Source organism: Tuber melanosporum (assembly GCF_000151645.1).
Source record: "Tuber melanosporum whole genome shotgun sequence assembly, scaffold_49, strain Mel28".
NCBI lineage: Eukaryota > Fungi > Ascomycota > Pezizomycetes > Pezizales > Tuberaceae > Tuber > Tuber melanosporum.
In genome coordinates, this window is record NW_003299094.1 from 571725 (window position 1) to 642501 (window position 70777).

At 46.7% G+C, this 70777-nt stretch overlaps 8 protein-coding genes; 4 read left to right on the forward strand and 4 right to left on the reverse strand.

The window, feature by feature from the left end:
- Positions 1-11922: 11922 nt before the first annotated feature.
- GSTUM_00008655001 (uncharacterized protein) lies at positions 11923-12844 on the forward strand (the record flags this gene model as incomplete). The annotated part of the gene is made up of 2 exons (XM_002840183.1): positions 11923-12339; positions 12422-12844. The coding sequence occupies 2 exons, from the start codon at positions 11923-11925 to the stop codon at positions 12842-12844; spliced, it is 840 nt and encodes a 279-aa protein (XP_002840229.1).
- Positions 12845-18613: 5769 nt separating this feature from the next.
- GSTUM_00008657001 (uncharacterized protein) lies at positions 18614-19922 on the reverse strand. XM_002840184.2 has 5 exons: positions 19564-19922; positions 19244-19416; positions 19060-19171; positions 18983-19002; positions 18614-18922 (listed from the first exon to the last, which is right to left on the reverse strand). The coding sequence occupies exons 1-5, from the start codon at positions 19604-19606 to the stop codon at positions 18764-18766; spliced, it is 507 nt and encodes a 168-aa protein (XP_002840230.1). The 5' UTR covers positions 19607-19922; the 3' UTR covers positions 18614-18763.
- Positions 19923-38092: 18170 nt separating this feature from the next.
- On the forward strand, positions 38093-38311 carry GSTUM_00008659001 (uncharacterized protein; the record flags this gene model as incomplete). XM_002840185.2 has 1 exon in its annotated part: positions 38093-38311. The coding sequence occupies one exon, from the start codon at positions 38093-38095 to the stop codon at positions 38207-38209; it is 117 nt and encodes a 38-aa protein (XP_002840231.1). The 3' UTR covers positions 38210-38311.
- Positions 38312-42535: 4224 nt separating this feature from the next.
- On the reverse strand, positions 42536-44093 carry GSTUM_00008660001 (uncharacterized protein). XM_052355808.1 has 1 exon: positions 42536-44093. The coding sequence occupies exon 1, from the start codon at positions 43965-43967 to the stop codon at positions 43632-43634; it is 336 nt and encodes a 111-aa protein (XP_052211773.1). The 5' UTR covers positions 43968-44093; the 3' UTR covers positions 42536-43631.
- Positions 44094-46700: 2607 nt separating this feature from the next.
- Positions 46701-48251, forward strand: GSTUM_00008662001 (uncharacterized protein). XM_052355809.1 has 1 exon: positions 46701-48251. Exon 1 carries the CDS (start codon positions 46991-46993, stop codon positions 47402-47404), a length of 414 nt encoding a protein of 137 aa, XP_052211774.1. The 5' UTR covers positions 46701-46990; the 3' UTR covers positions 47405-48251.
- A 158-nt stretch (positions 48252-48409) lies between these two features.
- GSTUM_00008663001 (uncharacterized protein) lies at positions 48410-53643 on the forward strand (the record flags this gene model as incomplete). XM_002840188.2 has 8 exons in its annotated part: positions 48410-49126; positions 49253-49480; positions 49582-49678; positions 49777-49974; positions 50568-52087; positions 52152-52577; positions 52714-52812; positions 52884-53643. 7 exons carry the CDS (start codon positions 48410-48412, stop codon positions 52792-52794), a joined length of 3267 nt encoding a protein of 1088 aa, XP_002840234.1. The 3' UTR covers positions 52795-52812; positions 52884-53643.
- Positions 53644-62105: 8462 nt separating this feature from the next.
- Positions 62106-62494, reverse strand: GSTUM_00008665001 (uncharacterized protein; the record flags this gene model as incomplete). XM_002840189.2 has 1 exon in its annotated part: positions 62106-62494. The coding sequence occupies one exon, from the start codon at positions 62492-62494 to the stop codon at positions 62339-62341; it is 156 nt and encodes a 51-aa protein (XP_002840235.1). The 3' UTR covers positions 62106-62338.
- Positions 62495-63436: 942 nt separating this feature from the next.
- Positions 63437-65285, reverse strand: GSTUM_00008666001 (uncharacterized protein). XM_002840190.2 has 3 exons: positions 64416-65285; positions 64173-64348; positions 63437-64083 (listed from the first exon to the last, which is right to left on the reverse strand). The coding sequence occupies exons 1-3, from the start codon at positions 64479-64481 to the stop codon at positions 63810-63812; spliced, it is 516 nt and encodes a 171-aa protein (XP_002840236.1). The 5' UTR covers positions 64482-65285; the 3' UTR covers positions 63437-63809.
- Between the last annotated feature and the right edge of the window lie 5492 nt (positions 65286-70777).

Below are 70777 nucleotides of genomic sequence, written 5' to 3' on the forward strand. Positions count from 1 at the left end.
GAGTCTGTAATGGTGAAAAGAGTCCAACATCAAGTGGTTATAGGAGATGTGTTGAATGCGGAGAAAGACAAAAAACAACAATATCATTCCTTTTATAATAGGAGAGAAACTTATAGTTAATATGAGAAACATAACTATCGAGGATAAGAAGATGGAGCTTACCAGGACACTATGCTCGAGAAATTGGGTGATAAATCATAGTCAACCAATCATACTAGATTTTGCTATTGGTCTACCTCTTTGGTGATACTGCCCAGCATGCTAGCTTATCCTCCTCTTCTACATTCTTATACCAATCAAAAATATGAACCTTGTTCTTACTAATTAGGTATGGTAGAGAAACAAACCCATCAGCAGAAGCAGCTTTAAGGACTATCAGAAACTCATTTTTTCCATCTTGCTTTACCTGAGGTTTTTTTTTCCACAATATGTAACAACTCTAGTTTGTGGTGAGATACACATAATAAATCCTTTTTCATCAATATTGGTTATCCTCTTTAGCTTGAAATTGTATTGCTGGAGAACTTTGCTAAGCTTTCAGAAGTGGGTATTAGTGATGCGTAAATTGCATAAATATGCGTGCTGTCAGTTGATACAACTAGCAAACTTTACAGCCAGGACAGGATACCACTTGAGAAATCGAGTAATCCAGTTTTCACTGATTAGGTGAATATGTAGCGTATTTAGACCTTGTATAGTACTTCAAACCTGTACCTGCCATTGCTTCTCCTCCTTTACTAAACTTTTTATCACACTGATGAGGTGATCTACTCGCGGGGAGAGGCCAAAATCATCCTTCTTGAGCACTCATTTTACCATGGCATTTTCCGAAGCTGGTATAAAGATCTGCTGCTCTTGATATGCTTCTTGGTAGTTGTGGCATCTATTTTTCCATTGATTAAGACTTGACCATGACAGACCATAAGCTTTAGCAGCTTTCTCAATAGAATTGAATGGAAGGTCTTCTAAGCCCTTTAATGCAGCTGTATAGCTAGCATTCATTACAGGGTCCTGTTTCCAATGAATGGGGTGCCAACACTAGGTTATTAACTCCAGGTTAAAAAAAATCATCCAAATCAGACCAAAACTGAGTGAGTTTTAGTCCAATTTAACTGATTTTTTTTCCCAGTTAATGAAATTAACTGAGGTTATTTTGTCTCCACTCCTGAAAAACAGGGCCTGTAACAAAGTCTAAGTATAGCGTTGCTCAAGGGGTAAAAATAGGATATTTGATCGTTGTTTGATTTTTGGCATCGTTGTATAAGTTATTGTACATGGACAAAATTAACCACAATTCAACAGAGGAAAATCTTCAGCGATGACGACCACACTCATCCACTAATCCACTATCATGAAAACCAAAAAAAAATATTAAAAGATGTAAATACTTGGTAGAAATTAATATTTAGTATACCATCCATTAGCCTTAATAATTACCTCTATTCTATCCACCATTTATCCAGCTAAAGTATCAAAAACCTTTGGGTTAAGAAGTCCCCAACAATGAGTGATAGCCTCTACTATTGCCTTCTTGACCACATTGACATTACCCTTCATAAGATATGGCTCAGGGTAGTGCTTGTGAAGCTTATCTTTCACTAGAGACCAAATGTTTTCAATTAGATTGAGATCTGGTAAATAGGCAGGAATTTCCATCCGTGTAATTTCCTGACCTCTGAGACATCTTCTAAAAGGCAAGTGAGTCTTAGCATTGTCAATGATAAAAAATACCTCTTCTTCTCCAGCCTTTTCTCTGATATTCTCCCATATCCCTAGAAAGTCATAATGATTATAAACATCAATAATTGACTTCCCAGTAACTTCACCCCTAGCAGAAGAAGGATCAGGAAAAATAGGTAAAAAAAGACCATGAGTTTGACTATAAAAACAACCAGTCATCATCTGGCTAATCCCTCTGTCTCCTCTCCTAGCCTTGGGTTCAACACAATCCTTATTTCTTTTCTCATATGGGTATCTGGAAACCCATTTTCTCCTCTTTCCTCCTCCCCTTTCCACAGCTAGCTCATCCCCCTACATGGTCTTCCTTCTCCACATCTCCTTTGTCCAATGCCTATAAGCTAATGCCCATTTCAACCTCTCTTGAGCTAGATCCTCATCTAAATGAACTCTCTCTTGTGCCATCCATTTTCTAAGATGCTTTTTTTTCAAGTCTTCTCCTTACTGTCCTACTAGAAACATTGGGAGCAACTTGCTCAGCAATGTCAGAATAGGTAGTCTGGTGATTTTTAAGAGCTTCCTCCACCATAGCATCATCCTGTAACTAGGTAGTTTTAGGATGTCTTCCTCTATCCTTATTCTCCTTGCCCTCTTAATGTTCTTTTGCAATTGTGTCTCTGACAGTAGTATAGGTGATATTAAGGTAGTGGGAAATATGCTAATATCTCATCTCAGGCTCATGTAACCCGAGAATCCTCTCCCTGGTAAACTCAGAGAGATGTGTGGAGGGAATAGGTTTTTTGGCATCACTGCAAAGAATAGGAGGCATAGTTTATTGAAAAAAAGAATTGAGCAGAATGGTTTCTTCTTGGTTGACTTAGAGCAATTTTTTTAGGTACTGTTGTGAGTGTGGGGTGATGAAGAGGGGTGGGTTGCCACCGATTGTTGAATCGCAGTTAATTTTGTCAACGCAGAATACAATGCTCTCACGGGAGGGGTGTGAGGGGTAAATAGTTTGTTACCCGGCCATCTCGCTTCTAGTGGATTGCTCGCTTCCCGGTGATTTACGTTATCTATGGAGCTGGCCCTCTGGCATGGAATGGGGATTGGGTTGAGTCTTGGGGTGGGGATTATGGGGTGACTTATGAGGCTGAGGTCGGGGGTGGATCTTGGGCAGAGACGGGGCATCTGAATTGGATGGAGGATCATTCAGTGATGGGTACAATAGATTGGGAGTAGTCTCCACGCCGCAAGCTTTCTTATCACCCAATAGGTTAGCATGGATCGGCCACTTGTATATACCAAATATTACATAACCGCTCTAGTATTAGTGCCGGACCTGGATCCCTAATACCCCATGTCTTACATGTGTACAGGAAATCTAATACCTGCATATTGTGGATTCCATCATTCACCACCACCGAGATCACTCGCCTGAAGGATTTGACAAAGACGCCACCTGATGCGCGTGGAGCTATGGCGCAGGACCAGGGATGCAAGGCCTGCCCGGCGGAACGACAGAGGTGTGTTTTAGTCTGCTAACCTTGTATGTGGTAGAGACCGTAGAGTAGGTGTGCCTTCATGATATTGGGTGATATGCCACGACCGAACATCATTCCTGCCTACCCGCTCACCTGGCTGACTGGTATGCTTAATCATAAGTGTTGAATGACTAACAACGAGGCCAGTAAGCCTGACCGTGGCATAGGGTGTTGTTGACAGTCGTGAAAAGGTGTCACTGATGTGGAATCCTATGTGACACCACCGGAGGGTGTGTGCAGCGCTTATAAAGGGTGTGTGGCCGATACTGCTGTGCGCTTGACACTGTTGGTGGGTGTGAACAATACCCAAGTGAGGTATGTGGCTGACCTTAAAACCGGTGAACCTGTCACCACTACATGGTGTTCTTGACACTCATGCGAGGTGTGTGACCTTCAATCAATAAATTCCACCTCTCGGCCGTACCCTCCCCCACCCAGAGGAGCAACCTAACTCCCGCTTCCAGAACCTTCATAGCAATATTCTTCACCGACTGCACCCCAATAGACCCAACCTACGGTGATATTCCAGCCCTCAGCCACATGACCGGCGGTATCCTTGGCGGGATGGCATTCCCCGTACTAGAAACAATAGCATACATAAAAGCTACAGCTGAACGGTGACTTGAGGAGGGTTGTGTACAGGAAGAAAGGTGTGTTGCGAGAGGTGATCGGAATTCAATATACTGGGAGATAGGAGAAACAAGTGGGTGAAAAATTTTTCATAGCTTACGTATCCTCTGACTAGTGCGTACATATACCCCTACGGCCCCAGAGTGCGGCCATCAAACTGCCCTTTCCAACCCTTCCTCTCATTTTGAAGCCGAGTGATATGACATGATCGCGCCCAATTCCCGCCCGCCCGGCCGACTGACCCGCCCAACACAAATTCACACCCCTGGGGCCTGTAATGGATCCTGTGAGAGCCAACACGCCTGTAAAGAATGCGCTCCAATGGCAACTCATTTATACCCCCAGAGTAAAAAAAAAATAGAAAACCTTAGCATCTCCAGCCCCCGCTCAACCCGGCTCTCAACAACCCGCGGGAATATCCCAGCACAACGGAAGATCAGGTCCCGATCTACGATCCAAATCCTAACCGGCTACACGACAATACCCCGGCATCACTCCAAGGTAATGTCGGACCTTCGCTACGATATTCCTCTTCTCCATCCATCGGACAACTGTAACTCTGCTTCCGCTTTTTGTGGCACTCACCCCAATCCGCTCATGAACCTAAAGTGGATGACAGAGCGTTGAGTAAGTATACATTAGACCAGTATTCAGAGCCAATAATTTAACCGCCCCCAAGTGCGCCACTCACGGGCGGTTGGGATCTCGCGGCGAGAGGAATTCAAGAGCAGTACTCGTGTGACATGTCTGAAATTAACCATATATTCTCTGCAGGTGATTGGATATCAGATACGGTATCAGATATCGCGTGAACAGTGCTATTCACCCGCCATCATTGCAAAGTTTGTACAGTACCGGTACTCGTACTGTCGATGAACACTGACCAAAGATTGCGGATAGACCCGTCCTTGTTTCGCCAAACATTGACGCTATTCTTAGTGGGGTTGCAATTTGTCGGCGAAGAAAGAATGTTGGAGGGATGACACAAGGCGATGGGCCGGGAGCTTGGGAGATGCCTACACACCTGCTCTAAACCGAGTGAGAGCGCAGAAGGGAGATGAATCAGTACTCGAGCTGATGGTTCTGATGCGGGCCCCGCATTCAGATCGGCCGTCATGTACCGTGGAGCTCTGCCATGCATTGGGGATGGAGATGGGGTCTATAAATCTCGATATAAAAAATGTGCCCTCCATTATGGACAATCTTATCTTCCCAAGGCCCCGTCGCAGTTGGGGTGTCTCGATCTATGGTCCGACTGGCGCACCCTAACCTGCCAGATCCTCCCTCTAGCGATTCGACCCCATTCCACGGTCCGCACCCAACGATTGCTGAGGTTCGTTTGACATAATTTACCTCGATTTTAGAAGTATCCGGGATCTCTCGCCAAACTCCTCACCGGCCCCCTCAATAACGCCCTTTTCTGGAATATGTTTCTCATTTCAGGGGACCTTTCAAGATGGGGGATGACGGAAAATGTGAAAACGCTTACGCTCAAGCTTCTCAATTGATTTTTTATGCTCAACTGACGTCATTACGCTATTTACAGGATGGTGGCTGGGGCCCTTACCCTGGCGGGGAGCGAGGACCTAGGGGATCCACAGGACCCCACAGCGGAGGATTTATCGGAATCGGGATAATCTTTGGTGCTGTAACGGAGATGGAGGCAGCACCGGATGTTAATGCAACTCTACCGGGAGTGCGGCTCTCACATTGGCGATACTAGTCAAGGGGCAAGAGGAGGTACGTATAGTAGGAACAACGCTTCCGGAACAAGCGGATGTTAATCCCGACCAGGTAGACACCGAAATGGCAGAACACCACTCTCACGTACCGCTGGGAATGGGTGCGAGGGGGTAGCACAAGATGCTTTGGGGGGGGAGCAGATGTTAATCCCGGCAAAGCAGACACCGAATAAATTACGGCTGGACAACAACTCTCGTGGGCCGCTAGGAACTGGGATGTGAGGATGGTACAGGTGTTTTTGGGAAGGGCAGATGTTCACACCACCACACCAGACAGCCAGAATCAAACACAACTATCCTGGGCACTCTCCAACGGCTGCGAAGAAGTCGTGAGAAATCCTACAGGAACCGGACCCTATCGATTCTGAGATAACTGATCTTGGCGGCCAAGCACCTAGCCACATCCCGCTACATATCGTATGGTATGATACCGGTACTCGGACGATGGGCGGATAGGTACCCGCAGGTACTCGTACAGTATGAGGATAGCCGCAGGTCGGCAGTCGAAAGTAGAAGGTTATCATACCTCAAGTGAATATATTGCGCGAAGCTATTGAAGTTGCCGCAAACTAGTCCCGTCAGGAAGGTAAGTTGGCTCGAAATCGCGGCTACCGCATCATGTTGTGAAAAGTCAGCGCTAGTGCAGATCTGTCCAATCATCTCTGGGTATTCGCTTAAAGCGTGGCGATACTTGTCCTTGGCCTCTTCCTGGCTCGGCGGGATTTATAGTTTATTATCATACAAGTACAAACCAACACTGTGCGAGCACCGTACGGTAATTTACTATCGAAAGCCCTTCGGGACAAAGATAACGTCTTACTAAGATAAGAGACAACATATTCTCTAGTTCAGCCATCACTACCAAAGGTGGGGGGGCTCAAGGCTGAGCTGAGCGGGTCGCGAAGAGGGGTACTTCATGGGCAGAAAGCGTATTCGTTAAATTAGGGTACTCGAGTAACGAAAAACTTCCCCGTAAATGATCCATCTTCGCCTTCCCCCCCTAGTTTCACCATGCCCCCCGCCAGAGAAGGCGGTTCTCGGGTATCGATACTTGGGTAGAGAAAAGAAAACCATGTGCGTGGGTTAGTAACAACGCGGGATAAGCATCTGTGCTGCTAGCGACTAGAACACTTCCAATCGGAGCGGGAGCTATCCTGCTGCCTTTTTAACAAAATGTCTTTATGAGTCAGGTATTGTACTGTACTAGTACAAAAGTACTCAAGTACCCAAGTACTACCGGTACTCGAGCAGCATCGGTGCCTATGAACATTCCTGCACGACCTTTTGTCCGGAATGTGGGACAACCCATACCGCAGTAATGGGATTGCGTGGCGACAGCATACGGGAGATAGGGGGTTCGATTGCCCTGGTATTGGGAAGAAAGAGGAATGGATGAAACCAATTGGTATCCAAGACCTAGTGGTCGCCTATAGCTTTGGATAATATTGGAATGCAACCATGGTGATACCCGGGATTTATCCTAGTCCTACTCTTCTAGATTGCCTTACTGTATTGTACTAGAACAGGTGCTACGCTGTCCAGAAATCGCTTGTAAGCTCCCTCCATGTCCCTTCCTTCCGCCTTTCCCAGCGATGGGGGGAGATCAGCTAGGTTATATAACGTAGAACTCAATCCCCCTTCAAGGGTGATATCGACAACGGGCCGCAATGGGTACTCTACTGATATTGGCCATCTGCGTTGGAGCCACCATTACACTCTACACTGTCAGCTCTATCATACACCTTCTATACAACATCAGGGAGGTTCGAAGGTCCGGCCTACCATACCTCATCTTGCCATGGCATGAAATGAACCTCTTCTATGTTTTGACCTGCGGCTTCAACCGGGAGCTTTGGCAGTACTTGCCTAATTGGACGTACCTTAAGATTTTCTGGCAGGACTGGTGTCACCATACGAAGTTTGAGCTCTTTGAGAAGTAGGGGGATGTCATTTGCGCCGTGAGCCCTGGGGGAGTGACGATATATGTGGGGAGTGTGGAGGTCGCGAGACAGATGTATGAGCGAAGGAATGACTTTCCCAAAGCTACCAAGGTTTATGGTGGGTTGTGGACTCTGCTCCTGGGGAGGGGTGAGATAATGAAAACTAATCCGGGAGTTAGAATATGTTCGCTTTTATGGGGATAACGTATTGACAGTATGGGGAGCTCTTCCATTGTCACTAAGCTTCACTGGCTAACAAGCATAACTCAGCTCGGGGGGGCAGACTGGCGCCGGCATAATAAGTACACCCGTCCTCCGTTCAACGAAACTGTGAACAAGGTTGTATGGGATGAAGGTATCAAACAGGCGTACGCCGCCGTCAACGTCTGGAATCGCAAAAATTCTTGCGAGAATGTTGGCCGAGATCTCCGCACAATTTCAATGAACGTGCTATCCCTCAGCAATTTTGGGGTAGCCCTGCCCTTCGATCATGAGAGTGAGACGGCAGAGCATTTCGGTCGGAACATCCCGCCAGGACACAAGATGTCGTATGGGAAGGCTGTGAACCATGTATTGGATAACATTATCCCATTGGTTATCTCCCCAAAGTGGCTTTTGAGAAATGGCCCGGAATCGCTGAAAAAGATCGGTCGGTCGTATGACGAGTTGGGAATATATTTGAAGGAATTGACCCAGATTGACAACAAAGCTGCGGCATCCGATAGAAAGAATCTGCTTGGGTCGCTGGCCAAGGCATCAGCTGGGGATGGACCGGATAAGGGATCAGGATTGGCCGATGTAGAGGTGATCGGGAATGCCTTTATATTCGCCGTGGCGGGATTAGAGACTACCACGGGAACATTTCATTACGCCATCATGCACCTGGCATTGAATCCTGATGTGCAGGATTGGCTCTACGAAGATTTGCAGGAAGCCCTGAAAGATGAAGATCAGGACCCCTCGAAATGGGACTACGAAAAGGTTTATCCGAAAATGGCTGCTGTGCTTTGTGTCATAGTAAGTTTGTTGGGGTTACACTGAAATATTTGAGGAAGGATACTGACACCCGAAAGCATGAAACCCTCCGCGTGAATACGCCTCACATGCATATCCCCAAGTGGACAGCTGATAAGTACCAGCCAGTAGACTAGAGAGGCAAGCAGTGCCTCATGCCGCCAGGAGCGTTGGCCTATATAACCACGACAGCCCTACATTACAATCCCTCTTTGTGGGGGGACACAGCCAAAGGGTTCCATCCGCAAAGGTGGGATCTCCGTTTTTCCTCAGAAGGGTGGGTGCGCACCGATCCGGAAACCGGAGTTAAAACCCCGATAACACCATCGGAAACACCGCGGACGGGGTTCCAAAGCGCCCCATATTGCTACTTAAGGACACCGGTGAAGGGAGCGTTTGCCCCCTTCTCAGACGGCTGGAGAGCCTGTGTTGGGAAGAACTTTGCATTGGTGGAAATGACTGCGGTTTTGGCTGTATTGTTTCGTGATTCTTCAGTCAGGATCAAAAGGCAGGAAGGCGAGACGCAGGAGGTGGCAGATAATAGGGGAAAGTCGGCTATTAGCAATAGTAAAAGGTATTTGACGGTTATGATTAGGCATGACGTGGAGTTGGAGTGGGTTGGGCGGTAGCCTCTTTTTCCACTTTTCCTTTTTCTTGGTTTGAGAGAGGGCATTGTGGCTCTCGATGTTAGCCGAGCTATCTATAAATAAGAGGGAGGGGACACACTACTATTCGCTGGGGGATTTTTATGGCCTTGATTCGTCGTCCTTTAATTTGAGTCCGGCTCCTCGAAAGGGCTAGTATAGATAGGATGTTCAAATAAAGGCGAATAAACCTTTTAGTTTTCTACCCAGTTCGATTAGTTCTACAGGGTGGTGTTCAAGGGGATATTAGAATTCGGAGCACCGAGTGATCGCCAGTGAAATGTGTCAATCATAAGACATGTTCAATTTTCGCCCGCAAAAACACCTCCCATTGCCCTGATATCCAAAAGAAATGGAGTATCGTCGAGTGAATACATAACACGAGATTGTCAAAAGGATAGTGCCCTATCTCTTTTTGTCACAGGCCCTTTCCCAGTTTCATGCCCAGTCTCCACTGATGGAAAATAGCTTATCTCCTCATCGGTGTAAGGTGGCCGCTTTTGGGGAGGTGACGAATCCGTAGAGGCCGGTGATGGATTCAAGTACCTATGTCGCAGGTGGGGGGGTATGGAAGTGGGGTATTTGACTGTAAAGTCCCCAATAATCTCGACTCGACGTGGAATCCCCACCTCCTTGTCAACATCCATGCTTCCCCGTGCAGTAGTGACACCGACGAAAATTCCACCAGAAGGTAGGGCACCTCCATTGGCCCCAAAATCCGCCTTGGCTGATGGGTTCCCCTGTCTACCCGTTAATACCATAAACCGGGGGATTTAGAGCATAGAGGAGAAATCCGATCCATCCAGGTGGAAAGGTGACATACATTTGCACCTGAGCGCCCTGACAGCCCACGAACCTGTATGTTGTTATGCTTCATGCGAGCGAGGAGCTTTCGCCTCCTTCGTTCACGCCCTGCCTCCACTATTTGCCATTCTCCATCACCTCCCCCACTTCCCCCAAAAGCCCTCTCCCTCACAGCCGAGGGGGCAATGTTTTTTGGTGGCCCCACTGTGTACCTCCCAAGCTCATGATCAATAGCCTTCTTGGTTGGCAGAATGCCCCGCTCGATTAGACTGGGGGCCGCAAGCTTCCGAGCTCCAAGGCGGCGAAGCTGTTTTTTCCTCCGTTTTATCTTAGCTCGCTCGCCACGACTAGCAGGTCTAATATCTTCGAGTCCTCGCATCCGATTTCCGATTTGCGCAGCAGAGAGACAAGGCTGGGCTATGAAATCATGGGCATACTCGCATCCATCGCTCTTTGGACATTGCCCAAGTCTCAAGAATGGGCATGGGATCCCGGAGGGCGGAAGATGTAATTCCATGGTCAGCTGCCGATTTGATGGCCTCGGACGTACTGGTAGTGTAGGTGATCCCGCTTAGCTGGCAAACAACCGATGAAGATGAGGGGTTGAGAGGAGTATCAGCCAATTACCTCTCTTGTGATTATGTAGGGAGTCGGATTTGCAACTTAGCTTCACCTACGTCTCTGAGCCAAGAATTGGCCCCCCGTTTGCCCTTTCTATTCTGCCGTACCCGAGGATGGGTTTGTACCCGGGGCAGTTATTACCAAAATGATGGCAATTATTGGTGCCGAGAAAGGAGCAGTCTTGAGCGGGGCAGCAGTCACTTTTGGTTTAAAGTTATCTCTAAGTGAATCGTAGAAAACCGCATACTGCTGGTAAGGTAGGATCTGGGAAAAATCAGAAGACGCTACCGTTAGCAAGAGTAAACAAGGTGTAGTTAAGAATTTCCAACCTTTAGAGAAAACCGAACTGCCCGAAGAGGTGAAATTCTGCGTTTCTGTGGAAATCATTACCCCGTCACCAAATCAGGACAGCTGGCCCTTGTTCGTGCACCCCCCAGATAATAAATTGCCTCGGAAACCCGGTCCCTTGCCAATTTGAGGACAAGGATTTGGTGCGAGTTTCCGAGGCTAGGTCACCAAAAAAAAAGCCCCAATTGAATTCTTCAAAACAGAGTAACAGAGAGCGGCTAGTTTCTGGCAAGTCCTCTCTCAGAACTTGTATCCTCTCCGAAACCTGCCTCGATGTTAAAGAGAAGAGGAAAGGAAAGGGATTAACTATTATTATACGAACCATTCCATGAGAGGGCGTGAATTGGGATTGCGGGATTGGCGCTGAGGTTTTGGGAAGCCTCAAGGTTTAACATAAGTTACAAATATAATACAGCATTAACTAGCGAGATTTGCCGGCGGCTATTAGGTTGACTATACGAGTTTCCTTTTTACCGCTATCTCCTTCCCTTGTGTGCTCCTGCGGTATGCACCGTACTCGAGCACCTGGCGGGATCCATCTACCGCTATTGTGCTGAAATTGGAGTTTTCTTTGTAATCTGTCCCAAAATCACGATAAACCGGGTTTGGCTTAACCTTCACGGCAATAATTAGGCCTATTTTGGACGGTATTGCATGTTTTACTTCGGCTCTATAACACTAGTAACGGTACCTTATTTCAACGTGCTAGCAGCAGAGGAGTGTCGCTACCGTAGTTACTGAGACTAGACTATATACAAAATACCGGTACTAGGAGAGTAATCTATGCCGTGGTCACTCACGTGCCTAGCACTTTAACTGTGACACCCGTGCCAGCCAACCTTTCTTTGCGGCTCAAAATTATTTATCCAAACTCCTATCATACGAGCTTTACCACCACCGCCAAAACAGAGCAAAACTTCCCTACACCCCCACCGCTAACAGTGCCCGATTCGCAAGCACCATGGCGCCCCTGCAAACAAGCCAACAAACAGGAACTCCGCTATCCCCGGCAGAGCTCTCATACCTGCACACCTCTCTAACGCTAACCCCGCCCATCCGCCCGGACTCCCGCACACCGACACAGTTTCGCCCACTGGTCGCCGAGTCCGACATCCTCCCATCGACCAATGGCTCCGCGCGCATGATCTGGGGCGACGGTGGGGAGTGCGTAGTTGGCGTGAAAGCCGAGGTGGAAAGGAACTCGGCCACGAGCGTAGGCCCGAGGGATTGGATTGAGATCAACGTGGAAGTATCCGGCCAGCGCGACGACGACGCCTTCCTAGGCATGACAGTGGCGGAGAGTCTGCTCGTTCCTGGCAGTGGGGTTTTGGAGAGGTTGGTTCTGGGTGAGAGGTTTCATTGGAAGGTTTTTGTCGATGTTTGTTTCCCTTCCTTCTTCCAGCTACCGTCTGGCTCGCTATTGTGATACGATGCGCTGATAAGAAGGCCTGGATGAATAGATATTGCTATTGGCGCCCCCGCTATCACATCCCGCTACTCTGCTCACGCTCACGACATACCTTGCTCTCCGTAACACCTTCCTGCCGAAATTGATCTCTGAAGTCGTGGAGGACCCAGTCTTTGACGACGACTGGGATAATGCTCTGCCTTTGTACCCCGTTGGCAAAATCCCCCCGCCGATAACCCTGCTGGTGGTCAACGTTGGCGAGAACATATTCTTCGACCCCACAAGGGAAGAATTATCCGCCGGGGATGTGGTTCTCGCCGTCTCGATTTGTGGAAAGAAGGTCGTTGGCGTGAGGACTCTGGAAGGGGGGAGTGGAGGTGTTGGGAGGGCAGTTGTTAAGCGGGTCATCAAGGAAAGTTGCGAAGTCGCGGAGGAGGTATTTAGTAACTTGAATAGCGTCGGTGAAGGGGATTGATACCATCACTTGAACCGCATGATGTATCTACGGTACTGAAGGTTTAAGATAAAAAAATACCTTGTTCTCACTATTATCATTGCCACTATTAGGTAATTATATGACAAACCGGCGAAACTCTACTAGACAATACAAGCTTCTTCCCCGGTATTTTCGCCTATTTCAACACCACAAAACCGCACCCGACGCAATCTATTTCTTTCAGGTCTCCCAGTGTCGAATTTGGTCCCGGAAACAGTGTTCTTGCACTCCCCGGCGCTTTGGCTACTATAAAAGATCACCGTACTAACCTGGCAGCTGACCTGATGCGCTGCAGAAAAATTCACCTTAATGTGCCCAAATACCGAGGGGCTCTTCCTCACAATGGGGTGTTCCATAAAGGTGTGATACCTTGAGTATCCTGATTTTCGATCATTATCGACACAGCGGAACACACCACTGTCCACCACCGCATTACAAATCACGACATCGACTATCAATCCAGTGCAGCCATATATACTCCGGGGCAGGGTAGGTTCTTTGGAGTAGAAGAACCCACCGTCAAAAGTAGCGTTTACCAATTGGCGGGCTATCCCAGAAAGCTCTAATTTCTCTCGAGATGCCCCCACTTTGGACGACTGGAACCTCGGTCTTCATTGAGCTTGAGCTTGCCCTATGTAGGCGAGTATTATATATGAAATACCACCTGACCTGGATAACCGTCAGAACACAGCTACGGCAGTCTACCGAACCCTGAACTCGGCCCTGAGATGTAATATACGCGATGGTAGCCTAACATGGTCGGGCTAACAGGTGTGCCACGGTGGTATCAAACTGTATTATAGGATCCGCACCGCAGACTCATGACGACGCCGCACAAATTCCAGCCTGACGGATATTCTATCATACCATACCGGGGAAAACAGGAAGAAAAAGCCTCTCCCTTCACTCCACTTTACCCCCCCCCCTCCAATTCACTCGTAGACGAAACCGTACAGCTTTATGGGCGCTCTGACCCCGCCCTTTTCAACCCAGATGAATGAACCCGTAGTCTGGGAGATGAGAGACGCTCCTATTGCGTTCCCCGATACTCTTTTGTCGTAATTAGGAAAGAGTTCCACCATTGCCCAGCAACCTCCCAGCAAGCTGTTTGGAAATCTCCTTTCTCGCCAACCTCGCGAGGCGTAACAGTACTATTGGGGTGTTTGACATTCGGCGGCGTCAATGCGGTTTCTGCTTGGAGTCTTGCAAGTTGGTATTTGAATACATGCTCTATTACGTCTTCTTGAAGTCTTCTCTGTTGGCTTGTCTCATGCTATCAAGTCGATCGTGAGACGAGTGAGACGAACGGGCGATATGAAAAGCCTGCCTGCTAGCCCCCCCTGCCTCCATACTGACGACAATAGCGAGAGTGGCTAGCCGGTATCCTCCAAGTATGATATCGTACTTTTCGTTGAGGCATATTATCATGTATGGTGATCAGTCTCCAATTGCAGGCACAGTGTTTATATCGCTGCTAACAATTGCTTCAAGAACCCTTGCGCTATCGTACATCACTTTTCCTCCATCAAAACACTCAATATGTAGCTGGTCTATCTCACGGGGGGGGGGATAAACTGTACAAGAAACAAAAAAGAATAGGCAGCCAATAATTTACAACTAGAGAAAATTAAATATCATACGATAAGACGAAAACTGCAAACTATAAACTGGATCTTCTCACAACAATAGAACTGTATCGCCTCCCCACTGACCAAACTCTACTACACTTCGTAAACAGAAACCGACAAACCCCCACACGCCTAGCGCAATTCTCTGGAGAGGTTCAGGAAGGTATGGTGGCATATATGTAAATTCCCATCTCTTGGGATTTCCCTCGCCTGCAAAGAGTGATACCCGCGGACAACCTCCGTGAGTAGCATACCGCGAAAGGGAGGAGCGCGTGATCCCCACGAGGTGGTGTATCCTAGGCCTCAGGTGGCACTGGGGCCACGGGTGCCGCTTTGTGAGACTGTAGCAGCGCAATCACCTCATGGCTAACAGCATACGACAGGGGTGTTCGGCCTTTATTATCTAACTTGTCGGGGTCGACTTCTTCCCGCCCGACCAGGAGTTTCACCATTCCCTCCTGTCTTAGGGAAGCGGCATACGAGAGGGGTGTCCGGCCGTCAGTATCTGGTTTGTCCGGGTCGACCTCTGCTCGCCCGAGTAGTATTTCCACCACTCCCTCATGTCCCGCGGAAGCGGCATGCGAGAGCGGCGTTTTGCCGCCATTATCTGGCTTGTCGGGGTCGACCTCTTCCCGCCTGAGCAATATTTTCACCACTCCCTCATATCCTTCGGAAGCGGCATGCGCGAGCGGTGTTTTGCCGTTATTCTCCGGCCTGTCGGGGTCGACCTGTTTCAGCCCGAGTAGTATTTTCACCACTCCTTCATGTCCACCCCTAGCGGCAAACAAGAGGGGCGACCGACCCGTAACATCTAGCCTGTCGGGGTCGACCTCTTCCCGCCTGAGCAGTATTTTCACCACCCCCTCATATCCATCCCAAGCGGCAAACAAGAAGGGCGTTTGGCCGTAAATATCTGGCAGGTCGGGTTTGACCTCCTCCCGCCCGAGTAGGGTTTCCACCGTTCCCTCATGTCCCCTCGAAGCGGCATATGAGAGCGGCGAGCGACCAACACCATCTAGCCCGTCGGGATTGACCTCTTCCCGCCCGAGCAGCATTTTCACCACCCCTTCATGGCCATTCCAAGCGGCAAACGAGAGCGGCGTTTGGCCATAATTGTCTGGCTTTTCGGGATTGATCTCTTCCTGGTCAAGTAGTATACTCACCACTTCCTCATGTCCATTATGAGCTGCCCATGCAAGTGGCGTGTACCCCAAATAATCTCCCCCATTGATATCACCACATCCCATCTCTATCAATGCAGCTACAACTCCAGCAATTCCGAGGAATGATGCATAGTGTAATCCACTGAACGGAGACCAAGTGCTCGTACCCCAATGATACAAGTGCTTCACTTGATCAAAAATAAGCTTGGTGGATAAGCCACCATTATACTCCGGAAGTAGCTTTAGCGCAAGTGATGTCGCGCAGTCCGAGAGTTCCCTTTTCGCATGGAGTCCCCAGTATACCGAAGAGTACTCTATGAAAGGTGCATCCCGGGTTTCAAGAAAGGGATCGGCCGAAAGAGCCCTGACCTGTTGGGAATTGAGATAAGTCAAACAGGTTTCCGCCATTGTCGAGTCAGGTTTCTTGAAAATGTTGGGATGAGCGGAAAGGTACTCTTGGAGAGTAAAGTGGATCAGTCGCACAGTTGATGCCTCCCTATCCACGGTAATAAGTGCTTGACAGCAGCTCACCAATGTCGACATTGAAGGAACATTGGCAGCATCAAAATCGGTGGAGCCTATCTCGACTGCTAGGGCGTGGCAGAGTTCATCCGCTTCCAGTGGCCGTTCTGCATGACTGATCCACATCAAAGCCGCCATCCCGAGTCTCGATTTATCCCCACCCTGGGCCTTGATCCGCTCTATCGTGGCACCATAGGCATCTCCCAACCCTAACCCATTTGTCATCGTGCTAAGCTTCTCTCGTCTCCGACGGAGCGTCGATTCTTGTAAGATTGCTTCGATACTCAAGGAAACCAGTAGAAACCTGAGCATATCTATTAGCGTATAACGTGAAATGGGATTCGTAGTACCATTGCCCAAACGTACATTTCCGATATATTTTCGGGGATCTTGTACAGAATATCTGCCTCCAGGCTCTCATCCATGGCATCTGGAGTTTCGTCCTCGTCTAGTCTAACACGAAGGTATCTGGTGATATCATCTTTTCTGGGACTCACAGATACACTTATCACTCGTCCAGGAAGACGCCTTTCGATCTCGGCCCGGATATGGGGCCTTCCAGTCACGAATATTCGTGTACCCGGAGACTTCTCGAGGATCTGTTTCAACGAATCCAGGAGCTTGACTCGGTGCACCGCCGCACATTCGTCTAAAGCGTCAATGCACATAAACGTGCGCTTCGAGGACGTGAAAGTCTGTAGCATCTTTACGATATCAGGAAGTCGCGGCCCCCGTCCACCAATTGCCTCTTTCTGCTCCTGAAAGGCGCACAATATCTCATCCGGAACCCCCGCCGTACCACTAACCATCTGTTTCAGCAAGGAACCCAGCATACTAGTCGCAGATTGCTCCTTTCGAGCCGCAAAGTCAAAGTAAAAACACGCAACGGCGGTATTTTGTCCTCTGACCTGATCGCATAGCCTGTCCACTACCAACGAACTGACATCGCGGCTCGTTAGCGCTGGCTCTCTCCCCGCAATAATAATCCCCGTTACCTGATAAATGTCTTGCCGGCTCCCGGATCTCCGTAGCCAAACAAGACTGGGTTATCGCCTCCACCTTTTCCGCTCCAGTCATACCAACTTCTGAATTCCTCAGTCTGCATGAGCCATTCCCCTACATTGTCGACACGGTGCTCCTGAATATCTCGATGTCGAAATCGGGGCTCCAAGGGTGATAACCAGGCTAGGAGTTGAGGCCGATCATCGGCAACAGTATAGTTGTTCCAGACATTAACATAGTTCGTATTATTGAAGGAATTGTGATTATCTTTGATGGTAGATTGAGACATCTTCCACTCTTTTGCCGCTTACACTATTGTAGATCCAAATATCTCTTGCAACTAACAAAAGGCGATATTGGTCGAGGAGGAGCTATCCGGTATGGTCGGTTGATGATATTCTTGAGGGTGGAAGAAAAGCGGGGTCTTGCTGAAGTGAAGAGGGGGTGAAGAGGGGTTAGACTAGAGCAGCATCAGAGATACCGCTGCCGTACTCGTACCACCCTGACAGCAAAATAAACGTGCCCCCACCCCGTCAATACTGGTAATCGAATGGTGTTTGCGTACACGACCACCACTGCATGACACCGGCCAAAAAATATTAATTTTGGCGGTATGCAATAGGGTACCGTAGCAGCTGTGCTCACGACGTAGACCAACCACATCCCACCACCAAGCCTCGATCTTGCTGGCCCGGGGTTAAAAGATCATGGGACGGAGTTGGCCACCTCCCTCAGTTTTTACGGTAGCATTTGCAACAATACATGTATCATACGGTAATTTTAGCACGAAAATCGCACTCCATGCCAAGATCAGTGTGCCCTTAGCTACCTTTCCTCACCCGAAAATCATACTCCAGTACCAGAGCAAGGACTAGCAGGCATCGTAGCCTCAAGCCTCATAGTCGGGCGAACAATGTCATTCTTCCACCCGGTAACACATTCTCCTCCTTTAGAAGTTCAGCCAACACACAACAAAATTTCCCCCTCAAACTATAACCAGATGGAAGAGAGTCAGAGGGAATTTGACATATAAAATTCTGAACTCTTCCCATTCTGCTGAACACAGGAAGCAAGCAAACCATAAGTTAGACAGAATGGTTGCCATGCAGAAGTCCGATGTTTAAGTCGAGTACAGATTGGTTCTCAAGAATTCCAGTGATTAGAATCTTTAGAATCATTTATAACATGGCCTTCAATTATACGAATCTTGGAATCAAGTTATGCTATCTAAACAATCACTACATTTTTCTGAGGCTATGGCGGTGAGTAGCTGCCCGTTGAAAATGAGCATCTCATATGGAAAACGTGAGGGGTCGGTTTCTTTTGTCGCCAAGATCGCACAGTACGGTACCGGTACTCGTAGAACGAACCGAGGCCCCAAGAAGTGTTTTATTCAATTTCGCTTTCCCCGTTTTTTATCCCCCTCCAACGAATCAAACAAGACAATGATAGTTTTTTTTTTAGAATAACTAGAGTGGAAAACCAAACCAAACACCTAGAAATTCTACTTCATCCACTAATTTCCCTAACGATTCGCAAACAAAGGGGGGGGATATATGTGGTGAATGCAGAACGCGGTCTGCTTAATAAGCACCACAATCAGAGATGGTAATGGTGCCAGAAGTGCGGCCGCTACCATCCAGAGACTTTTCCTCCATCCTCTGCACGATAGCCCGGCCAACGTCGTTAGACACCTCGCCGAAGACGACGTGTTTATCGTCAAGGTGGGGGGTTTCAACGAACTATCCACGGGTTATTCTTAAACAATCTGTAACAAACTAATGGGGATTGGTCGTACTAACAGTGATGAAGAACTGTGATCCTAAAACCCAAGTTAGCATCACCATTCAACAGCAAGAAAGTATGAGCTGAAACAAACCATTGGTGTTCCGTCCGGCGTTTGCCATAGAGAGAAGATACGGTTTGTTATGTTTCTTGAGGAAGTTCTCATCATTGAACTTGTCACCCCAGATAGACTTCCCGCCAGTTCCCTATTTCAAAAAAAAAAAAAATTTAGTTCGCTATTTCATACCTATCACCGAAAGGGCACTGAGGTAAATTACGTTGCCACGGGTGAAGTCACCACCCTGAGCCATAAATCTACTAATGACCCTATGGAACTTGGAACCCTTGTAGCCAGATCCCTCCGGGTAGGTGCAGAGAGTTTTGAAGTTCTCCGCGGTTCTTGGGACGACGTCATCGTAGAGTGTGAACTCAATACGACCCCATTGCTCAACTTTAATAATGGCATTAAGTTAGTGAAAAATTAATCCGTGAGATAAGATAGAGATGGAGGCTGGACGAGACTGCCATCTCAAGAATGCGTGATGCAATGAGACGGAACGAGGAGAATAGTTTTGAGAGAATGAAATAACAAACTTACCTGGGCCAGTAGGGGGAGTGTAGGAAATCTCGAACCAAGCCATTTTTCTCTTTGGTGCAGGAGGACGAAAGAAGCGAGCGCTGTTATGAGTGTTGATGAAAGAAGATGGTTTTGTGGTAGGAGACCTGTAGAGAAAGGAGGTTGATGAGGGAGAGCGATGGGAGAGAGCGGGGCGGAGAAGAGGGGTAAAATAGGAGCGGAGGGGCGAGGCAAGAGCAGCCATTAATTTCTTTTCTTATAGGCGCGCGCTGTTGGGGGAGGGGTTTATGATACAGTCCGCTCGCTGCTGGTGTGGGAAGGATTGTGAAGAAACACAAGGTAACCACACAAATGATGGGGCTATGTATTAGTTCTTGGTGTCTCCCCATTTCCCTTCTTCCTCTGTGTCCCTCCGCGCTTGAACGTGAGGAAGGACTGCTTCATCGCTGGTTAGGTTCTAGCCGAGCCCACTCTTTCGGAGCGCACTGGCACAGATCCCTGCTATCACAATATGGTATTTTACTTCCCAGCAACCTAGAGGCATGTTTCCTATAAAAGGTACGGCAGGTTAGGGCCAGAGGTTAGAAATTGATCCATGATAGACGGGGGCCCTGACATCACTGCAGCCTCACAATTTCCATACCACAGCTCCACAGGGCCCACACTCCAAGACAGCCAATTGGCTCTTTCCCCAAACATCCACGTTGCTTATCTATACGGGTAAACATAGGGAAAACCTCCCTGGCCCTTTTTGCGAGGCTTTTGGTAACCCAAGTTACTCATACTTGTACTTGTACTAGTACAAGTATATTGCTGTGAAAACTGTACGAGTATGATCATAATCGGACCCTCACACTTGGACGTTGGAGTTACTTTTCCTAGTAAGACTGAGTTGTATTTGTCTCAGCTGAGGGCTGAAAGACAGTTTTCTTCGCCGCGCGTTTCCCCTCCAATCCAAAGGAGGAAATTCCGGACGTCTTAGGGTGGTCCAGTTTTTATGGCACCTTCAATGCTTAGCCTATTTTAGTAGGCAGGAATAAATTTATGCAAGTTCTGTAGTTTTCATCACGACCATACAAGTAAAGAGTAGTACTCGTACCGGTATCATTAAGATCTTGAAGTATTCTGAGCACTACTCTTGTGAGTAACAAGATTTTTTTCTATCACGGTTACTCAAATAGGCTAGTGTCAACGTTTTATATTGGGCTGGAATGTCTCAGCGGCCTAGGGGATATGATACTTGTCACAGGCTATAAGTACCCGAACATTCAGGTGAGAATTAGGGGTAGGGCAAGGGTGGGTAAGACATACCATGGAGGCCCATGTACTGGGCTGAAAGTAATTAATATAATGTGATTCCAGGCCAAATTCTGGTCTTTAAGCCTTGTCCGTACCATTCTCAAGCATCCTCCCAGCTCCTATATCCATATATCAGCAGAGAAATATATTGAACATTTGTGAAAATGGTGAGAATCATTTCCAGGACTAAAAAAAAAAAAAAGAGAGAGGCCAAATGTAAAGTATAGACTAATAAAAAAAGTAGATACCTCCAATTAAAACAGCAGAAACAACATATAAAACCCACTACTTTGTCCATGCTCTAAGATATCGGACTAGTTAGACCCTTTAGAGAATTGCTGAAGACGAAAATCTTGGTCTCAGCACCATTCACAATATCTGCAAGGCACCAGCCACACCGAAAAAGAGAAAGGGACAACCCTTCTCCATCTATACACTAACTCTGCACATTGGAGAATGCCTCTAATAGAAGTAGCAGAGCTGTACGGTATGCAAGGAAGTGATAAGACTATCCGGAAAGCCTTCTCACTTGAAGGGTATGCTCATCAGGTTGCAAGAAAAAAACTCCAACTCAATAAGTAGAGAAAAAGCTTGCGACTAAATTTTACTCCTTGGCATCAGTACTGGACAAGGGAAGACTGGAGCTAACTTATCTGGACAGATGAATGCTATATCTGGCTGGAAGATTCCAGAGGAACTACCTGAATAACTCAGTGTCACAAACGTGGCTTGGCATGAGAAAGGTTTTCATGTGACACATGGTTATGAGTCACAGGTATGTTATTGTTTCACACATATGACTCATTCGAGTCATATGATTTGTTATGTGTGGGATTTGTGATGCTTTCGCACCTAACTCAATTATGAGTCATAGAACATGCACCTGACGAATGTGCCTTATGAGTGTGCCTTGTGGGTATGCCTTGCGCATATGATTTATGTTTCGCACATGACCTCATTATGAGGTCATGGGTTTCACGCATATGACTCAGTCGAGTCGTATGACTTGTTTATTGCGTTATGATTGGTTTATGAGTTTTGTACATAACTACGTTATGAGGTCATGGGTTTTAAGCATGTGATATTCTTGGTCACATTGTAACCGGTACGGGTACTTGGTTATTGGTTTTGTTTTATGTTTTGTTTTAAGTATCGCTTTGATACTTGGTTTATTTTAAGTATTGTTTGATACTTGGTTTTGTTTTATGTTTTGTTTTAAGTATCGCTTTGATACTTGGTTTGTTTTAAGTATTGTTTGATACTTGGTTTTGTTTTATGTTTTGTTTTAAGTATCGCTTTGATACTTAAGGAGTTTTACCAAAGAGTATCAATTGATACCTTTGATTAGTTTTGTTCATGCTAGACATGAACAAATTTGTATATTTAAAGACCGCCTATTTCTACGATAGAAAAGGCAGACTTCGACAGACAGTATTTCAATATACTTGGTTGAATGGTTACTTCTTTGTTCCTCAGTACACCCTCGAAGCCTCCTTTAGTTCTCAGCTCTTGCCTCCTCTCTGGAAGAGCAGGCCACCTGCCCACTATCGTATCAATTACCGATAACGTGACTAGCACCTTGCAAACACGTTACATTTTTTTACCCTCAGCAAGTGGTTAAGAACCTGTCCCTGGATTTAGGCCTGATCAACCTATCGATATCCACCTCAGAACGCTAGCGGAGAGAAGCGGCAGAATCACAGCACATTCAGCTTCACCTCAAACCCAAGATAGAGTCTTTGACGACCAGGAGTGGGAAGCAAATCCCACGGCAAGACCTTACAAGAAAGAAACAACCCCAGAGCTCAGCTAAAGAGCCGGGCAATCCTGCAAACACAGAAGATACACAACCTCCAGGAGAATTCCCTTCTACCCCGGCAAAGAAGCCTTCCTTTGAACCTCCAAGCGACCCCGAATCTAGTAGCGAATCAGATATGGCTAGCACAGGAGGGCCTTCTGGAGGAGGGAAATCTCGGGCAAGGCCTGAAGAAGAGGAGGTACCCGCAGCATTTGAACCCCCTAAGTTTAAACTCCACCTCCCAGCAAAGTTCACAGGAGAAGGAAAAGACCTCAAACCTGAAGCCTTTGAACGATGGGCAACAGAACTCTCACACTTCCTACTCTTACAAGAAAAAGATGTGGAAGACCCTATAACTGGACTTATCATTGGATCATTCTGTGAAGGAAAGGCAACCGACGCATACTACCAATGCTATGAGGACTTCGGCGGGAATGTAAGATTAAGAGGATCTACAGTTCTCGATTACCTGAAAGGACAATTCCAATCCTCTATAACCAACGACCTCCTATACAACAAATTCAACCAGCTCCAGCAAGTTAACGGAATGCATGTCAAGCAAATCACCGATGTGGCTACAGACCTAATGATGTATAAGGACCGGATGGAGAGAGAAAGTATCTCAAAATACATCCTGAAGCGACGATTCTACGACACCATGCACCCTACCCTCCGGCGAGAAGTAGAACCACTCGAGGAAGATGGCGATGATATTGCAGTAATAATTGCAAGAGCAGAACGAAAGGACGCCATTCTCCATGAGACCAAGGCCTACAAAGCACAGACATCCTCTAATAGGAACAGCCAGCCACGACACAAAGCCTCCAGCAACTCTGAAGACGATACCCCACGGGTTTTCAAGAAGAAAACAAAATCCTCCAAAGAATCGAGACGGCAAAAAGCAGAATGTTTTGAATGTGGAAAAACAGGGCACATGGCAAAGAACTGTCCTACAAAGAAAGGAAAAGGAAAGGCAATTAAGCAAGAGGCATCAGCCAACAATGTTGAAAGCAATAACGCCCAATCCAGTGAATATGAAGAAATCCATATCGGATATATCGATGTGGAATGCAACAGTGTTCGACCTCCGGCTACATTCAAAGCACACACCGCTCTGGAAGGTACTATCCTGATCAATGGTAAAAGGGCTCGAGTCCTATTCGACACTGGTGCAATCGGAAGAGATATGATCAGTAATGCCTTTGTCTCTGTCCATGGACTCCCAACCCGAGACCTTAACCAACCCATACCAGTCAATATGGCAGTAAAGGGATCACGATCCACAAGCCATAAAACATGTTCTGCGACTATTCGACTTGGTTCTGCTATACTACCCCCCCAGGAAATGCTGATTGGAAATTTAGCCAAATACGATGCCCTAATAGGCATGCCATTCCTGTATCGCCACAAAGCTATAATCAGGTGTAGGGGAATCAACTATCGATTTCCCAGAACAGAAGGTTAGAGTCTCATGCAAGCCAACAAGCGGAGAATACCGAGCTGCAGTCTGTGAAGCAACTGCCCTACGACTATTGGATGAGTACTCTGATGTTTTCTCTGATCAAATACGCGAAGAACTACCACCTATGAGAGAGGTGAACCACTACATCTGCCTCCGAGACCCCGCCAATCTCAAGAACCAACCCACCTACTCTACTCCTGACGCATACAAAAGCCCACTTTGTGATTGGATCAACCAACAACAAAGAAGAGGAGTCATCTACCGAGCAGAAGCCCCAAGTGCCACTCCTATGTTTGTTCAACCCAAAGCAGAGGGCAAAAGAATCCGCCCCTTGGTTGATCTCAAGCTACGGAACGAAAACACGGTTATGGACAGCTCCGCTATCCCAAACCAAACCCAGATCCTAAATGCAGTTGGACGGGCTAGATTCCGAAGTAAGATTGACCTAAGTGATGCCTACTTCCAAACAAGGTTAGATCCAGAAAGCGAACGCTACAACAGTTTCAAAACACCCTTCGGAAGTTTCATTAGCCGAGTTATGTTACAAGGTGATATGAATGCGCTCGCCACCTTTATACGAATTATGGAAAACCTCCTGAGCGAATACCTCCACCATTTTGTTTGGGTCTACATTGATGATATTCTCATCTTCTCGAACACCGCAACAGAACACGCCTACCATATAGGTTTGGTTTGTACCAAACTAAGGAATGCTAAATTCTACGCTAGCAGAAACAAATCAATTCTGTTTGCCGATAAACTCGATATCCTAGGACATGTCATAGATGATGAAGGAATACACGCAGCCCCTGGAAAAATAGCTTGTTTAACGGAATGGTCAACACCCCGGAATCAAAAGGAACTCATGCGATTCCTAGGACTAGTCAACTATATTTCCCAGTTCCTCCCACACCACGCCACTGTGACAGCGCCGCTCACAGACCTTACCGGCAATGCAGAATTTGTCTGGACCCACACTCATGACCAAGCCTTTACCAACATCAAGGAATTGATTAAAAATGCCAACGTTATCCAACCTATCGACTATAGTAAACCAGAACCGATATGGTTGATTACTGATGCATCGGATGTTGGAGTTGGAGTATGGGTTGGGCAAGGGGCCTCCCATGAAATGGCAAGGCCGGCGGCATTACAGAGCAGGAAGTTCACTAACTCACAGATGAACTATGGAACAACAGACAAGGAAGCCCTTGCTGTGATTGATGCTCTCACCGCTTTCAACCACATCCTCATGGACAATACCTTCACTATTGTTACCGACCACCAACCCCTCACTAATCTTAAAACAGAAAGAATACCTGGAAGAAGAAGAACAAGATGGATAGGCGAGATCAGCAAATACGATGCAAAAATCATCTATACCCCTGGAAGAACGAACTATTTAGCTGATGCTCTCTCCCGCCTATATGAGAATCAAGACATCGCAGACCCCTCTCTCGTTCATGACCACACAAGACAAAGCGAGGACAGCCCTGACGACACCTCCTATGAACAAGAACCATCGATGGCTACCGCCAGCCCTGCCGCTCCCCCCAATCCTTTCTCTTACACCATGTACAGTGCTGCCGGAACAGAACGAGGAAAGGACATTGATGAAGAATGGAAAGACAATTGCACGCTCCGCAGCACACCTCCTCACGAACTCGAACCAAGCAGACTCCACTGGTCCCACTGTTACCACGACACCTGCCCTTTTCACCAGACTGAGATTAAGTTCGGAAACAGATACCAGCGACCGTACTATATGCCTGCTGATGATTCCAAAGACACCAGTTTCGACACCGCAGAAGGAGAAGAAGAGATGATCGATGAAAATGAGTCAACCCAATTTCATCATATCCTTAACCCTGCTCCAACACGACACCAAGGTCTTGAAGAACTCGAACAAGCAGCAGCCTACGTGGATGTAATATCCTATTTACACCCCCCACAGTCAGTCCCGCCATCCTCTCCTCCCATAATCGATTCATGACTACTATATGGTGGAGCCTTACGAGTATACAATAATGAAACCATTGTCTCGGTCATACCCCCTACTATTCCCGAGCATCGGCGTCAACTCTACGAGACCTTTGAGGAAGAGGAAGCCCCTATCGAACCAACAAGAGGATCCCTAATCGAGGATGAACGAGATGTTAGATCAACTACAGAAGAATTAGCCTCCTCTTTCCGAGGCCAAATGATAGCAGGATATCACCATGACCCGATTTACTTCAAAGTCATGGATAGCTCCAGGCATGGAGATCTTGCTCCCTACAACATATCAAACGGAATGGTCTATACCAGCACCCGTTATGGTGAACATTACCTATACATACCAAAGGGCCATATGTTCAATGGAATGACTATTAGAGAATATGTCATATCGGAGATTCACAACAAAGGACACCACAGTGCGGACCGCAACCTTCAATATGCTTCAGAATATGTTTACTAGCCTGAGATGCGTAAGGATTTCCGCGATTTCGTCAAACAATGTGAACTCTGCCAGGCAAACAAAGAGCGAACACAACTACCTGAAGGAAAGGCACAGACCCTCCAACTACCATGTGAAATATTCGAATCATATGCCAGCGATTTTGCAGGACCATTCAACAAATCCGCTGGATATGACACCATCTTGGTAGCTATGGACCGATTCTCTGGATACACCTGGTTAATACCAATGAAGGTTACCGACTCCTCCAAAGACACCTGGAATAACCTACAACCATACTTGTTTACCCCCCACGGGTACCCCTTATCTATTGTCAGTGATGCTGATCCCCGCTTTACTGCCAGATTCTGGAAGCAACCCTTGACCTCCCTCGGAATAAACCACATTATGGCTGCCCCTGGACATCATGAGACAAATGGCCAAGCAGAAAGAAAGATTCGCGAAGTTAAGACCGTAATTAGGAATATGATCAATGAACGACAAACCAACTAGGAACCAGCCCTTGTTGAGCTCGCTGCATATATCAACGCTGGATTTTCAGATACCTTGGGGATGTCACCATTCAAGGCAGTTTTTGGCCGTCAATACCCCCTCCTACCTACAACACTATTTAAGAACTCCTCAGTCCCTGCCTCTGATGACCATCTAAACCGCCACCAAGCAATTCGGAACGATGCCTTCCAAGCTGTTAAGGCTGCCCGATTCCGAAGCACCATAACTGGCCAGAAACGACGACGTAAACATGTCCCCATCTCACCAGGAGACATGCTCATGGTACACAGTAACATGTTCATCACCAATGTCGGACGCAGCAAGAAACTGCAACCCCGATGGCGTGGACCCTTCAAAGTCATATCCTTTGACGAGCATACAGAGAACTACACTGTCCAGATGGATGGACACATGTACCGCCGCAATACTGCAATCTTTCACGCCTCAGCTGTCAAGCGATTCCATCCAAATGACGACTCCAAGTTTCCTGAAAGAACCCACTCTCAGCCTGCACCTATCATCATTGATAAGAAGGATGAATGGGAAGTTGAAGAAATCAGAGACCACCACCTTTGGCATGGAAATGATCAGTTCCTAGTCAAATGGAAAGGATACCCGACGAGCAAAAACAGTTGGGAACTACTGGAAGGACTAGAGCATGCTATGGATATGGTGAATGGATGGTGGAAAGACAACATGCCAAACGAATCCCTCCCCCCAACAATCAATTATATCACCATGTGCTGGACACCTACAATGCCAGAAACTGTGCGATGGTACGCAGAACTCCAAGCTAGAGATGGATTTTGGGTACCACACTTTGAGTGGGAGTTCGAAAGCAGCGATGAGGAGAATCAAGCTATGGAGCAGGCTCTCGACAACTTTATCTAGTCACCAATCACCATCCGAATACCATAACGATGTCAAACTATGTGGAGCTCAATGTGAGGCTGCGACAACAGATTGTTGGACTGTTGTTGAACCGCGATGCTATCCAACTTGAAGATTATTTCGAAATCCTCTGGATAGATTACTGTCCTGATTGCGATCACGCTTGGGTTGATGTACAACGCGAATCTGGTATTCGTGACTACTGTGATTTAGACTTCTTCAAGTTTAAATGTTCCTTAGAGTTTCCTCTTGTCCCTAGAGTGACACTTACGATGAAGAGTTTTTAGCAGAAACTGAAGCCTTTAGTTTCTCAGACTCCGCTTTTGATGATTATTAGGTTTTGGTTGTTTAAACAGTTGTTTTGTTTTGGGGAATGTAACCGGTACGGGTACTTGGTTATTGGTTTTGTTTTATGTTTTGTTTTAAGTATCGCTTTGATACTTGGTTTGTTTTAAGTATCGTTTGATACTTGGTTTTGTTTTATGTTTTGTTTTAAGTATCGCTTTGATACTTAAGGAGTTTTACTAAAGAGTATCAATTGATACCTTTGATTAGTTTTGTTCATGCTAGACATGAACAAATTTGTATATTTAAAGACCGCCTGTTTCTACGATAGAAAAGGCAGACTTTGACAGACAGTATTTCAATATACTTGGTTGAACGGTTACTTCTTTGTTCCTCAGTACACCCTCGAAGCCTCCTTTAGTTCTCAGCTCTCGCCTCCTCTCTGGAAGAGCAGGCCACCTGCCCACTATCATATCAATTACCGATAACGTGACTAGCACCTTGCGAACACGTTACACACATGATTAGTTTGTTATAATTTGATTTCGCATATGTGACCACTTTGAGTCACATGACTACGAGCGGGAAGAACACTATATAAGAAGGCTGATACGGCTAAGGAGGATAGGTTCTTCACGCTATGTTCTAAGTACTTTTCTTACTTATTACTTTAACGAATATAAAACATCTTTACGATTTTTATCTTTATTGCAACTTTATCGTTATGCCAAGGAAAGTTCTTCACGAAGGAGAATTAGAGAAAGCTTACGATAGGCATTCCCAATAGAGGACAAAGGTCTTGTACTATCGGTAACGTAGGCAAAGGCCTAGTGCTATCGTAAGACTATGGAAAGAAACAGAAGAAGAAGAGAAGTATCATTCCCCGTCGCTAAGAACTAACCATCCAAGGAGGGATCGTTACACTCAGCACCCAGGGGAAGAGCATGAGGATGACTGTATTGCCCCCAAGATCTCCAAGAAAAATTCAATTATAATATGGGGGGTGATACTTGGGAGTAAGAAGACTCCTCAGATACTATGAAACCGGAAGGATTGGAAGACAATAAGTACAAGAACCTATTGCAATAATGTTCTTACCCCTGTCCTCTGGCCCTTTTGGTATGGGAAAAGCCAGAGGACAGGGTCTTGGCAACCTCTGTGGATAATGGAGGATGGGAGATCAGCACATCGTGCCTGATATACTACTGCTATCTGCTAGACCTACCATATGCCCAAGCTCGACTGGCCCCCTTACACTCCCGACCTCAACCCAATTGAAAACATTTGGCATATTCTAAAGAATATGCTAAACAAGTAGCGCCCTCACCTGTCACGAACGTGATTTGGCACGGAAAAGGTTTTCACATGACTCATGATTATGAGTCATAGGTATATTACTGTTTTACGCATATGACTCATTTGGGTCATCTGACCTATTATGTTATGATTTGTTATGTTTCGCACATGACTCGATTATGAGTCATGGGATGTGCGCCTAGTGAGTATACCTTGCGCGTGTACCTTGCGGATATGCCTTGCGCATATAATTGATGTTTTGCACATGACCTCATTATGAGGTCATGGGTTTCATGCATATGACTCAGTTGAGTCATATAACTGGTGTATTGTGATATGATTGGTTTATGAGGTTTCGCACATGACCTTGCTATGAGGTCATGGGTTTTGAGCATGTAACCACTTTGGTCATATGACTAGTTTGTTATGATTTGGTTTCACACATGTGACTACTTTGGGTCACATGACTACAGGCGGGAAGAACACTATATAAGGAGGTGGATGCGGCCAATGAGGATAGGTTCTTCATGCTTTGTTCTAAGTACTTTTCCTCATCCTTGGCGTCGCTTCGCCTCAAGGATTTCTTTCGTACCCCTGATGGGCCTTGTTGCCTTGGATTCTGGGGGAGATATCTGAGTTCACTCAGTAGTTCCTAGGGTTCTTAATGTTGAGGTTTGTTAGGCATTGCGTGGTGGATTACTTGTTTGCTTCTCGCTTTATCGCCTGCTGGTTATCTCACAATGCTGGCACTTCGAGCTATTCATCACTGTCGCTTACAAGCCCCTTTCGGTAAAATATCTTCAGCTTCCTGTCTATCATCTACTCGCAGGTTTCATGTTCGATTGGAGGGATTGGACATTGTATTTAGAGGGATCACCCGTGTCATTCTGTGGGACAGCTCATTTTTCTTGTTGGGTGTTAACGGAGTCCTTAGCTCTCACAATACAAAATACCCTTGGGTTAGACTGATGATCTTCCTAAGCTTCAACTTGTCGTACCAGCCACATCATTCCTCAGGTGGCAGGGCGGTACCCGCCCAGTCCCTCCTCATTTACTTTTTCGTTTCTACAGTTGGAATCTTATGATGTTGTTTATCACCGTTGCCTTGGAGTTTCTGTTCTTACGGCATTTACGGTAATTCAGTCAGGTGTCTCCTCCTCGCCTCGGCGGTGATGGCTTTAACCCTGAAAAATCTTACCCCCTGGTGTGGTTTTTCATTGCTGCCTAGGGTGGTATAGGACGATTGGCTGTCAGATACTCACGTTGTCTGTGTGTTTGAGTGGTTTGATTGTGGACTGTGGTTGGCGGCTTCACCCATTGCAAGTAGAGTCTACCTTCTCTTTGTCTACTCCTGTTCACTCGCCTTCCCCCTTCTTGTCACGTCAGTTGGGATTGTCTCTTGCCAGTCGTTCTGTCTGTGCTTGTTGCCAGACCTGTGGGGATGGCTTTGGCTGGCTCTACCTACTCTTTCCCGGCTTGGTTGGACTTCAGTTCGGCTGAGTTAGATGGTGTGGCAGGTGCCGTTGCCTTTGGGTATTGGTGCTGCCTCCCTTGTGGCTCCCAGCTGTAGCTGGTGGGCCCCCTTGGCTATGAAATACAGGGGGTCGCGGCTCTGTTGGTGTGGCTAAGACCAGTGGCTGCCTGATGGGACTAGGTATGAGCTGTCCTGTGGCTATCGGATAGTTGATCTGTCTGAAGAGCTGGGGAGACTGGATGGGCACTGTGGTGTCTGGTGTATGAGGCTTAAGGGGGGCTGATTGGAGGGGGTAAGGCACCTGCAAGCACAGGTCGGACCTGCATCAGGTTGGACGAGGTCTAATTAAGTGTTCCCGGTTCAGTTGGGCTGTCAGATGAAGTTGCTGAGTGCTGTAAGCTCTCTGACGGACTGGCTAGCTGATGGCCACCTGTGCGGATAGTAGGTTGCAACCACCTGATTGGACTTGTTTGGATCTTGCGTGCTAGACTTTGTGGAGTTTGTTTAGTTTCTTTGGTTTGGCTATGGGGTTGGCAGGAGGAGGCATGATACCACGGGTGGGAGATCGGCCCCACTGATCTTTTTTGGTCTGTTACTACCTCTATCTATTTTCTTTGTTTAGAGTGTTTTGTTTGGGGGACAGGCAGCAGGTACAGGTCCTCCTCACCAGTACGCTCCTCGGAGGCAACCGGCAAAGTGGGTTCATAGGGTCAATGGCCTGGCATGCAGGTGCGAGAAGTTGACATGTTGGTTGCCTCTTCCTTGCCATTATATCGCCTGTAGGTTTAGTTTGTGTATTTTGTTTGGTTTTTTACTGTGGTGGAGGTATCGCGGGATGGTATTTAGACTGGGTGGTAGTGATTTTATGAATGTTGGACAAGGAACCTGGTCGGGTCGGTCTTTTGCTCAGCTTCGGCTATGCTTAGTGCTGGTTGGCTTCATACCAGTGGGGCTACGGACTTGGACCAGGGTGGGCTCTGGGTTGTTTGACAGTCTTGTAATTAGTTCTCGCGCGGGCATGACTCGGGAATGGCAGGTGCGGGGCCGTAGACTTAGTTAGCTTAGGATTAGTGGTATACTGGTTAGCAGTATCCCTGTGCCAGTGGGGGCTCGTCATATGCCAGTATTGGCGGTATGAGTTTAAATAAAATTAGATTAAATTCTAAGTACTTTTCCTACTTATTACTTTAACAAATATAAAACACCTTTACGATCTTTATCTTTATTGCAACATTATCGTTACGCCAAGGAAAGATCTTCACAAAGGAGAGTTAGAGAAAGCTTACGATAGGCGTTCCCAATAGAAGACAAAGGTCTTGTACTATCGGTAACGTAGGCAGAGGACTAGTGCTATCGTAAGACTGAGGAAAGAAATAGAAGAAGAGAAGTATCATTCCCCATCACCAAGAACTAACTATCCAAGGAGGGATCATTACATCACCCATCTACCAAAGAAGTAATAGTCTAGGCAATTTAAGAGTAGTGGGAGAGAATTACAGAAGTGCAACTTCTGGAATTGATTGACTTAATGCCAGAAAGAATTGAAGCAGTTATTGCTACTTGGGGGGCCATACTGGCTGGTAGTTTTTTTTTTAATTTCTTCATTCTTAATATTCTAGTTTTTAATTTTTAATTTTTAATTTTTAATGTTTAATATTGAATTCTTAGAAATACATATTCGTTAATCTTTCTTGAAATTCGTTTATTTTGTTTATGTCCATGCTTGTTTTGTTGGCCAGCAACCACTTATACCCCCTGAATTCTCTAAACCGCCACATCTGGGACAGCTGAAATATCCCTGTATTATCCCTGAAATATCCCTGTTTTCCCCTCTAAATGTTCGGGTACTTATTGCCTGTGACAGTAGGTATCCGAGTAGAACTACTCTCCTACATACACTACCGGTCCTATACGAGCGCCATCCGACCGCAGGGCACTCCCGCGGCTCTCTCTATCATACCCAGATATATGCAGTCAATCTCAAACACTCTTCTTTACTTGAGGATTAATTCATAGATCATGGCAAGGTGGAAACGAGGCATTGCAGGAGTATATGTGATAAGCAACTGCACCAGAGCCCTTTGATATGTAAACCATCAAACCAGTAAACCTCGTGGAATATCACACTGTTCGAGAGTACTCAAACAGCGCTGCCGTACCCCTTTATCCAATATTTCCACCCTAAAGTGCATACGGGTACTGTACGTGCCGCACAGCGGCCAAACGCCGGTATCACACCAAAACCCAAACTCCCCCCTCCCGGTATTGGCCCAAACCCCAACAGAAACGCCGGTGCGCATCCAAGATACACACTCGAGTACCCGAGTACTGCGGGGCCCAAATTCCTAAGCTTTCTCAGCTCATCGTGGCCCGCCAATCCACATAAGCCCTGACGGCACAGATGAGGCAGGATATAATCAAGCACCGGTGGATTGAACGTTGTACCGGTACTCAAATACCGGCAGACTCAATGGTGCCGGCACTTGAGTAGCCTCTGCTACTTGAGTACTCGAGTAGAGAGAGGACTGATATCATACCCGTATGCATACGCCCTGCGCCATACTCGTACAAGAGATCACATTCTTGATCGGCATCCTGGGTTCATGCCCAGCCAGCGGTGATCTATCATACCCACTGGCACTACGAAGTTTGGGAAACCTGCCCGGTCGTGTTGCCAACCACCATTGCTATTGGAGCATTGAACGTCGTGTCGAAAACCACATCCACCGCTGCCATGTGTTTTCCACTTGTGGTTATGTGCACCCAGTAAAAGCCATTGTTGACCGCAAGTGAACGATGCCCTGGTTCTTTCTAACAGATCGGCTAGAGCTTCCGGGTTTACGGCCTGCAGCCGTGATAGAAAGTTGCAGGTTGGAAAGCGGCCAATGCTGTAGCCTACAACATCCATTCACCACACCGAACAAGCATCCCAGGAAGCCAGCCTTTCATACCGGCATTGGATGAAATACGCTATGCTGCCTAATCTCACCCTCTCTTTTTACGCAATTGCTATTATACGGTGCGGTATTGCAGACCTAAGATGCCCCAGGACTAAATTACTTAGAACCTCGCCAGGTCCCTGACGTCTCTCACAAGAGCACAGAAGCTTTTATTAAGTTAAATTACTGTAAAATCTCGAATAATTGAACAATGTGCTATGAAGTCAAAATAAGGTGTGAAACCGGAAAGCACGGAAATTAAGGTATGAGTAACAGTTTTTCAACAAAAAAAATAAAAAGTATGAGGAGTAATCAACGGACTTTGCCATTGACTCCAACATCAACTCATCATTACAAAGAGTGGTGATCTATAGTTAACTCCTGTGACTATAATAAATAAATAAATAAAAGAATAGAAAAGCAATTGAGGATAGAGCATATATCCAAAGGTGAAAATGTCAACAATGTCCTCCAACAAGAAAGCAGCTGGACGTATCAAAGTCCAAATAAATCTCCCAACCCTTCCTCCAATGAAGTTCTATGCTGGAATAAGAAAGAAAAGAGGCCCAAAGCGAAATCCATTAAGCAAAACCCTCCAGAAAGTCTCTCACCTAAAGCTGGTTCAAAATCCCTATCGGTCATACACAGTTAGTTACAGACTACGTATCCTTTCATACTGGTATACGGCATCAATACCATGTGGTCTAACCAAATTACAAGGACCCAGCAGAGATGAAGTAGCAAATTACTTCAAGATACGTGTTGGGAATCTTGCACGATGGAAAAAAGAAGAAAAAGAGGAAAAGTACGAAGCCCAAACAAGGGAGCAGCGGCGGGCTGTAGGAGGAGGACAACAACGACAGTAGAAGGAGATGGAGCGAGAACTATTTCTCCAGTTTCGGGAGTGAAGGGCTTTAGGAAGACCAGTGAGAAGGGGGTGGTTTCGGAGAGCAAGCAAAGATATTTTTGCAAAGCTCTATCCTGAGAGAGATCCAAAGGAGTTCTGCTGCTCCCACAGATAGTTTCGTAACTTTTTATCCTAGAATCAAATTAGTTTAAGATTTGTAACTAATATTGTAAGTAAACTTCCTACTGACTTTGGAGATGTCATACTTACCTGGATGCGGTATAATCGAGGGAATTCACAGCTGCAAGAGGGTGAGTGACAAAGTCAAGGGGCTGTGGGGCGGTATCGTCTGCAAAATATATGCAATATGGATCAGACACCTCTTCCATTTGAGTATTTAGAGGGACAGACTTACAATGCTATTGGGGATAAAACTATTTGGCTTCAGTCAACGAGATCCAGCTGGGACAAGAGACAAGGAATGATTCAACTTACCATATTCGCTGACGGTATTCCGCGGGTCACTCCTCTTATTTTCTTTAGAGGAAAAGGGATTGAACCATCAATCCTAGCAGAGCAGAAGCTCTACAATCCAAGGGTAGTGGTGAAATTCAATCCCACCGCTTATGCTAATTCAACCAATATGGTTGAATGGCTTGAAACCCAACTTGTTCCGATACTTGATTGTCAGCCGACTCTTCTTACTCTTGATCTCTTTGCTGGGTACAAGACAGATGAAGTTCTCGATACCTTCGAAGCTCACGATATCACAGTGAGTGTGATACCTGTAGGCTGCACTGGGATTGTGCAGCCTCTCAATGTGTCTGTAAATCGACCCTTTAAAGATATATTAAAAGTTAGTTGAAATTCAAAAAAAACCAAATTGCAATTCTAATATTACAACATATAGGAGACATTAGAAATAAAGCTCACAGATATCGAAGATGAGGAGGAGAAAATACTTACTGCAGAGGGTGTACTGCGAGGAAGTATGGTTGGTCGGCGAAGGGTGACAACTACATGGGCAGTTGGGGAGGCATGGGAGCGATTTTCAGTAGAGCGGATGGAGGTTGTTCGAAAGGCTTTTTGGGTAGTTGGTCTCTCACTTCCCGTTGATGGAAGCAAAGACCTGGAGTTATCTGTAAAAGGATTAGCTACAGACATTCTAAAAGCTGGACTGGGAAATTGGGGAATTGCAGAAGAGGTTGAAGCAGATGAACGAGAGCTGGAGGAGGAGGATGAAGATGAACTTAATTTTTCCTATGATTAGATTAGCCAAGAATTTCTGGAACTGATATTGCGCAATCCTATTAGCAATAATTTAGCATGACTCACCTTAATTCCACTTCCTAGCACATTGTTCAATTATTCGAGATTTTACGGTATGTTACAATAAAAATTAGTGGAGCGCATACTGGTCGCGTGTTACACCACAGGCATTCTGACAAGTCCCTATTAGTAATTCTCATCATAACGAGGCATAACAATAAAGACAGCGCCGTAAAATCTCATGAAATCCACTCTCTCCTTCAGCCTAGGATAGGCCCAGATAATGAGATCCAACACCTGTTGAGGGCTGATCTTACGCTGTGCCAGGAAAACACTAATCCTTCTCAGGAGCTTTGGCTGACAAGTACAAGTAGAATCCGGATATTACTGGGGTGCCGGAGATAGTGCATATCACGAGATTTTAGAGTAGAAGGCTTCTTCTTGACCAACGTAACTTAGTCTACTGGCATTATACATGAGCAGTAGCTGCCATGTTTTGTAGAGGAAGCTTTTGCCTTTGTTATACCTTACAAAGTAGATCATTTACGCCATCTCATTACTTGGAAGAAGCGATAAGGCATCATACCGCCTTCAAAATTTAGACAATAAAACACTTATCAAGGCGCTTATGAGCGCTGTGTAACCCAGACATGATACAAGTACCGGTATGATCCAGAGCTGTTGAAAGTTACCTCAAACGCCACACTACCAAGGTCGGTATACAGTCGATCAAGGGGCGTAAATTGCTCAAACAATGCTATGAAGCTCAAAGGTAACCAAAAACAAATGATAAAATTAATTCTCCTACTGAGTTTTTGGAGGTTTATATCGAAGGTCGGCAATCCCCAGGTATGATGATCGCGACCTAACCCACAACCTCCCACAAAACAGGGCGAAGAGCAACCAAATAATAATAATTACCCAATAATGCGATTATCTCCACTTTGGCAAAATCTTCATACAAGAGTATATTCCACACTAACAAGTCGCCTAACGTGCTTGCTTCTATCATACTACAAATGAGAGAAACAATAGATAGACTAAATTACATCGTGAGATTTTTTGGTTGTTCTCAACGGGCCCTGCTTGAGAGTTAGGGTGATGGCTTGGCGCTGCTGCCTCAACAACACCTAGCAACACCTGGCGCGTTTAAAATTGTCACCTCCTTCTTTCTTTCCCTTCCTTTCCTTCCTTCTTCACACCGCAACTCATTCTCCACACCCACAATTCAATTACCTCCCCCCAATTCCTCCCTTTCTTAACAACCGATTAAACTGATAACTCGGAAATGTCTGATATTACCTCCCCCTCTGGCCCGGCTACCGAGAACCCTACCGATAAGGGTAAGGGAAAGGCCATTGCTCCTGAAGAAGAGGAATCTGATTCATCTGGTGAGGAAATGGAAACTGTTCGCCTCCCCACTCCTCTATTAATTAAATTATCAATTGTTTGTAACGAAGCTAACGTTTCTCGACCGTTATTAGGAGGCTGAAGAAGAAGGTAGAACACAATCCCATTCATTCACATCCCAACCCCATTCACCCTTCAGCTAACTAAAAATAATTATTCGATATAGAGCCTGAGGTCGAGGATGACGAATTCGCAGGTCTTGATACCAGCAACATCATAACAGGCGGCCGTACTCGTGGCAAACAGATCGACTTCGCCAAGGCTGCTGCAGAGCAGCCCGCCGACGAGGATGACGAAGAGGATGATGAGTACGCTCCTGCTGAAGAAACCGCCCAGCGTGGTCCCGGCAACGATGGAATGGATATCGACTCATAAATGAGACAAATTTCCTTATGTGTGGTGGAAGGGAGCTTTTCTGGATCAAACAATTTACAAGGAGTGAAAAGTTAGGCTGGGAAGGGCACTCGTCTTTTGCTAGCTTAGCCTTGTCGTTGTTTATTATCAAAAACTCTCTTCTCTTCTAACTCAATGGTTTACTCCCGATATTCTACACTATGTTCAATTGGCGTGCTCTTCTCTGTTCTGTTCTGATGAATAGAACAATAATTACCCTGTTTTTGCTATGGTATTATGGTGATGGTTGGTGATGAAGCTATGTGCTTACAATGTGCGATAGAGAATTCCCGAGAGCCTTTTTTTTTTTTGGAATTATCCTTAATCAAAAGGGGATTTTCTGGGAGACTGTAATTAAGTATGGTTACTTGTATGCATTACACGAGCAACATAGTACCATTTGAGGTTGTTAGTTGCGAGGCCATAGCAAAAACAAATTAATTCTAGTCTTGCTGATCCGCATCACCAGCTACTTATTATAGTGCTTGAATACAACATGTGTCATGAAGATTGCTCTAATTAAGCGTCAACTATATTGTTCTTGAAGAACACATACAAGCATTTACTTTTCTAAAAAAATTAGATTCTGTCATATGTCTCACTCTTTCATGATAGAAAGTTTCACCATCCAGCACAAGAGCATTACATACCCTCTTCCACTCACCTAACATTTAGCATGCATTGACAACCTAATCAATGGATGACTATTCCGACGGACCATCATTTAAAACATAGCATCTTGGCGGCACATGTGTGATCCATTCGCACAACCCCCTACTGGTATTTATTATCGTTCAGACACAGCTCAATAACAGGAAATCATCCATATCACGACATCCACCCACAACACAACAATGGAAAGTACATAGTAGAACCGAAGAATTTCTCGCACGGGAAATATATTGGTATCGGCGCATTCAGCATCCATCCAGAACCTAACGAGAAGCAAGACAGCTAATTGACTGACTGACTGCTCGGTCTCGGCCGGCAAGTAGGGTCAAGTAGGGTCCCGGTTGAGAAGGTCTAGCTATGAAAGCAACTCAGGCGCAGGCTATCTTGCCACGAGACCGACTTATAAGGGTTATATGGGACTCTGTCGATCTTCCCCTTGGATGGGCGAGCACGCGTTCTCATACCCGGAAAGTCTCTATCTCTTCGTTTGTGTCCAGGTGTCACCGTCTCTTGGTGAGTACTTTGTCCCCAGATCTTCAAAAACCGGGCTCTTAAATGATGCGACTCTGGCCACTCACTTGTGGCCTAACCAATGGAATCCATGGTCCCAAGGAGTCAATCGATCTTGTCCTCAGTTGGTGATACCACCCCCCCTGAGCACAGACGAAGGGGGTGGAATACCATTGTATGATTTGTCGTGATTATCCTGAGATTTGGGAAGGCACCGCAGATGATTTGAAGATCTCCCCGGGAGTATCTCGAGGGAGGGAGAGACATTATATAATGAGGTGTGATAATATTATTCCTAACCTCTCCACCTTTCCTGTAAGGAGATATATATATATATATATAAGTTCAGAATATTATCACATACGAACTGTGCAACCACCTGACTTACACCCTCCCCACCCACCGTAACTAGCTATCGATCCCGGACGTGCTTCTCATAGCTGCAGGGGTTTGAAAAGCCATTGCGGATGTAGATCAGATACATGTATGCTGTTTACTCAAGTTCAAGATGTGTTCTAAGAGCCTTCAATTGAGTACTCGCGTCCCCCTGCGCCCCCGCCCCACCATCCTCATTCTCTTTTTTTTTTTTTTCTTCTCTACCATGGGTAGCCCTATAAAATGACGGTATCATAAGCTTCCATTTCCACCCCTGCCCTCCTCACGAGAAACAAAAAAAATCTTTAGGGAAATATTCAGGAGTAATATATACCGAACCCAGAACATCTCTCCCTCTCTCTCTCCCAAGTTCCCACAAAAGCGTAGCTATTCCTCCGCCAGCCCACCCACCCGACCAAACCCTGCATTAGAGATACGCGCCCAGTATTCCAGTCATACCTCCTCTTTCTCACATTAGCATGTCACCACCATACCTGTCAGATTTCGGATCCGTAAACAGGAATAAGCGAGCGAGGACAAAGTCCCCCATGCACAGACAGCATCACCGCCGAATGCCAGGTGGAGTGTCACAAAGCACCCACCAACCATACATCCGGATCCCAAGATAAATCCATACACTCGGAAAGGGTCTCGTTAACCGAGTGACATCTCGTGACGGCATGCGTGAAGTGGGTCAATGACATTTAATCTATGATATAATTATTGTCGTTCAAGGACAGTATGAACCGAAAGAGAGAAAAAAAAAAAAAAAAAACTTTGACACACACACACATCCCAGGACCGCCCCTACCCACTCACTCTCAGAAGCCCGTGAAATAAAATAACCACAGGTTATGATAGCTCCCCAAGATCACAACGATCACTCGCATTTGGTCGTTTCCATGTTCCATCCCTCCATCCCTCCCACACACGTCGCGACCGGCGACCGAAAGCGGTGCATAACGATTAAACGCTGAAAGCCACCTCGCTGCACCTTGTCTTTGGTAAGATTGCAAGTGGCAATAACAACAACAACAATAACGATAATAATAACAATAACAATAACAACAAACAGGCAGGCAGGCAGGCAAACAAGCAAACAAACAAGAAGCCCCATGTAAGAGCAACCACAATGCGCAAAAGTCAAACGGCGTTAAGTTAATGGACAATTTTTTCATAGTACTGTACAGGCGTTGTCGCATGACCCCGTGACTGGATATATGTACTGTACGGTAGGTGGCTGCGAGGGAGGAGGAGGGGAGGAGGAGGGGGTGTCTGGTGCGTCATACATATGGTGGATAGATAGATAGGGTGCAGTAAGTTCAGCAGGTTGAGGATTTCTCGGTAGGAAATGGCTACGATATGAATGAATGGGAAAGAGTACGATGCTTCAATGCGGTACTGTACTGTACTCGTACCTTACCCTTCCGCACAATGCCGGCATTCATGGTGCTTGTTTACTGTGTCCACCTCGTGTTCGAGCGCTTGGGTAACCCCAAATCGATAATAATATATAGCAACGAAATGCGTATATCCAAAGCGTAGCACAGAGTACCGTACAAGTGTACGCGAGTCCGGACTGATTGGAATGGAATAGTCTACCAGCACAGTAGTATGATAGATGAACATATTCCAGGTAAATCTCTAAAAACCCACGAGCTACATACAGTACAAGTAACTGAACGATAAGGTAGCTCACCATCACAAGTTCGTAAGAAAACAGTAAGGGGGAAAGGGGGAAAGGGGATGGGGGCGGAGAATGAATGGATCGGGGTTTATTCCTGCCTGTTGTTTCCCCACCCCCCCCCCTTGCCCCGTTTATAATAGCTCGTCTGTCATTGTCCTCTCCTCCTCCTCCTCCTCTTCCCCCCTATGCAATGCACAGAGTAGAGTGGTGGTACAGTACATACTTGTAGCATCTACCTGTATCTCATGATTCCATTGGGTTATTTTTAATCTCGAGATTCGGTAAGAGGATGGAGCATTCTTTGCAAGGGTTGGCTGGATACCGAGGTGGAGGTAATCTGCTACTCGAGTAACTACCTGTTGTTGTCCCGGGATGGAAAAAGAATACCGATGTGATGTTTAGAAGCGGTTAAAGGTGAAAATGAGGACCACACTTCGCTCATACTATTTGCTCTTGCACCTACGAGTGCAAGTACAGTGCAGTACGGTACGGTACGAGTGCTCTCTATACAAGCCCGGCGAAACAAGACAAGTATGGCCCCCTAAGGATTCTATTCAACGAGATAGAGAGAAGTACTCGAGTACCGTACGGTACACCCCCAAACCCGGTCACCATCTTCACATTCTACTGTAGTCCCTCTTTTTTTTTCTTTTCTCGCCCTTTCTCTCCTTTTCCACCAATCTTAAATATTCCTTTCTCTCTATCTCTCTCTTCCTCTGCCGAAGAACAAAAAAAAGTGAGTAAGTGCAGGGGCCGACAGCGAAAGCGAAAACGAAACCAGAAGCTCAACAACCGTTTTTGGGAGAGGCACTTCTAAGTATATCTGCCGAAAAGCCCCCTTCACCCTCCTCACCTCCCCAACATGAAGAAAGAAGAGAGAAGAAAGGTACCGTCGGTACGGTACCTTCCTGCGTGATATGGGTTATCATACAAGTTACTACAAGTACCGGTAGTAAAAACTTACTCCACAGAGCCCGCCCCCTCCGCCACTACTCTTGTAAAGGTATCTCCCCAAAGTCCGGGGAATGCTTCATTCATTTTTTCTTTTTGGGAGGGAGAGGAGGAGGAGGGAGGGGGCTGCCAAATAATTTGATTTCTTCAGGGGGTGGAAAAAGAGATAAATCACAATTCCCAGCTACGGGTACCGCAGGTGGTTGTGCTACCGGTGACACTAAAACAGTACGGTACGGTTTCTGCAGCGGTACTGGTACGAGTATCATACTCGAGGGTGCCTCTCACGGTCTCACCAGATAGAACGGACCAGACCAGACCAGACCCATGGACTCGGAGCGGGGGGAGTGAACAGACGCGCGCTCGTCCAACTGACCAACCAAATAAGGGATTAACCCTGCGCAGATACTTGTAAGTTAGTTAGGTGCCGATGGATGGGTTGGGATGAGTGCGGGTGTGTGGGTGGTTCGTGAATTGGATACGAGTAGGGAGTGGAAGCGTGTGATCTTGGTGTAAGTTAAAGGTGGAGAAGCTATGATAACAGTAGCTTGCAATCTCTCCCCAGTGCCCATGATATCTAAAGGTCCCCTCTTCCTCTTCTTCCCCCGCATAACGATCCTTCCTGTCCCTCTACCACTATCAATAGCTACCCCAATTTACCTTAGCCCCTTCCCCCCGAGTCCAAACCCTCCAGAGCAAATCACCATACGGCACCCTTCAACGAGAGCAAAAAGTTATCGTAGAGATATAAATTTTAAAAATTAATCACCATCACCACCGGCATTCGACCCACCCAGCATCACCCAACCCCACAAGCCCCATGTAGCAAGAACCGAACAGTCACACTGCACCGCGGCCCGAGCGGACCAAATCCGTGCCTTTTGTCGAGCAAAAAAAAAAAAAAAACCCAAAAGAAAAATCAAAAATCGTACGACTATTAAATTTTTACCCATTTTGCTTTGTCAGAAGGGGGGGGGGCGGACCGTGGATGTTCCCGATTGAAAGCTCTAGCATGCTCGAAAACGGTAACGGACGGGCGGTCCGGGTCTTTTTTAAAGGAAATTTTTAACTGGGTCGCTTAGGCGGCTAATCGGATGGGAGTAAAGATTTAAAAGAAAAACCCGATAAAGGTGTCACCCGCGGCTAACTTATGTTTTTTGTCTAAACTGTGGCTACCGCAATCATGAGATCTGGTTCCGGGTTTGCGCTGGCTGGGTTTTGTTACCGTAGCCTTTCGTTGTCATGTCTGAGTTGTGATATCGACCGGTAGGGTTTATCATATTCGAAAGTTGTATGATACCGTATCATACTGTGCAGGACAATAGGTTGAACCAAAGCCAACGCCCGCCCGTAACACGTCCAGCTCCCCGCCCCCCCTCTCATCCCCGGCGAGCCCGCTTTTCGTTATGCGAGAAAAAATAAGGAAAAATAATAATTTAAGACTTATATCGACTTTACCTTACTCGCCATGTTCCTCATCGTACCGTATCTGATGGTTAACAGGACTTTGTCCCCGTGCTTCGCTTTCAAAGGGTCCCATTTTTTTTTGCGGCAGCGCACCCGTGCCGACGGTGAAACTACCTAAAGCGTTATCCACCAAAAAGGGATGATGTCACGGCCAGAGAGAGGCTGAAGCGGCTCAAGGTGTGCTGAACGGTAGGTGTGTAGAGTAAAATGTGATGTGATATGATATGATTGCTCGGAGAAGGCGTTCGGGAGGGAGGGGAATCTTATGGTCGTTTTGTTTGGGGTTTTGTTGATGAGAGCGGCGGTTGGATTGGTATGATTATCAAGGTAATTAGAGTGGTGTGTGTAAAGAGTGGTTGCCTGAGGGCTTGATTGATTGTGCTGAACGACACTAAAGTAACTGCATTCCCCGATCAACTGCTGAGTGCCTGTATGCCTGTCTATAACCATTTGATACCGGTAAGGTGGCCTATGAATGACTGAATGAACGGATTAGACCCTCCAGGCCAAGGTTTTTTGTTTTTATTTTTTTTTTTTTCCTTATTACGCATCGGCCTGTGGGGGGCCCGCTTCGACAGGGTACGGTAGGGTAGGGTAGGATATGGATATGGACATGGAGAGCGAAGTTTAACGTGCTTTATCATACAAGCGTTTTTATGCAATTGTCGGCAAGACTGCCGGGTGGGTAGGGATGTGTGTGCTTCTATCCTTACTCGGTCGATGGGTTGATGGGGTTGATTGATTGACTGACGGACTAGTGAAAATTGTGGGGAAGGAGAAAGAGAAGGCGTGGGGAAAGTGAGAAAGGAAGAAGGAAAAGAAAAGAAAGAAAAAAAGTTAATGCGCCTTTGGAATAAAGACCTCTCAAATTCAATTTTGACTCTTTGAGAGAAGTGAAGGCTGATATTATTGCCTTCCGGTTACTATTCTAACGAAGTTCGACATGTTCAAAACTCAACACGACGCAACAATTCACCAGTTTCAACCTATGATGGATCTACCAATATGGTTCCAAATCCCAAGATAAGCGTCTATCCTCCCCCCCCCCCCGGCCTATCACCGCAGAAATTGTGCTAGCATCCGTTTAGGGAGCTCCGTGGTTTCCGGCTCTTTTGAGAGGATGCTGATTCGAGCTCCAGGGAGCGACGGTTTTGCCTAAAGATTCACTTGCTTGGTGCTCAGAAGGGAAATGTTATTATTGATCCTATCATACGCATTATACGGATGGGGATACTGAATGCTGTCTGCCTGGCGGCGAAGAGCGGAGTTACTTTTTTTACTAGCTTGTTTGGGTAGCAGTTTCTGTGTTCCCTCCCCCCCGCTAGGTGCGGGTTTGGTGATGGGGATGTCTGATTTGGGTTCGGAGTTTGCTGTGAGAGAGCGGTGAGAGATTGTTTTCTTTTTTCTTCTTCTTTGTACTTGTAAATCTGTTTGAGGCGCCGTTCCCGCTCTTCCAGCGAGGTTGGGTGAGGAAGCAAAAAAAGAAAAAGGAAAGAGGGAAGTTATGGTTCTGTCTGTACTAGTACGGTAGGCCAAAATTCACAGGGCTTGGATCGGAATTACCTTATGGCACTTATTATGGCTTGTATCTATTCGAGTACAAGTACTTGTAGGTAGTCTACCGGTATTTGGATAGATGAGTCATGAAAACTTTGTGACTAATATTGAAATTCACCGAGGCGGACCCACCTGAAGGGTAAACTGGGACATTATGATAGCTAGACTACCGTAATTCGCAGTCTATCATGCCTGCCGCGGCGTTCTGGTCTTGTGGGCCCATTTCGGGGGTTGTGGAAAGAGTCTTGGCACCACGCGACTACCGTATCATAAATTACCTAACCATGGCTACTGGTACAGTACAGTGCTCGAGTACAGTGGACTATTTGGCAAAGCAATACAATGCTCCAACACATAGACTACTCGAGTATGGTACCGGTAGCCTGATGAGACGGAGCGCCGCGGATAATATTCCGGGCCATGCCATGGCCTTGAGAGCTGGGCATACGATTGCGGGTAGGGAATCCGGAAGGTGGCGGAAAAAAAAGAAAGGAAATCTGGGAAGGGAAAGCCAATCGAGGGGATTAAGTTGGCTTGGTTAGCTGTTGATCGAGGCCAGGAGAGAGAGGGAGGGAGGGGGTGAGAGTACGATGGAGAGAGAGTTTGGGAAGTCGAGGTAAGGTGAGGTGGGTTGATTAGAACGCAAGGGTTGGAACTCGAGACGACGTACGGTACCGTGTGATAGATATGTGTGGTAGGGTACTGTACTTGTATTTTGCCCGTTTCATGGTATGGCTGTACGAGTACATGTATGATACTGTACTCGAGTAGCTGTACCGCAGGCGATCTTTCAAGTATTCGGAATGGGGGGAAGGCAAGTGACCTGGTGATGAGGACCAATGCCTCCGCAGGTACCTAATTTTGTGGAAATACCAGTAACTCGCTCCTTGGGTCGGTAACTCACGTTCCAGTTCCTTTAAAATCGCCGAGTACTCGTACTCAAGCGCTCTGCAATGGCTCTCTGTACTAGCACAGCACTAGCACTTGTACCGGTACCGTACCGTACTCGAGTTATCAAATGTGCCACCCCGGCTTGCCCATCGTGGAAGTAATTAGCAACGCATGATAGTCGACTCGTGATCATGGTTCTGCTTGAAGAAGGATATCAAACTGTTGGACCGGAACAAGAAGAGCCTCAGAAGACAGTGAAGAGGAGGCTCTTGGTTAGTTACGGTGCCGTGCTCGAGTACTCTTTCCTGGTGATTCTAATTGTTGTCCACAGCCCTACTGTATCTTCCATCGCATCCCATCCCCATCCGGACATGGGGGTATGGGGATCATGAGGATCATGAGGATCATCGTAGGCACCCGGCCCATTTATTTAGAGTCATCCTTTACTTTTTTTTTCGTTCCTATCGCGCAAGTACTCTCTGTAGGCACTTTTTGTGTGGTTGGTTGGCCAGCTGTGGGAAGGTCTGGCCTCATCCTTTTTCACTCACCTCCCAATCCTTCCATCCTTTCCTCCCTCACTTGACTCTCCCCACCATCATCCTTCCCCCACACGGGCCATATTATGAGTAACCTAGCCTTACCCCAGGTGTGGAGTGGGCTTCCAAATTGCAAGCTGTACCGTATGGGTGGGAAAGAGAGAGTTCCCCTCCACAAACCCTTGAAGCAATAAGGAGCCAGCCAGTCTACAGCAGCCACCATTCCTACATAACCTTCCCCTTCGTTCATCGATTAGCCATAACCTACGGCGAGGAAGCTGGGGCTAGAGGAGATAGCGTAGGTATTCGAGTGAGGGGAGAGTGAGAACACTTAAGTGTGGAGGAAAACTGGAATGGAAGAAAGTGCCCCACTCCTTTCTAAGCACTCCTTCACACCGGCATATCATAGCACAGCAATGCTCGCGTACAATACAGCATAAAAGAAGGAAGGCAGGAGGAGTAAGATGCTTGCTTTCTTTGGTATGATACATGCAAAGTGCCCAAACAACTACACTGCTTTTACTTACAACCAACCGTCATCGCCCTATTCATACTTCTTGCGCATCAATCAGGCCAGTACTGTACTTGCTACCGGTATTTACTTGCTTGATTGCTGGCTGCCCACAAACAGCATACGCCCGCAGCCCGGCTATCTCTCTAACTGCCGTGAGCGTTTGTTATTTCGTTTTTTCTTTTCTTTTCTTTTCTTCATTTTCAGATTTGTATCCATTCCGGTTTGCCTGTTGCACCCGCTTCAAACGCGTTTTGTTTTCTTCTCTTGACCTCCTCTTCCTTCCCCTCCACCCCCCCGGCCCTTTTTCCTGGTTTGCCCTCCTCTATCCCAATTTCCAGATTTTCTCTTTTGTGGGGAGAAAAGAAAAGAAAAAACCTCTCTCCACCTAGTAGCCGAGTTGCCGCTCGGAGTTCTCACTGTATCATCCCGTTTAACTTCACCCTTGGTTCACTTGCCTTTCCGTCCATCTGTCGTTTCAATATAACCATAGGGAAGGAAAGAGAGGGGAGGAAGTGGAGCCCGGCAGCTTACGGGTTTCTGATTACAGCTTTGTCCTGTCGCTGCTCTTACAGTTCGGAAACTAAAGGATCCAATATCGGAAGTGTGGTAGTGGCACGGCGGCTAACTGAGATCAAGAGGCAGAAGGAAAGGAAGAAAGAAAAGGAATTAGGGAGAGTGAAGATTGAAAGAAGGAAAGCAGAGAGAGCAAGAGAAACGGAAAGACGGGAAAAGGGAAGAAAAGAAAAGAAAGAGTGGGCATACGGTACTGAATTCGAAAGCAAAAAGAAAGAGGTCAAATCAAGGTGGCAGAGTCACGCTCAGGGCACGATACCGCGAGCGAAGCCTGGAGAACACTGTTTTTTTGGAAACACACAAGACACGGGACATTGTTGCCAAACTTTGTGACGATATCGCTGCACCGATTCGCGCGATTGATCGATAATAAAGCTTCCGTGTTTCTCGACAATTAGATTCAAGGCAACGGAAGGATTTTCACCACTATCTCTAACCCATTGGGTTTCTTGAGCCTGCGACTCCTGCCTATCTCGATCGCTTCTCTTCCCCCTCATCACACAGGCGGCTCGAATAACGCAAAATATATAACCCACCATTCCGCAGTCTAATCCTCCAAAACTGCAGTTATCATAACTTATAGATCATCAATCCTAAGGCAGAGCACTTCCCGTCGACTATCTCCCCACCGTCCACCGTCGCCGAGATAAAAAAAAAAAAAAAGGATAGCGAGAGAAGGAGTTGACCGAAAAAGGGCACTCGAATACCGGTACAACAACTACTACTACAGTACGTTATTAGGGTTTACCTCAGGGGGCGCATACCCTGGCGAAAGGCGGAATTGGGTTGTTTAAAGGGTATTAAGCAGGAGTCAAGCCAGTATGACCACAGCCACGGGTACCGGTGCCTCATTCTGCCCTCCTCCCAAGAGACTAAGGCCAAGGTCACCGAAATCACCCCGAAGTCCTCCAAATACCCGACTGAACCAACACCCTCGAAATCCATCACCTCCGTCACCACTACAATCACGAAGTGTCCCCCCACACGGATCGACACCGAGCTCTCAGTCATTTCTGCTCTCGAGAACAAATTCTTTACCTTCGACCACTAAGCCCTTATCCGATCGACATATTTCGCTTCTTGACCTGGAGGACTTCGATCGAACCACTGGTCAACACCGCTCGGTAGAGGAGGATTTTTTTGGCCTCCATCCATTCACCGCTGGTTCCTTGGAAAGCGGCCACGAGCCTCCTTCACCGAGATCTTTTTATAGTGCGGCGACCGCGAGCTCAGCCAGCACAACAAAAGCCGGCGGAGGGCGATCATCGGAAGAGGAGCCTCCAATAACTCCCGTGCCCCCAACACATCTGCAGCAGCCACCTTCACTAAGACCAACTCGTAAGCTGAGGCGCCCGACGAGACCAAGCAGTCCCCCCAGCTCGTCGGGTTCTTCATTGGGTGATTGGGTCGCTTCCGGAAGTTTAAGAAGTCACGGAATTGGCTCCTTTGATAGCTATTCAAGCAGCCACCTATCGGGTCAGTCGCCGACATTAGGGCCTCAGCATGGTGAGCAGACGATTCTAAGGGATTTTGAAAATGTGCGTGTCTCGACCTTGCCGTCAGCGTCAGAGTATCTATATTTGTCCACTCCAGGGGGCAGTTTGATGCGTAGTAAGGAATTATTTGGAGTGCTAACCTTTGATCCATCATTACTTGTGCCGTAGATGTCACCGAACAATTCCATTCGCGATCTCTGCATTGCTGTGGTAGGGGCAAGGGGTGTGGGCAAGAGTACTTTTATTCAGAGGGCGTATGATCTGAAATCTCTGCCGAATGAAGATGCTGTTACTGCAAAGCTTATGACAGTTGAACGGTCACTATGTACTGTCAAACTGGTGGAGGTAAATCTGGCAAAACTTGATCTCGACTCTCAACAGTTGGTTTGGCCGCGGGTATGTTTTCTGTGACTTGCGCTCCCTGCCATGCCTAGCCACACATCCCTCGTCTTTCATTTGCTGGTCGCCCTTGGGAGTTTTCGCTGATTGAGGGTTAGGCGATGGACGGCCAGAGGCTCCCGTTCGTCGACGGGGTGCTTATCCTATACGACGTGACAAACCCGGCGAGCATTGCCAATTTGCCTGAATCTCTCGGTGAGTAACGGGTGTTCTCTATCCCTCGACGCTGGTTTCGTACGGTAGGTTCGCTCTCTCTTCTGTCCCTTTGCTGACCACGGGTTGGAGTAAATCAGATGCTTTCGCGAGGGCTGCGCTCCCGACACTGGTGGTCTCGTGCAAATGCGACGCACCGCAGCGACAGTTAAATCCTAACAGTATTGAACAGGTGGGTATAGTTGGCGGATATGATGCTATGCAGACTTCTAGTACCTCTCCAGACAGCCAGAAAAAATGCCTTGCCGTGATCTTGAGCATGATCGCGAGGAAAAATGGTTAGTCTAACCTGATTCGTTTCTTGTTCCTTTCCCTCCTTCTGGGCACCTGGTGCTTCATACACCTCCGATTACAGTTTACCCCTGTGCTTTCCTACCCAGCAGCTACTCTTTGCCTGTTTGCCTTGTGCAAACAGGTTTTCGCGGCAAAATAGGAGGTTCTTCAGGATGCAGTAAGGGGGCTGCCACGCTGCAAGATGCCCAGTTTGTTTCGGCTGGCGTACCACATTCCTTATCAGATACCCAAATTTTGGCCTTGTTTGTTGCGGGAAAGCCGAAATTCTAGAGAGCGCAGAACGAGCAGTTGCTTGCTGTTTCAATCGTCCCCCAATTTGTTTGTCTTGGCTGGGATGATACTTTTGTCTTTTACACTCAACCGCCGCATCGATGCGTTACTTTCCGTTCAATGCCAGCACACCCTCTCTCTCGCTTCTGGACAGCTGGGGATTAATGGGGTCTTTCACCCTAATAATTCTATCCCCTTATTTTTTTGTGTTCTTGTTGCTCTTCATACCGTGTTGCATATCATAGTCTCAACTAGTGGTTGTCTTTGTCTACTGAGCAAATGCTAACAACCAGTTGCGCTTATTCAGACAAGAGTCCACGAAATCTGAATGGTCGGCGGCGTGCAAATTCATCTGCGGCGAATAACAGTCGGACGACTTCACCAAGGCCTTCAACGGCTCGAAGTGGCCACAGTCGAGCGAGCTCAGAGTTCTCAACCGCCTATATGAAAGAGTATCCAGAAGTTTCAACCCAGAGCGCTCATGCTGCACAAGCTCGAATACCGAGATCACCCATCAGTTCGCCGCTAGGGGCATCAAGTATACACAACTCGTCTTCTTCATTACCAATGAGCAGCTTGTCCGCGGACACCCGAGGTCAGCGATTACCTGGTGGATCTGCCCCTCAAATAACGCTTTCGGCATCTTCTGGCCCGCTTCTGGAGGTTGTGTCTACTAGCCCTTTTAGTGTGCAGCAGCCACAAGGAGCCCGTACGCAGAATGGGAGCCCACTCGCCTACTCCCCATCGAATGATACGGATAAGGGTAGGAATTCTTTCTTGGATATGGATGATGAGAACGGTGGTCTGAAGGATGTGGATGATATACCGATACTGGAACGCGAGGGTAGAATCGAGGATTTTGAGGAGGAGAAAACGACGACGAGCAAAGGGTTTACATTTGACGAATTAGTGGACAGGCTGCTGCGACAACACATGTCCCGGGGAGATCAGGACTTTACGACGATCTTTTTATGCTTCTACAGGAAATTTGCGCCACCAAGGGACCTACTGAATGCCATTTTGGAAAAGTTTGATCGGTCAGTTTGCGACCAGATTTCTTTACACCGTATTTCAACCCAGCTGCGGTACTGCAATATCCTCCACCAATGGGTCTCAACCCATCCTGGGGATTTCGCCCACGTGAAGACACGCCAGCTGTTATTGAATTTCCTGGATGTGATATCCAGCAACCGGAGTCTGGCATTATTGGCGAGTGAGATGAGACAGGTGTTGGGACAGGGTGTCGAGGATGAAGACGGGGTGTGGGCAAGGTCGGATTCAGATACAGAAAGGAAGGATAGTCTGAGGAGTTTCTTGACCACTCACTCGGTAGCGGACAGCTTGGTAGAAGGGGAAGGGGGATACGTCAACATCAGGACAACGCCGGAAGGGAATCTCCAGGTTCCATCGGATAAAGAATCTGGTCTGCGAGCTTCGGAAGTGACGAGCAGTGCATCAGTTCGCACGTGCGATGCTATGTCTTCAGTGCACCAACCTTTGCTCCAGAAATCGGGGGATTCGGTGTTAGATGGAGCGTCGATGTGGAAGGAACAGTACGGGCTTTTTATGTCGATACCGGATGACGAAATCGCCACAGAGTTAACAAGGATCGACTGGTTGGAGTTTTCCAACATAAAGTGCAGGGACTTGGTGCGGCATGTTAGCATTCCTGCAGATCAGAAGGAAAAGTACCCAAGCCTGAGACATGTCAACCGAATGATCAGTCATTTTAACCATGTGGCGTACTGGGTGGCGAGAGTGATTTTGGAAAAGCCAAAAGCAAAGCACAGGGCTCGGGCTTTGGAGAAGTTTATGAATGTTGCTTGGGTGGGCATCCTTTAGATCGGTACTGGGTCATAATCGTGTTTATGCTAATAATAACGATCCACAGACACTGCGACACATGAATAACTACAATGCGCTCGGGGCTGTTATCGCCGGTATCAACGGCACAGCGGTTCACCGACTTAGCCTTACGAGGGAGCTCGTCAACCCGAACACGCACAGGCAGTTTATGAGGCTGGAGCTGCTGATGGGCACACATATGAGCCATAGCAAGTACCGCCTTGCATGGGACAATACCTCTACCGAGCGAATACCCTTTATTCCACTGCACCGGAGAGACTTAGTGTCCGCGGATGAGGGTAATAGGACATTCCTCGCGGACGGTGACAAGATCAACTGGAATAAATTCCAGGTGATGGGTGACGTACTCATGGTGCTGGTGAAGTCTCAAGCGACGCCTTACCGAGACTTGGCCCGCAATCATATTGTGGAGAAATTGATCACGGACGCGGTGGTGAGCATGGATGATGATGTGAGTTTTGTCTAAATTCCCCTCCCCCCCCCAATTGTGCTTTTTTTTTGCCTTGTGTTTTTTTTTCCACCGCAGGATGCGAGGTCCAGAGATCTTATACGGTGTCCGGCGTCATCAGATGTTGATTGGTTTCCAGGAATTGTATGAACGTAGCGTTCAGTTGGAGAATGTTGGTGGTGCGGAGAAGACAAGGAGGAGGATATGGTTTCAGCGGTGACGTTTGGGTAAATTAGGGGTATTTTTCCCCTTCCTCTTTTATCATTAATTTTGTATTTATATTGAGTTGTGGTTAAATATCTGGCACAGTTCGTTTCTCCGGTTCCTTCAGGATACATGCTTTTTTCGGCCGCTTCCACCTGGTCCTCGTTTTTCAATCCTCTTCCTCCCTCCGCACAACCAAGAGCAACGGATATATAAATTATCTCTTGTACTTGTATCCATCCACTTCACTGGCGAAATTGGCCTTTTGAGTCATTCATTTATTTTTTCCCATCTATCTGCCGTTTATTGGCTACGGTCTTCAAGCCTTTTCCCATGTGATATCGTTTTTCCCCCTCCCCCTCCCCCCTTATTTCACCTCTCTGGATGGGGCAAATAGGCAAACGAACGAGCAAATTGATCGGGCTTATTTAGTTATGTACATAACTTTTTTCCTTCCTTTCTCCTACATGTGTTTTTATATATATCTCAAGGTTATGCTGCACACCTTTTTATTTACACTTGTCTTTTTCGGTATCGGGATTGGGCCTTTTTCGTTTTATTTTATATTATTCGGGAAACATGTGTTTTTAGTTACCTTTTTTGGCTCGACTAGTTATGTTTTTGTTTGCAAGTTGTTTGACGTTTTGTTATCACTTTTTTATTGGCTGGCTGGCTGGCTGGCTGGGTGTTTTGGTGGGGCGGTACCTGATTGGAGTTCATTTTTATTTATTTTTATTAAATTTTGAGGGGTTTGAGATGGCTTTATTTTTATTTTATTTTCATATATTTAGTGAGTGATATTTGCTGTATAAGGGGGAGGATAAGAAGGTAAAGAAGCAAGAGGGAAAGAGTGTTTTTTGCAAGACTTTTTTGGATCACAGCATAACGTACTCGACGGGGAAGCTGGGCCATCTGCAACCACCAAAAATCCCGACATATGATGCAGGCAAATCGATTTTCTCAACTACTCCACAGTCGTGATGAGAGGAAGAATAGAACATGTGAAGCTTTAACGGGGCTCAAATAATTCATGCATGGGAAAAGGAAATTCTGAGATGGTTGTTTCCAGATCTGCCAAGTGGTTACGGTGGGTGGTACCGTACGAGGTACTGTACTCGTGCTCGTACAGTACATCTGAAGCCACCCACAAAATTTGCCATTTCTAAACAGCCCCTGCTCAGCAAGTTGCCTCAGAAGTCGAATATCTGGCAAATTATTCCCCCGTATTTCGAGGGTCCGTATCAAGCGGTAAAAGCTGTCGATTTATATGGTTGTAGTAGTTCAGTCCCGGGAACTCGACTTTACTCTTACCCCTTCGCCCGTGTCATTTGCCATCTCACTCCTACTATGATACCATTCCCATAGCTGATGGAAGGAAAAGGGGCCCCCTTGGAAGCTCAGAATACAAAGCCTCCCCCCTCTCTCACTCATCCACAGGACAGTGAATGGGCTGACTTTTAATATTTAGCAAAGTCTTTGCTCCAAGATTTGTATAATAATAACATTATTTTAATCTCCTCCTGCTGCAATTATTTATGGCTACCGTGCATAGCTACAGAGTCATCCATCGCTCAGAAGGGGCTTTGCTATTTATTGATTATATCATATCATATCATACATGCCATCACGATCTTTATTAATCTTTCAATTCTACCTATCTTGGAGAGAGAGAGACATGGCACTGTCGAGATATATACCGGTAAGCTATACGCAGGTCAAGATTTCTTTCTTTCTATTATTCTCCATGTGAATGACGGTCAAACTTGCCCGTCCGGTAATGTGCAGTATGATAGTTAAGAGTGGATGGGTTGGTTGGAGCCGGCAAGAAGTACTAGTAGTAGGAATGACGTGGGATAGATAAAATCCGTCTGGTTCATTCTTGCTGTTCGCTTTCGCATCTTGGCACTATATATACATCGTATCACGGGTTTTTCTTTCTGGAGAGCGTAGTACTAGCATTGTACGATAATATTATAGAGTGGGCTGGGGAGCTGTTCTCCGTATATGATGGTGATACTTGTATTGTAAAGTCCAGTACAGTACATCCAGGAGCGGCAGGTGGGCAACCTGTACCGATCTATATATATATATATAAATATATATAACCCACCTCCACTATCATCGTTGTTTAAGTCACTATCATGCCATTCACAAACTTTTTCTAGCTGGCTGGCCAGCAGTCAGCGTCTTTGGTTAATTGGGACTTCACCAAGACTTTTTTTTTTTTTTTTTTCCTTTCGATAAAAATGTGGGGAGGGGCACGCAAAGGGGGATAGTAATAATAATAATAATAATAATAATAATAATAATAGGATGCTTGCGGGAGTGGCATGGTGATGATAACTTTTGCGAGTACTTTACTGGGGGTAAAAAGAAGGAAAGAAAGAAAGAAAGAAAAAAGCGCAGTGCAAAACAAAAACGGGCGGAATTTCCGTTGTATGGAGAATGGGTGATAGTAATAATAATAATGTTTTCTAAACTTTTGAATCCTTTGCGGTTTGCGGGACGAGTGAGTCCCCAGTCACTCACTCGCTGACTACCTACTTTCGAGTGTAAGACAGTGCGTGCGTGCTATACAGCACATCTACATCCACCTTTTGTTCGCTGTGATACTGCGGGTGTTATACGAGCCGTCCGCCGTTCGGAAGTGCCCACTCATGCGCTACGATGGATCACCGTACCAATATCGTCGAAGGAGAACCCCCCCCCCCGGGGACGAAGACAGATTTGCCGGATGGAGCCCGCTCTAAATTTCGAGAACCAGATCGGCCGATGGGATGGCTAGGTGAATCGCTGCGGTAACCCACCCGAGACGAAATATACCACCACCACACCACCACCCATCGTATAAACCTTGAATAGTGAAGGAAAAACTTGGCATTGTGCAGTACAGTAGTTACCTCCCACGCATAGGTATATTTGTCGGTATCTGCTTGGGTTGTGTTGGGCTGTTGGGACGTCCATAGCAGGGATTTGTGTCGACGTGGGAATCGTGGTTCCTGTTCTTGTTTCGTGGGGGGGCTCCCTCGTGTCGGTTTTCCGAAGGGAAGGTGTGACGGACGTTACTGGGAGGGGCAACTCCGACGGCCTGACGTGGGGATTGATTATTCTGGTTGAGGTGGGGCATTATAGCCCTGTCTATTGCCAACCTGCGGGGCTTCTCATTTCTGTTTTGGTGGTAGTGGTGGGGTTTGTGGGCTGTAGTGGTAGTGGTGGGTGATTGTGACTGAGAGGGAGAGGAGCTATGCGTTGTGTAGATTCGCGGTTTGGAGATCTGGCAGGAGGTGAAGGAAAGGACGTATCATACTTGGGTGGGCCTGGGTTGGTATCATAGGTGTTTGCTTGACCTATTGTGTAATGATATTATTATACACGTATTTAGAGTGTGGTATAATAATTATCATCCTCCCACTCTCTTCTGACCCTATACGTTCCTTCCCATGCGCGAAGCGCACAGCCCCTCACTCGGCGCTGGCCGAGTGAGGGGCTGTGAACCTCGCGTCTCGTTGTTCCGATAGGCGGACCCTTATTCGTTTTGCGGCACTTACAGATACTGACTGCCATTACTTAACTAGAAAGTAGCGGGGAAAAAAAGGAGAAAAAAAATAGATAAAACCCATGAAGAAATGTGAATCCGTTGACAGACTAAGGAACCCATAATGAAAACCCCCAAATGGACTCGCAAGCCTTAACCTAAATGGAAACGAAAAATTCCTTCTCCCCGTCTTGTGGTTGCACATGACTCCTCGTAATTATCTCATCGGCGCAGGAGAGCCTTATCCTCTCAGGTGTTGCAGGAGAACGCAGTCTCAGACATTCTGTGACCCCGTGGTCTGCACGCGCAGACTTTAAGGCGTCTCTGATAGCGAAGAATACGGAGCTTCCCATGAAGAGTGGGGGTTCACCGACTCCCTATAGTATTGCATTAGCCTTACAATGGCAACGGTAGTGGGGATGGAATGGAATGGTTGGTTTGTTGAATTACCTTGCTTCGCTGAATAGTGTTCAGATTCTTCCACTGAGCATCTTTCAACATGCTAACGTTGAAGACCTGCGGGATGTCTCTGAAGCCGGGGATCTTGTATGCACCTGGACCCCTCGTCGCTAGTTGGCCATTGTTGAACCATAACGACTCTTCCGTAGTGAAGAGGCCCTGACCTTGTACGAATGCGCCCTCAATCTGGCCGTAGTCGATAGCAGGGTTGATGCTCCGACCAATGTCCATTTTAACGTCTGCCCTCAGACACGTCCAGTCTCCGGTAAGCGTATCAACTTCAACCTCTGCGATGGCAGCGCCTTGAGTAAAGTAGAAGTACATCAAGCCAGTATTCTTCCCCCAGGTGTATCCAATATCAGGAGTCTTGTAGTATCCGTTTGCGCTCAAATTCACACGGTCAAAGTAAGCTGCATGCGCAAGTTGCTTCATAGTAGCGTCTGGACCAAGATTTTCTCGGTAGGGTTCGAGCCTCTCGTTAAGCTGTTGGCAGGCGTTCCAGATAGCGTATCCGTTCAAATCGCTGGATGCTGATGCGGCGGTAGCTGATGCGTTTGCTACAGTATTTGTGGCGGTTTCCGATATTAGGACGTCTTCCAGCGGAACACCAAGTGCTTCTGCAGCTACCATGGTCATCTTTGTGTGTAAGCCCTGACCCATCTCAGTTCCACCGTGGGCTACAAGGACAGAGCCGTCGTGGTAGATGTGCACAAGGGCACCAGCCTGATTGAGGAATAATGCGGTAAAAGAGATACCAAACTTAGTCGGGATTAATGAAAGCCCTCGTTTCCTCCATTTGTGGGTCTTATTGAACTCATCGACTATAATCACGTCAGCTCATTACTAGGACCGTTGGCCATGGAAACCCACCCGCTTCCCGGCGCTTTTCATATTCGGCCTCCTTTTTGACAGCGTTGACGAGTGATGGGACATGCCAATCTTTCAGCGCTTGATTGAAATGCGTTTCATCCCCTTCCTTGTACATATTGACCTCCCGGAGCTTATCCACTGGTATTCCAATCTTATCTGCGATCTCCTCCATGTAAGATTCACAAATGAACATTCCTTGTGGCCCTCCAAAACCTCTGAAAGCCGTATTAGACATAGTGTTCGTCTTGCAAACTCTTCCCCGAACATCAATATTCGGAATCATATAGCAGTTATCGATGTGGGTAAGGGATCTGTCGCAAACAGCAGCAGAAAGGTCCTGGGTCCAACCACCATTACAGAAAATGTCTGCGTCAAGGGCAACGATCTTTCCGTCTTTATTGACGCCCACTTTCCATCGACCGAGGAAAGGATGTCTTTGTCCGGAAATTATCATATCCTCATCTCTGTTCAGCATGCATCGCACCGGCCTCTTGAGCTTCTTTGCGGCGATGGCACAGATACAGGCCAACTGAACCGATCTCGTCTCTTTGCCACCAAAGGCACCCCCGAGACGTTTCACCCTTGCAACAACTCTGTTCGCAGGTACGTTGCAAACCTGAGCAACGTATGTTTGCGTTTCCGTGGGATTCTGCGTGCTGCTGAAGACCTCAATTTCGCCATCTTCGGGTTTGGGAATCACGAGGACAGCATTCGTCTCGAGGTAAAAGTGCTCCTGACCGCCCATTTTAGCCACACCTTCAATGACGTGATCCGCCCTTCTCATAGCCTCTTCAATAGAGTCTCCCTTGCGGATGTAAGGGTAATGTTGAAAAAAGCTCTCCTTTTCGATCGCTTCTTCTGTGGTCAAGATAGCGGGTAACTCCTCATATTTTACGGAAACAGCCCTAGCACCAAGGGTCGCTGCCAGTTGTGTATCTGCTAAGACGATACCGATCGGCTGTCCGGCGGTAAATACCTCATCAACGGCAAAGAAGACCTCATCGCAGACAGGTGCCCCCCATCTGTTTGCCTCTGGAGAGTGCATGTCTCGGTGATCGACATAGGCCCGCACCCCAGGAATCCTCAATGCAGGCTCGCTGCTCACACCAAGAATCTTGGCATGGGCCTTTGTGCTTAATACCAAGCATCCGTAAAGCTCGTTGTGGTGCTTAGGTATGTCGTCCGTGTATTGAGCTTCGCCGGTAGCCTGTTTCATGGACGCAACGTGGGGTACTCCCTTCCCTAATACCCGCTGTTCATATGAAATTGTGCTATCTTGATCCCTTTCTCCAGTTGAGACTTCTCTTTTAATCTCATCCACCAACTCTGCCGAAACCCCCCCTTCAAGGGCTCCCACGACCTCGTGCCAGAACCTATAAAAGAATCCGAATGCCAATGACCTTCGGTAAGTGGCCATACCACCAGGCACTCCAAATTTTAAATTGAAATCCTGTTCCAGGGCATTCACAGCCCCTTCTAATGTCTCTTTGGCGCCCCACTGCTTCCCCAGCAGGTATTTCATCGTATTATGAGCCTGTACTGTTGTCGGTGCCATTCCACCGTATACCAGGTTTGTTGATTCAACCATACCATCATCGTCGAGTGAAACTCTGAGAGCGGCATTGACGATAGCGATATCGTCATCTTTCCTCTTTGCTTGCTTATAAGCCCTTATAAACTCGCCCTTTTCTCTCGCAATGGGTACTAGAATACTCGAGATTACTGCGCTCGGTGGAAGCGTAGTTGTTCGGTAGCCCTTGAAGAAGTCAACCATTGGGATCTCGATCTCACCGCCTTCGAGAGTGCGTGCGGTAAGTACGCTCTGAGTAGCCACGAATACTGGATTTAAGTCCGATATGGGCGATGCCGTGGCGAGATTCCCGGCTGGCGTTCCAACGTTTCTGATTTGACGGCCGGCAAAGTATTCTAGTTGCTTAAGCATTGCAACCAGAGGCTGTGATTTCTGAGGCCCGTATTTCTTAATGCCTTCTCGAAGCACCCCTTCGAGATCTGTAAGGGTGATGTTCGCCCCGATAACTAGATGGTAGTCTTTGAACGAGTAACCCCGTAGTTCGGGGATGTCTCCTACATATACCGAGACATCGTATTGCATCGCCTTGAACTTAACCTCAATCTGTGTCTCCGTCGAGCCGCCGATCACCTTTGCAGAAGGCAGGGCCTTCTTTATTTCCAACAGCTCTTTCAATGTCGATGGCCGGAGCCATGTCTTTCGTTTATCGCCAAAAGCTAAGCCCCTGAATACATGCTTCCGAAGTGCTGGCGGGAATATAAGCTCTGTATCCGGTTTACGTTCAATAAACCCTGGCGGTGCGAATTTCTTCACAGGATCAGCATCCCCATCTGCCGTAGACCTATTCTTACAGCAGCCCACAGGAGCTTCTCCATCGTCATTTTGCATGCAGCAGCCACTGCTGCTGGCCGCTCTCGCACAGCCAGCCGCAGAACTGAATGTCTGAGCAGCGTCCAATATCGGCCTGTAGCCAGTACACCGACAAAGATTTCCATCGAATGCCTCCTCTATGTCGTGTTTGGTTGGGTTAGGGTTGTTCCTTAAGAGGGCATACAAGCTCTGCCCATCACCAGCATCAGCGCTGCCCAAATCGGAGCGAGGCAGAAGAAGCGACAAACCATGACAATTCCAGGCGTACAGAATCCACACTGCGACCCATGCCATTTTGCAATCCTTTCCTGAGCCGGATGCGGTTTGTTCACGTCCCCGATGCCCTCTACAGTGATAACGTGCTTTCCATCAACGCTCACTAGTGGTGCTAAACAAGCGTTTACCGAAGCGTGGTAGATCTTTTCCGTGATAGGGTTATATTTCGAGACGACCTATCGCTGGGGCTCAGCTCCAACAGCTTTCTAGAGGTGGATAAGGGGGCGAAGGGAAGCTTACGACAGTACAAGCACCACAACCCCCCTCGGCACAGCCAAGCTTGGTCCCGGTGAGTCCAATGCCGCGCAAGTACTCCAGAAGCGTAACTTCGGGGTCAATGTTATTAATAGTCACTTTTGCCCCGTTCAGGTAGAACCTCAGCGTATCATCCCACCCAGAGACCACACTGTCGAGACTATGGGGGTCGTCACTGGGCACAACTGGCTTTGGCGTTGTAAGTATTCCGGGTGCCATTGCAGACCGTTATAGCCCCCCTCACTGAAGAGAAAATAGGAAGGAATGGGGTTGCGAATGAGCTGAGGGGGTGAGGTAAGTTTGATTGAGCGGCAGTTATATAATGTAGAATCGGCTCGTTGTGGCAAAGGGTCCAATTTGCTTATCGATAAGAGTAGTGTGCCCCGCACGGATTGTATAAAGTGCACTCCAATAGAATAGGCCTACAGTGCCTTTTGCAAGCGGTGGAGGAGTCACTTAGCAAACCCTCCCCCGGTACTATATATTCGAATGATTGGAATGGGGAAGCGGGGGGGTGGGTAGAAGGATGAGATGTGTGGAGGGGGAGAGGTATGATAGGGAGGGAGGAGACGAGTAGGAAAGGGAAAGGGAAAGGGAAAAGCGACCGACCGATTAGAAGTGATACCCGACTGCCCCACACCGGTGTCAGTGTCTCGGCTTTACTATTGGGAGCGATGATCATAGGATAAGACAATTTTGGTGATATGCTTTTCTTTTCCCTTCTCGCCCAATTTGCACCTTCCACTTCGGAGCCTCACGCAATTGGCTTAGGTTGGGAATCTGCAACAGGAAGGCACCCAAGCGGTGTATTGGCACAGCACAGCGGGGATTTATGATAGGACAATTTTTGGGCGAAGATGCCGGAAAGCTGTAAAAACCTACGGTACCATTAAGTTACAGACTTTTTTTTTCCAACTTCTATGCAGGCACCATACCACCACTGTCTACCACCCCTGGGGACCTCCCCCTTCCTATCGTAGTTCCTACGTACCCCTCACCCCGACCTGACGGCCAACACCGCACCGGCGGCGGACAGCCCCTCGCCTCATTTCCTCCCATCCCCGGAGGCGGCCGAGGGGAGATTCATGAAATCTCCATACAACGGAGGACAAGCGTTACAACCCCCCCCTCAATGCTCAACTGGCCCAGATTCCAATTCTTGTATCACATTATCTACTGTGTTTAGATCCCACCCCCTCTTCCTTTTTTTTTTTACCCCTTTGTATCATTCGGGAAGCTCGTCTATCTTTTTAAACCCAAATCCTCGATCCATCAGGTCCATTTCGTAGGCTGTACTACCTAGATCGTTGATTCTCGGATAAATACCAAATCACAAAGTGAACTATGATCCTTCGGAAACTCGGAGAAAAGAAAAAAGGTTCGGGTAGGGAGGCACGGGTGGGCAGAGTTTTCTCTTTCTATCACGGGTGCCAATTCTGGGTTTAGACTTCGTGGCGGGGGGTGGATAGATATTCCTAGATACTGGTACTCGAGTATATGAATAGACACGGGAGAAGGGAGAAGTCTTTAATTCTGTTTCACGCTTGTAATGGAATTGTGTGTTTTTCATAATTGTCAACTCTCTCTCCTTCCTCTCCCAATAACCAATCCCACACTTAAGCTTCCTGCACTACATAGCCTCTACGAGTATCATCAAACCCGCCCCATGCCTCCTTCACCACCTCTAACACCATAAGACCCCTTTCGGCCAGTTTCCCCTCGTTTGGCCCATATACTCGAGTACTTCCGGTAGCTGCCCTACTCTCAACACTTCCAGTATCCATCCGATTCTCTTCTAGATTCAGGATGGCCACATGTGTCTCCGCCCACAGTGCTTACCCTTCGCCGGTCTCCAAAAGCGACACAAAACTTCCCACACCACCACCAAAGAGAACGAGAAAGAGAGGGGAAAGATGGCATTAGATTAACATACAATAGAGGTCCGGAATTAGTGTTTTTTCATCCTGTGTCCTGTCTCACAAACGGTACCGGTACTCAACCTACCTATCGGTACCATCCATGTCTCGCTGATGACATATGCCAAGAGAAGGTGGGGAAAGAAGAAAGAAGGGAAAGAAAGAAAGGACACATCAGCTATCCCTACCAAGTTCAGCCATAGGTACTCGTACCGGTACTGTGAGGAGGTGGTGGATGGAGGGGTAGGTTTGAGGCGAATAGAGACCAGAGGGTAAAAATACAGTATAGTAGGAAAGGGCATAACTCTACCTCATACCATATTGATTTTTCCACTGGCGATTTGTGGTTACCATCACCTCATCGGAATAACTAGGATTGGGTGAAGGAGGGAAGGAGGGAAGCAGGGAGGGGCGCTGGTGGGAAGGTAAAAAGTTATGAATAAAAGGAATCCCAATGTAACTTAACAACCTTACACATAGTGCGATATTGTGCGAGTGGAAATATATATATATTTTTAAAAAGCTGCCGTTATTACTATTTGTGCTGATAAATGAGGGAGAAATACCTGTATCGCAAGCAGATTCCGGTATTCTCGTTTGAAGATTTTTATTTTTATTGTCTTCCCCGCTGGTTTCATGAATCAAACACATACCGCAAGGCGTGATACAGGGCAGGACATGTCATGTAAACACACACATGGTTTTGGGGGTGCTTCTTTTATTTAGATGAAGTGTGTTCCCCCTCTCAAGGGCCACTGGTAAAACATTTCTGGCTCGCTCCAGATCCGGCCAATGGAAGATCGGTCGCCCTCTAAGACAGTAGGGAGAGGGTGTGTATATGTGGGAGAGCGAGAGAGGAAGGCAGAGGTTCAGGTTGCGCCGAGGGAGGGTTCAGGAATGAGTAATCACATTACAAGCAATGGGGCAGAAGAGAAAAGAGACAACTGATTTTAAGAAAAGGGGTGAATAATTAAGAAGAGAGGAGGAAACCAAAGGCCTGCTTTAACGAACAATGGTGGAGAAAATGCTCAATGCGAAGAGAAGAGTCCAGTAAACCCATAAAAGAAAAAAAAACACCTATTTGGGAACGGCAGGATGATAAGCACTCAAGGGGAGAGAGAGAGAAAGGAAGGAAAACAGACAGCACAAGCGCGGCCTACTTGAACAAAGAATGTAACCCAATTCCCAGCAATCCACAAACGATACTGAACCCCCCCTGCAGCCTTGAGAGTCCCCATGTGCTACCTATCAAAGCCCAGCCGATCCTCGTATGTCTCATCGACTATATACTTTAAACCCAGGAGAGAAAATTGGAAAACTCATGGTTGGAAATTTTTGAGGGGATCCTCGTAGTATCTGGTGAAGTAAACACGAACACGTGTGTACTCCTTCTCCATCTCACCAAGCGCAGACTTAATTCTTGCTAGGTTCAACTCACTGTCATCAATGCTGGCATTGCCAGTCTCGTCCCGACCTGAACCAAGGTTTTGAATCTTCTCGCAATGGTCCTTGACCTTTGTAAGCCCGAGGGTGGCGGAGGAACCCTTAAGGAAATGACCAAGTTGCGAGAGTTCATGAAGGTCTTTCTGGTTGCTAAAGTGGGGAATATGTGTCTATGTTAGCGATGGTGAATATTGATAGACCTTGTCTCACAGGAGTGTTAAGGGTTGACAAAGACGTACAGATGATCCCTCATCTTCTTGAACGTCTCCTCTGCCTGTTCCATGAACCCAAAAACAATTGTTCTGCTAAACTCATGGTCTTCGTCGTCGTCCATCTCTAGAATTTGCTCGAAGGTGCTGAGGTCGATAAAGTCTGGGTCGACATTGCTATCGGGCCGTGCCCGTTCGGACTGGTACTACTAACGGTATCAGTAAAACCACGATACTTGATGGTAAACAATAAGATAGTACGCTAGGACCAACGCTTTCGCTCTCCGCAACCGCAGCGGTTTCCTTTGTAGTTGTGGTGCCGGTATCTTTAGATGGCATTTTGAGTGAGATCGGAAAAACAAAAAGCAACAGGGTAGGTCGAAGCGAGCGGTTGGGATTTATTTTTTGGTGAGTCTGTGTTGTTGCCCTCCACGGATGGGAGAAGGACGACAGAAGGGCGGGAAGTTCGGAAGGATGGTGAGGGGTGGGTTAGAAGAGGGGTGGGGGGAGGTGGGGTCCTGCAGACGTAGAAACTGAAGGATGGAAAAAGGAAGCAAAGCGAGAAAGAAGTTGAAGGGCAAGGAAAGTTGAAATAAGGCAGCGGCAGTAGGGCAGGCCAAGTAGGTCAAGTTTCGCGGTTGTCAGAGGGTGGTGGGCATGTACGAGTATGTGCGGCCAAGCGGGAGTACCGGTAAGTGGAGAGAGGTGTAGACAAAGGAGGGGAGTAATGAATGGCGGGGAGCAGAAACCAAACGAAACCAAAGGAGACGTTACAAATTGCTCTTTCTTGATCGATCTCCCTCGGATTTTTTGAGGGGAGATGGAGGAAGTGTGATTTAGGGCGATACGGTGGCCAAGGTTTGCACAGCAATGTTATTGCCTACTACGCAGTATGATAGGTACAATACCGGTACGCCGTGGTGTGTGAGGAGTGGCAGGTTATGTACAGTGCAGTACTTGCTGTAGGAAAAGAGAAGAAGCAAGTAGGGCAAGACGGGCGCAGGGTGGACGGGGAGCGGGCGGCAGCACGGGATAAAACGAGACAGCCTCAACCCAACGACGAAGAGGACAAGCAACAGAAGCGATAGCGGGAGTGGTGGGGTGGTGGGACCGGGAGGGGGATAAGAGTGGATGTGTGAGAGCAGAGGGGAGTTGAAGCGGGGAGGACAACAGCGGGGACTCCTGCAGCTAACTTGACCCCAGCCTATTTTCCACTTGGGTTGTGGTGGGCGCGTGCCTCAGAAGGGTCTAGCTCTGATGCCACCGGCACAAGACGAGCCCAGAGTTGAGAACCGGACACTGAATTGGACGGGCAGGGTACGGCTGGCTGGGGCTGGGGGGAAACCTCTACGAGTACGAGGACTCCAGTAAGTCTCTCCTGCCGTGATGTGGATATCAGCACGGTTAAAAGGACGGAGCACATACAATTAGTATCCCATTTACTTTTCCGACTGTCGACCTTTTTCACTGCGCTCGGGCACGGCACCGTAGAGCGTAGTACAGCACCGCGTGGTAGGGTCCGTGGCTGCTACTTGAGTGCATATTTTTCGCCTCGGAAGTCAGGATCAAGTTATGTTGTCGTTCTCGCCGTCGCCGTTAAAACTGTATCATAAGTGATTTGGCTGATACCGGTCAGGCACAGAAGACATTTCCACCCTCAGTACCTCTTGGATGTACAGTACACTACCGGTGATGTGTGTTACTTGTACAATACGGTACATACATACCCGATAGCCGGGTTCAAGTTCAGACCTGCACTGAGTGGATTCAGCATCGAGCACCGGTATTTCCGTATCACACCCCATCCTCACTGCTCGAGCGGTTAAGGGGATCACTGGGTCATTGCCATGACCAACCAAGTGAAGCCTTCCTTCCTTCACTGAATCTATCCTTCCGCTCTAGCGATACAGTACCCAAGCACAGCTCAGTGGTTGCCGTCAAGGCTATGGTTCCAGTCGCAATAAACCTGTACCTGCGGCCATTGTTTGGTTTGATTATCAAGCAAACTCTTGGCATTTTTGCTCATTTATTTTTCCCGGTTTTGCGGGCACTTCAGGGTTTCTTGGGATGTCTCTCCCCTGCAGGCTCAGAAATTCATCTTTGATGACAAAAGTGCACTAACCATGTCTAAATAAAGTAGATAATTTAGCCATATTTGGAATAGTGTGATGTCTCACCCTCCGAAAAATGGTATGCCTTGGCCTGCTTCCGTCCACAATTTTACCGGTTGCCATCAGAATGCCAGTACGAGTACTTGAGGCTCCCAGAGATCATGCCAGTGGTGTTTCCAGTTCATATTTCCATAAATTAAAAAATCATAGATCGGCGCAGCAGATATCTACAGTAGCCACATTCCTATCATTCTAAAATCAGATAGACCTTCTTGTTGGTAGAAAACATACAGCGTGAAACCAGACAATTAGACTACTTTTCCATGCCATGAGCTGGTTTACCGCGACCGGAACCATAAACGAGCCATGATTGGTGCTCCATCGAAACCTTGTGAGATTGGTGCACGGACAGCGATGCTTGCGTCATATCAGGCCCCTATCCCAGTTTAGGGTTCATCGGATGACGTTGAGATTTTGAAAGGAACAAAGCTTCTCCACAACCAAAACCTCGGCCGGAGGAAGAATGATGATGAAAGAGCATCAAAGTTCACCAGTAACAAAGAGCGGAATAACTTTCCCACAAAAGCCTATCTCCCTAAACTGTATGCGATGAGGTTTAATGTATTTATAGAATGTGCTTGCACTTGGATCCCGTGGTGGTGGTGGTGGTGTGTTGTCCCCCCGTACTGGGGGGCCTTTTGCCGCCCACGATTCATTCGTGCCACACGGTATGATACTCGCACGTCTTTGCCAAGAATATTTGTACCATAATATCATACTTCCACCCGCCTCAGGCTCGGCACTTTTGAGGTTCAGTCCGCATTACAGGACATCAACAACCCCTACTTGGACACTAAAATGCACCCAAATTTGCTGCCTGTGTAAAATTACATGTGCATGGTGAATCTCAATATACGAGCAACTTACCTTAAAATCTCGTATAATTGGCTATCTCTGGAGCAGGGGTTAATCTCCGGTCCACCCACAATAAGTTTAGTTTGACAGGTTACCAGAATTGCAAATGCCAGTTAATAAGATCCAACACACTCGGCGTGCTCATCTTTACCGTGTGAGGAAACATTAATCCTTCTTGAGAGTCTTCGTCTTTGAGCAAGGAGATTAGCCCCTGCTCCGGGAATAACCAATTAAGCGAGATTTTGCCGTAGAGCTAGACATATTTTTCCCACCATTTTCGTGTCAATAATCCACACTTACTCGAGTAGACGAGCTTCGGCAGTACCTATCAAGAGCCTCCTCGCAATATCGCCACTGGTTGTTTCTGTCATTTGCAATGGATTTTACCTCGAAAGCGCCAAGCCATTGGAGAGCAGAGGTATCCTTGACAAGACGCGGGAGTGCTTTGTACGGGTACGAGTACTGTACCCGAGTGGACCACAGTACAGGGGGTGGAAAAGAGTAATGCGACACTCGTACAACACAAATCTCAGTACATCAACATTCTCGACAACGTATAGTATTGTGCGTGGACAAAATTAACCGCGATTCAACAGAGGAAAATCTTCGGCGATAACAACCACACTCACCCACTAATCCACTATCATGAAAACAAAAAAAAAATTTAAAAGATGTAAATACATAGTAGAAATTAATATTTGGTATACCATCCATCAGCCTTAATAATTGCCTCTATTCTATCCACCATTGATCCAGCTAAAGTATCAAAAACCTTTGGGTCAAGAAGTTCCCAACAATGAGTAATGGCCTCTACTATTGCCTTGACCACATTAACATCACCTTTCATAAGATATAGCTCAGGGTAGTGCTTGTAAAGCTTACCTTTCACCAGAGACCAAATATTTTCAATTGGATTGAAATCTGGTAAATAGGCAGGAATTTCCATCAGTGTAATTCCCTGCCCTCTGAGCCATCTCCTAAAAGGCAAGTGAGTCTTAGCATTGTCAATAATAAAAAATACCTCTTCTTCTCTAGCCTTTTCTCTGATATTCTCCCATATTCCTAGAAAGTCATAATGATTACAAACATCAATAATTGACTTCCCAGTAACTCTACTCCTAGCAGAAGAAGGATCAGGAAAAACAGGCAAAAAAAGACCATAAGTTTGACTATAAAAACAACCAGTCATCATCTGGCTAATTCCTCTCTCCCCTCTCCTAGCCTTAGTTTCAATACAATCCTTATTCCATTTCTCATATAGGTATCTGAAAACACATTTTCTCCTCTTTCCTCCCCCCCTTTCCACAGCTACCTCATCCCTCCACATTGTCTTTCTTCTCCACATCTCCTTTGTCTAATGCCTATAAGCTAATACCCATTGCATCTCTCTTGAGCTAGATCTTCATCCAAATGAACTCTCTCTTGTACCATCCACTTTCTAAGATGCTTTTATTCAAGTCTTCTCCTTACTGTCCTACTAGAAACATTGGGGGCAGCTTGCTCAGCAATGTCAGAATAGGTAGTATAGTGATTTTTAAGAGCTTCCTCTACCATAGCATCATCCTGTGATTTGGTAGTTTTAGGATATCTTCCTCTACCCTTATTCTCCTTGCCCTCTTGATGTCCCTTTGCAATTGTGTCTCTGACAGTAGTGTAGGTGATATTAAGGTAGTGGGAAATTTGATGATATATCTCATCTGAGGCTCATGTAACCTGAGAATCCTCCTCCTGGTAAACTCAGAGAGATGTGTGGAGGAAATAGGTTTTTTGGCATGACTGTGAAGAATAGGAGGCATAGTTTATTGAAAAAAAGAATTGAGCAGAATGGTTTCTTCTTGGTTGACTTAGAGTAATTTTTTTAGGTACTGTTGAGAGTACGGGGTGATGAAGAGGGGTGGGTTGCCACCGATTGTTGAATCGCAGTTAATTTTGTTAACACACAATACTACCTCATTCCACAACAACATTTAATAAATAAAATAACTAAAGGAGATAAAATAAAATAGTCCTTAGTATTTCTTTGAAGTAAAATAAAAAGAAATCCCTAAATCAATAATGAGTTTGGTACCCTGTTCTTCTGATAATATTAGGTAGAGACAACTCGATAGACTTTAGAGTTGTCTAAGCCAAGTAAGATTTGTTTCTGTAGAGGGAGATTGTCTAGGAAGGCTCGTATTGTATTCGTTTCATTAATGACTACTAAGAGTGAAGTAAAGTAGGTAAAGTAGAATAGATTTGTAAAGACAATATTATATTATTAAGATCTCTTCTCAGTTACTTGAGAATGTCTAAAAGCTTAGGAGGCATTTCAATATTTATATTCTATGTCTGAGTGTTCGTGGACTACATCTATCTATTATATAACTTTGTACCTCTTCTGATTATAACTTGCAATATTGGGTATTTTTCAAGGTGCCAACATCTGGAGACCCTAAAAATCATCATATTCTTATCGGTAATTACGATATAGCTAATTGGAAATCATGTTGTTCCCAATAGTAATTATCTGATTGTCAAAGTCTTTAGACTTATGGACTAGTTTTCAAGTCACACTGAGTTGGCCTCAATTTTTTCTGTTATTGATGAAATGATTAGTTTCATCTGCAGGTTGTATCTATGAGGGTAGTTGTAATTGCAACCTTCTTAGGTCACCTGACTTCAAACCCCCATAACTCCATATTCAACCAAAAGATATCTTCTGAAAGACTTCCTACTAATTCGCAGGAAGCTATTCTACTGGATTGATTGATAATCCTTCGGTCGGCAACCTTTGGATACTTTGGGTGCTAGAGTTTCAATCACTGTTTTAGTATTGAGAATTATTCCTGCAATCATGGCATGTTCCTGAACCCAGTTGTAACACTTCTTGAAGTGTATTAGCTTCTGTGGTAGTGTTCCTCGGAGTTCTAGATTTTCTTATTATCATAGGGTAGGTGCGAATGTATTGATTTCTCGTTGAGATTCTTTACCAGTCAATACCATATCATGGAGCAAAAACATCCTGTTACCTACTGTCTATTCCAAAGACACCACATCTTTAAAGCCTACTAACTCTCTAAGTAGTTGACGGATTTACTCAGTTCCACTTCCCAGACCTAGCCGAAGGTCTTCTTTCATATATCCTATGAACAGGATCTGGTCAGACAGACAGCAGTGACATGTATGGTGTTATTCTGATACCTTTAATTCTGTAGCATTATAGTCAATCTCACAACTGAGAGTGATATGTATGATAGCTTGTGGGTCCCGTAAGAGAGCTGGAAGGGGGTGTTGGAGACCAGAAATTCCGATTCTAAGTGGGGTTACTCTACTTAGAGTAATTCCTAGGTATCGAATTCCGGTATTCCTAACAGATAACCTCTCTGATCTTTTTTGTCATATTCTTGTAAAGACCTATAAACCTTCTATTAGAAATAGCTTCCCAAACTTCCTCTACAGCTCTGATTAGCTCTTTTCTACTTGCAACTCTTCCATACTTTTTCTCTAAGTAAGTCTCCATATCTCCCCAGATATTCTCAATCAAGTTCAGATCTGGAAACTGTGGTGGCCAAGACAATATATCTACCTTATTTTTCTTTCTACACTTTGTAGAAACTCTATAATTAAATT

Bases quoted from the DNA above. Each gene is read 5' to 3' on its own strand.
- GSTUM_00008660001 (XM_052355808.1), bottom strand. From the start codon at position 43,967: ATGGTTATAGACAGGCATACAGGCACTCAGCAGTTGATCGGGGAATGC.
- GSTUM_00008662001 (XM_052355809.1), top strand. From the start codon at position 46,991: ATGCAAAGTGCCCAAACAACTACACTGCTTTTACTTACAACCAACCGT.
- GSTUM_00008666001 (XM_002840190.2), bottom strand. From the start codon at position 64,481: ATGCCATCTAAAGATACCGGCACCACAACTACAAAGGAAACCGCTGCG. The intron at 64,349-64,415 runs GTTGGTCCTAGC...TACCGTTAGTAG, and splicing joins CGGTTGCGGAGAGCGAAAGC to TACCAGTCCGAACGGGCACG. The intron at 64,084-64,172 runs GTACGTCTTTGT...TCCCCACTTTAG, and splicing joins AAGAAGATGAGGGATCATCT to CAACCAGAAAGACCTTCATG.
- GSTUM_00008657001 (XM_002840184.2), bottom strand. From the start codon at position 19,606: ATGGCTTGGTTCGAGATTTCCTACACTCCCCCTACTGGCCCAG. The intron at 19,003-19,059 runs GTTTGTTTCAGC...CTTGGGTTTTAG, and splicing joins CGCCGGACGGAACACCAATG to GATCACAGTTCTTCATCACT. The intron at 18,923-18,982 runs GTTAGTACGACC...ACCCGTGGATAG, and splicing joins GATCACAGTTCTTCATCACT to TTCGTTGAAACCCCCCACCT.